Below are 72,089 nucleotides of genomic sequence, written 5' to 3' on the forward strand. Positions count from 1 at the left end.
CGAAATTTTAGGAACACTTGTTCCATGTACAATGACATAATCGTACGCTGTGTTGCCTCGCAAGACCCGTTTTGTGAACCGTAAAACCGACTGATTCTCTGGACAATAAATCGGTCGGAATTCAACAGATTGGTTGGTCATACATTCTCGTTTTCCCGTTAACCTATGCTTTTCGTCTATGTGTGTATATTCCAAAACACAGGGGGAAGGTAGATCGCCCAGGACTCGATGCACGTAGGGTCCACATTCACAGACGTGTCGTTCGGCGTCCCATCCTAGTCCGGGCACGTTCCACAAATCTCGAACGCAGTAATCGACAGAACAGACCCACGGAGATGTTTGAATCATTCGATTACCTCGTCGATCTAAAGAATGGCATTGACACTGTTATCGGAACGATCCATCTTCTAACGTTTCGTAATAATCGGCTACTTCTTGAGCGGGTTGTTGGGTTCGACGATCTATTAAAACATTGAGAGAAGGATCACGGGCTTCTGGATGTTGACAGGGATGGGTAAAAGAGGAACGAGGAGCACAGAGCCATCCCGAGGCCGAAAAAATGGGAATTTCCGAGGAAGAAAGACAAGCGGTCCGGATTCCTTGGGGAATACAATAAGTACCCGGTTCGAGATGATTCCATGTTTTATCAGAAAGAGTGAGTTTTTCGTAAAACGTGGGATTTGTTTCACAGAGCTGAGAACAATCGCAATGGCTATCGGGACACTGAAAGATTTGGAAAGGGCAATACGTCTCGGTTGAAATTTCTGGTAAGGCTAATGATGATGAGGGAGGAATAGAAGGCATCCGGAGATCGGGTTTATAAAAAAGATTCAAGAGAGTCACTAGAAATACAATGTATAGAATGATCGCGCTCGGGTGTATCATTTTTCTTTCTTTCCTCCTTTATAAATTAGAACCGGTTCCGATCCCTACGAGTTCTCATTATACTGTGATTCGACACTTTTCCAAGGACAAGTCGCTTCTGCAACTGTTTCCTCAAGACGTTTACGTGTTCGTCGATCAAGGTATTTGTTATTTGTACGAGAAAACCAACGAAGAAAAAACCTATATTTCAGCTATCCGGCTCGATACGCTGAAGCGGCACGATCTTTTACATTATAAATACATGCTAAAATGGCCTCATACGATTGAAATCGTGTCGTATCCGAATCATCTCACCCATCCGATGGATATTTTAAATTACAGAGCTTGAGGTTCGGTTTTGATGAAAGGAGCCGTATTCTTCACGGCAATATCGTTTTTATTCTCCGTAGTATACCAATGAGCATCGACCTCCCAAATATTTTGAATAGCCTTGCGTTGTGTTTCATAGACGGGATCGTCGAGCGATTTGAGAGGTAATAACGCGTTCGGTTGTAACCGTTGTTCGGCATTCAAACCTTGGTGAACGATCCGTTTCAACGTAAACGTAAGAAACAAGCGACGTGTTCCAAAGAAAACCAGCGACTCTTCTGTATGGGTATCCATAGCCGGATGAAAAAGTGTGAAATGGCGTCCTTTTTGGGGATCCATCACGTATTGGATGACGATATGATGATACCAATCGCGTTGCCGCATTTGCGAGAGGAAGTGAAGCCGTTGCAATTGACGAAAATAACGTCGGGTTAGACGATACGAATCCATTCTGACTTACTTTTTTATCGCGCCAAGATCTTTCTTTTTTGTTGACAGGATAAACATTCACGATACAGAGCCGGCATTTCATCCAACGCGCGATCTTGTTTTAAAAAATGTCGATAATTCGGTTGGGAACAACACGCTTCTGCGTCCTTTTTCGGAATTTTTTGCTCTTTCCATAATTGGCACATCTCGTTTATGAATAAAGGCTGGATGCTCGCCATACTTTTATTCGTTTTGGGTTTATACTACTGCTACTTGTATTTCTATAATTTTTCGGTCCCGTCCCCGAAAGTTCCTTCTTCTCCTCGGACGACAACGACGCGTTTCCAATATCAGATCGAGACCTCAAACGACAACGAGGTTTCGTTTCACACCTCCACGGGAAAAACATGGACGTTTCCCCTCCCACTCGAATATTATTTCGCGGAAGGACGGATTTGGGAAAAAGATGAATGTTTTGGACAGCCCGATGATACTCAGCTCCCCGCAACGGGGAAAACCTCTACCTGTTTTTATTACGATCGCAGAGTTTTGTACCCCGCGAAAAGTCCATGATGTATTATTATTATCGATGTCGGCACGGTCGTGTTCTAGACGTGCTCATGTGTCAAGAAGAACATTCTCCTTCTACCTGCATTCCCCTCAATCCCTGCATCGATCAGCATGACGGATCGGTTTTACCTGATCCAACCAATCGACGTTTTTATTACGAATGCCAGAACGAACAACCGATTCGAATCGCCTGTCCGCCCAAGACATTTTTCTACTACGACGCTTGCACTTCGCGAAAACATTTCGTATCTTACTGTGAAGACGGTCAACATTTTCCGATTGACGAGGTGACGTATATCGAGTGTCGTGGCCATCGACCGAAAATGATTCGATTTTCGCCCGGAGAAAAATATTCGACACATTATCGGCGATGCGTGTCTGATCTCTGCGACGGATTTCCGGATAATACGCAACGACCTCTCCCCATCGTCCAAAAAGGATCTTTTCTGTACTCTCCGGGTTACGCGATTTGTGAAAACGGAATGGTTCGCGACACTATATCCTGTCCTCTTTCCTGGGACACATGGATCGGCGATGCCTTATTCCATTTACCGATGGTGTACGACGAAACGTCCCAAACATGTCAACCGCTTCTTTTCTGTGAAAATGTTCAACCGAGCTCAAAAGAAATTGTCGTTCCCGCTCACGAGTATACGAAACATCTCCCGTCCTATCCATTTTCAACATCCTTGGATCGAGCTGTAGCTTACACGTGTGATCCAACCCGAAAACGTACGGTTCTAGAACCAGGCTATCGAGTGTCGGATCAATATACGGTTGAATGGGCTTGTGAGGATAAGTCGTCATCGTCAAAACTCGCGATAGGCGATACGAGCGATCGATATTTTGATTGCGTTCGGAGGGAAATTCAAACGTGTCCTCCTCAAACATTTTTTGACGGAAATGAATGTCGACCGCGCATCCCCGGCGCGTTTCAGTATCGGCATCTCGATGTGTTTAAATTCGATCATTTATCGATCGTTGCGAATTGGATTCGGCCCTGGACGACTCTTGATCATGAACCTCGTACCTCTTGTGACGAAACCAATGAAGAAGTTTATATTCCCGGCTATAATATTTGTTCTCATCCCGACTGCACGCCGTATCCATTCCTCAAATTCCTCATGTATTCCGTTTGGGAATGTGCACATGATTAAATTCGGAGATTTGCAGCAGCTCCAACCGATTCGCGACACGCCCATTTTTTATTCTGAGGGTGGTGGACGCCTCAATCCACGCTCTACTATGAACTAGTCGAATGTATGCGATTCTCTCTGGATTACGAGCAGAGACTCGATCGTTTAACGAGAAATCACTTTTTAGAACCGGACGATGTGGCATTTTTCCAGTCCCGCGTTCGCAGTTTCGACGAAATTCCTCGCGAAGCTATTATTCTCTGTTTTTCGAGCAAGGATGCAGAGAAATATAATATGAAACGTCTCCAATCCCGAGGGACGTACTGTTCGTGTCTGGCTCGAGACGTGATTTATTCCGAGAGCGAAAAATTGCGGAAGAGGATGATGAAACGGAGTCGACATTTACATCGATCTCAGATGGCGAATCTCGAATCCGTCCTCCATTTACAAAGAGGAGCGCGATATCAATTGACTAAAACGCTCGACAGATCCAAAGGATGGATGAATGGAGCGATTGGAACACTACACCAAATAGACCAGGATGAAGACGGAGTTGTGACGCGTGTCTGGCTGCAATTTTCGAATAGTCTAGCTCCTATCGATCGCGTCTCCATTCGTATTGACACCTGTTCGACGAAAAGACTTGCATTTTATCGCGAACAGTTTCCTTTGATGTTAGCCGAAGCGATCACGGCTCATAAAGCCCAAGGAGCCACCTTTCCGTCGATCGCAATTTACATGCACGGACCTTTTAATCGATTTCAGCAATATGTCGCTTTTTCTCGAGTGACCCAGGGATTGTATATTCTGGACCAGTTTCGTCCCCGCATGAAATTGGCGAGCAAGCAAAAATACGAGGAGGAACTGGAGCGATTGCAAAACATGTCCCGGATTCCGTATGATATGTCGGCTCGAAAAGAGAACCAAGATCCGTACGAGTTTCTCATGAACCTTCTTCAATGTGGGAATCGTCTTTCCTTCCATCTTTCCAATAGAAACATCTCCCAAGAAAAAGAAATCGTCAAACTAGAAGAAAAACCTTCTTTCCATGTAAAACCTGTTATAAAATGTCACTCTTAAATCTTTTTTTTTAAAATTCAATAAAAAGAAATATTCTCCATCAAAACCCCTCCATTCTTTCAAAGCTTCACAAAACGCTCAACAATGTCCACACAATGGGAAGAGAAAAATCGATCTCAACGGTCCACACAACATGTTGACTCCTCAAAATATGTCTCTCCCAAGTGACAGGATGCTTCTTCTTCAACGGCTGACACTCATCTAAAGCCAAACTGGGAATGCTTAAATAGATAAACGAGAATCCATTCTTAAAAAAAATGGCGCTGTCTTGTCAATGGAGAATCGAGTCGGCTGGGAAAAAATTTTGAGAGCCGGGAAAAAAATTTCTAACTCTAAAAAAAAAAAAAAAAAAAATTTGGTTAATTTTTATCATGTCTTCTAGACATGATAAAAATTAACTCTACCCTCCTTTTGTCTGGGAATGTTGTCTCTCCGTTTCTAAAAATAGACCAGAACCCATTCTTGGAATTTTATTCTTTTTAGAAAGGATGAGTGATGGTCTATTTTTAGAAACGGTGAGACAACATTCCCAGACAAAAGGGGAAGGTAGTTAATTTTTATCATGTCTAAAGACATGATAAAAATTAACAAAAAGTTTTTTTTTTTTTTTCAAAGTTAGAAAATTTTTTTCCTGGCTCTCAAAATATTTTCCCAGCCGACTCGATTCTCCAATTGACGACACAGCGTCATTTTTTTAAGAATAGATTCTCGTTTATCTATTTAAACATTTCGAGTGTCACTTCAGATGAATGTTAGCCGTTCAGGAAGAAAAACGCAGATTCCCATTTTCTCATTTCCTTCAGAGAGAGAGAGACCTAGATTTTCGAGACTCGATGACTTTTCAAGCATTTTTTGTTTAACCTATTCGACTTCATATTTGTCTGACGTTCAAGAGTATGATCTCTCGTGGATGGATCTCTTCCACCTCATTCTCTTTCCAGTCGATTTAGAAGGGGAAGGGGAGATTTTTTTTGCCTCATGGAGGATGTCTCCTGAATACCGTTCAAAGAGTCTATGGAGAAATTATATGGTCAGAGTCACGGATTTCCTGGGCAATCTGCTTCTCAGCTAAAAAAAAGGATCTCTCTTTCCCAGTCTGTCTTCGATTGCCTCGTTAACTGTGAAACCCATCGCTTTTCCGATTTTATGGTTCTCCCAGTATAATCAGACAGTCGGTCACAAAAGTATTCGAACACCGGTACCCTATCAGAAAATGACAAGATGGCGTTTTTTTCTCTTTCTCTCTGTGTGTCGTGTTATTCCATCCTAGGTTTTCTTCTCCCCCTATCTTGGAAAAAACTGGAAAAAATTGGTTACGATCTCTTTTTGAATGGGGAGATGCCATTTTGAGAAAAAGCTGACGACCCTATCTTGGAGAATGAACATGACCGCTCTACACACCCTTTCACTCTCTCTCTTTGAATTGGGAAGCCATTTTGGGAAAAAGCAGACGACCCTATCTTGGAGAATGGAAATGAACGCCTCTCCCTCTCTCTTTGAAATGGGAAGCCATTTTGGGACCCTCTATTCTTGGGGAGGGAGAAAACTGAAGTCTGCACTTCGCTGTCTCTGAAAAGCGGACCCTCTTCTTCTGATCTTGAAGAACTGAAAATGAACGCTCTACACGATCTCTCTTTGAATTCAGAAGGTATTTTGGGACCTTCTAATGTTGGAAAACTGAAATGAACGCTCTACGCATTTTCTCTCTCTCTCTCTCTCTCTCTTTGAGATGAGTAGCCATTTTAGGGGATTCTCCACCACCATCCTAACCTTGGAAAACTGAAATGAACGCTCTACACCTTCTCTCTCTCTCTCTCTTTCTCTGAAATGGGTAGTCATTTGAAAACTCCCTAACTTTGAAAAAAAACAGAAATGAACGCTCTACACCATCTCTCTTTGAAAATGGAGGGGTGTCATTTTGAGACCTCCCCCCCTAAACTTGGAAAAAAACTGAAATGAACGCTCTACACTTTCTCTCTTTGGACATGGGTAGCCCTTTGGGGACCCTCTCCTCTTGGTAGAAAAAAAAGAACTGAAGTGAAGGCTCTACACAATCTCTCTTGGAATGGGATCCATATTTCGGGAAACGTGGATCACCTCATGCTGGAAAACAGAAGTGAACCACCAAGATTGGACTCTATATAATATTTTTTTTAATTGACATCATGACCTTCCTCCAATTTGTTATTAAAAAAGTTTTTTTGTTTTGGTTTTTATCCCATTTCCGATGTGATTTCAGAAATGCAATTCCATAACAGTTCAATTTCATTCGAGGTTAAATGATCTAAACAGTCTTTGACCCACCCATCCGTATGATTATTTTCTTCTCCTTCCTGTTGCACCAAATTTTGTAAGTCCATATAATCATTCCATACGGGGAGGGCTGGATCCTCACAAGGCTGTCTTGAAACACTTGGAGTCTCTTTGGGATGAGTGGAGGGATCTAGGATGTCTGGACCCGGCTGCGATTCTACCTCCATGATTTCTGGACCCGTTGGAACTTGTTTACCCGGCTGAAATTCTACCTCTACGATTTCTGGACCCGTTGGAACTTGTGAACCCGGCTGTGATTCTGCCTCCATCATTTCTGGACCTGTGGGAACTTGTGGACCCGGCTGACATTCTACCTCTACGATGTCGGGACTTTTTGAAGCTTGTGGACCCGTCTGACATTCTACCTCTACGATGTCGGGACAGGTTGGAGGAGGAGAAGAAGAAGAGGATACTGGAAGAGGTTCTGTCTGTGAGGAGTCCGAAAGAGGTTGCCTGTTTGAACAAGTCGGGGAAGAAGAAGAAGAAGCTTCTGGGTTCTGAAGCGGATCTTGCACGCCAGGTAGGTTCCGGTAAGTCGACCGTTTTTTAAGAGGTAATTTTTTTTCTTCCTCCTCATCTTCAATTGTGATGACTTCAATTTCATTCCGTTGCCGGGTCGATTTTGTTTCGGGCCATGACGGTTTGGTCCAGCTCCTCTTATCATCTAAGGAAGGGATGGGTAAAGGTGGCGGAGGATTTTCTTCTTTTTCTTGAAACATCATCGGGGATTGGAAAGAAATCTCCTCTTTCAATTGTTTCCAAAGCGAGTACGAGCACCGATCGACGAGAAAGAGACTCTTCTGTGTTGTGACGATGAGATATTGCGTTTTCGGGGGAACGACATAGTTTTGAAAAGGTCTTAGAATATATTTCTTATATTTCATCCTGTCGCTGACTTTAAAACTTCTTTCCTTCAGATTGGGGGACGATGATTTGTAATAGGCGAGAGGAGCGGCTGTGGTTTGAACAATATGAACTTCGTCCTCAGCCGTCGTTCTCACTCCAAACGTAAAATATCGTTTCGTGAGAAAAATATTCTTCCACCGAAAACTCGTGCGCGGATCTGTATATCGCCGGTCTGTTTGAATAGGCCGTCTCAAAGTTCGATCCATCCGATTCCAAGAGAAGGGAGATTCCTCTTTCGTTTGTTGCGATTCGAATAAATTTCTGTATATATTCTGAACGAGCAGGTTGGAGGATTCGACATCTTGGTTGAAAGAAACGATCGCTTGATGAGGTGGTAAATGCGAAATAAATGTCGCACAATGACACGCCAAAAGAATTTTCAAGTTGGAGATTTGCTTTAGCGTCTTCAAATCCTCCCCGTTCGAAATCCGTTGAGTTGGAAAAACGTGTAACAGCGACATGGCTCCCAATGGAAAAGAAATGATCTCGCCCAGTACTCTCGCCTTTTTATATATATATAGACACACACAGACACACATAGAGGCTCTATGACGTCCGTTTTATTTGTTTTTTTTTTTGTTTCTCTCTCTCTTCTTTCCAAGAAATCTTATCTCCATGACCTCTTTTTCTTTTCTTAAAAAGATGAATGTGTGTGGGAATGAGGAAGTGAAAGTAATAATTTAATAAACAAAAAAATATCCAACCATGACCTTCTTTTTTTTTCAAAGTCACCCTTTCCAATCCAAGGACGTCCAGAGATAGAGGAAGCAGGGAGAGAGGAGGAGGAGGGAAGGGAAGGTCACACTCTCTTTCTCTCTATAAATAAAAGGGGAGAGCCCCAAAGTCGTATTTCTGTCCAAGTGGATCATGAGGAGGCATCCCCAGCTCACTACGTGTATTCCTTTCAAATATAAATATGTTGATCTTTCCTTTTATATCATCCAAGGAGTCGTTTACCTGAAAACCTCCGATTTTTCAAAATGTGCGGGTTATCATACCGTGGGGAGTTATCAAAAGATGCGGGACGAATTTTTATCCGACGAAAACGTGTTGATGGCTCGTGACATTCCACCTTTGGATGCACAAATTTTGTTAATGAAACGAGCCAAATATTTTTACACGTCCCACTTTCTAACCGTCTCGCAAATGAATAGGATTATGGATCTTCTTGAGAAGACAAAAGGGATTTTCGTTCATTTTAGTGAATGGTTGCACAAATGTTTGCACGAACCTCTCTCGATCGAGAAGACTGGGAAGAATACCTATTATATTCTTCTCGAGGACTCTCCTCCTTCGTCTCATCTTAAAGAGGCCACGACTTTTGAAAAAATCCTCGAGCAAGAAAAAATAGAATGGTGGAACAACTACCCCATCCCTCTCCCCGAGCATCAAGAAGAGCCTGTTCAGAAGAAAAAGAAAAAACCTTTCCAAAAGCCTATCCTCATCCTCCTCGATAATGATGGGGATGAGGAGAAGCCTGTTCAGATTCCTCTCAGTTTGTCAAAACCCTTCGAGGATGAAAAACCTCTCCCTTCCTCAAAACCCCTTGAGGAAGAGAGACCCCTCCAGAAGGAGAGATCTCTCCCATTGTCAAACCTCCTCGAAGATGAAAATCCTCTCCCTTTCCCAAGACCCCTCGAGAAGGAGGGACCTCTTCCTTTATCAAACCCCCTCGAAGATGAAAAACCTCTCCATTTATCAAGACCCCTCGAAAATGAGGGACCTCTCGATTTGTCAAAACCCCTCGAGGATAAGGGAACCAAAACTTCTCTCTCTTTCGAAGAGGAGGGACCTCTCAATTTGTCAAGAACCCTCAAGAATAAGGGAACCGAAAATCCTCTCCCTTTCTCAAGACTTCTCGAGGAGGAGGAGGAGGAGGAGAGACCGCTTCATGTCTCAAGACAGGACCCCCCTCTATCTCTTGAGGATCCGTGGGAAACGATTCCTATTGAAAAACCATCTATCGACGATCCCCAGAAAAGGTCTTCGGAGGAGATTAGACTTCCATGTAGAAAACGAATCCGCCACAATCATAATAATAATAATAATAATAATAATAATAATAATATACCCCCTCTCAACAACAGAATCCTACAACATTTGCAGATAAATGCATTCAAACCAATCCCTTTATAGTAACCCTTTTGATTAGAGAACCCGTGCATTAGCCTCGAAAAAAAAATGAGATTGTAGACTGTTTCTATGTCCAGAATGTTAAGCCAATAGATAGGTCTAGCTCAGAATTTTTCTTTTTAAAAGAAAATAAATAAATAATCCAAAGACTATTCGTAAATATAAATGGTAAAGTCTCGAGTCGGCTGGAAAAAAATTTTCAGAGCTGAGAAAAATTCTCCAACTCAAAAAAAAAAAAAAAAAAAAAAATTGTTAATTTTTATTATGTCTTAGACATGATAAAAATTAATGACCCCCTTCCCTTTTCGTCTGGGAATGTTGTCTCACTCTTTTGAAAAACAAATCGTGATTCATTCATGGAATGATTGCCATTAGCGAAAGGATGAGTCATGGTGTATTTTTAGAAAGGGTGAGACATCCTTCCCAGACAAAAAGGGAGGGTCATTAATTTTTATCATGTCTAAGACATGATAAAAATTAACCAAAAGTTTTTTTTTTTTTTTTTTTTTCATTAGAGAATTTTTATCTCAGCTCTGAGAAATTTTTTTTCTCCCAGCCGATTCGAGACTTTACCATTTGTTTTTAAGAATGATTTCTCCCTGATCTATTATTTCAAAATTCCAAGTTTCGCTTCAGAACCATCTGTGCTGTTGAAGAAGTAACGTGATATATGTATTTTTTTTAATGAGTTCTGTCAAGATTGAATTGTGCAGGATCGACCTTGCGAATTTCTTCTCTGTGTCTTTAAATTATAATGATACCGAACCGCTTTTTGTAGAGCGCAATGGAAAAAACCTTTTGTATGGTTAGGACAATTCATGTGTTCGATCCCATTGTATTTGAGAATCTCTTGCGTCGATCCCGAAATGCAATAAATGGATCTTTGCAACCATTTCTCTAAAAACCGCCGTTTCATTTCTCCTCGCACCCAAACCATGGAAAAGGGTTCCGTCAACATCGTTAACACCCATGGAAAATAACTGTATGGAATTTCTCCTTCGTACCACGACAAGCCGTGATAATAATCACTCGCCCACACAGCGGTTCGTTTTTCTTTCTCGGTGAGCATTTGCCATGGAAACGGTGGTTTAAAAACAAATACCCCTCGAGAAGTACCGTCCAATGTGACGTAAGCCAATTCTTTCACAATAAAGGCTCATTGAGAATCGTAGAAACCTTCAAAGTCGAGCACGAGTTCCATGTTTTTTATTTCTTTTTCTTTCCAAGATGACCTTTATTATTATTTTTATTATTATGGATGTGTATTAAGATACGCACGATATTATTCAAAAAACAAATATATATACGAATGTGACCTTTCCCAGAATTCATACGACCTGTCACGTGCAACCTTCTCTCTCTCTCTCTATAAAAGAGGAGACGGCGAGAGAACGCTATCCATTTCTTCCTTCAGGACACACAGCGAGAGAGAGAGAGAATTTTGTTTTTTTTTTTCTCAATTGAAGAAGATTTTGTTTTCTTTTTTTTCTCAATTTTTCTTTCCAAGGTGACCTTTATTATTATTATTATTATTATGGATGTGTATTAAGATACGCACGATATTATTCAAAAAACAAATATATATACGAATGTGACCTTTCCCAGAATTCATACGACCTGTCACGTGCAACCTTCTCTCTCTCTCTCTATAAAAGAGGAGACGGCGAGAGAACGCTATCCATTTTTTCCTTCAGGACACACAGCGAGAGAGAGAGAGAATTTTGTTTTCTTTTTTTTCTCAATTGAAGAAGATGGACATTTTGAGTGCCAAACCTCTCAAAGATTCCTACATTGTTCTGGACATGGAATACTTTCACTGTTATGATCCAAAGACGGGAGATATATGTTTCATCTTGAAAGAACTGGGCTACATCACTTGCGATTTAACCTTATGCGGATCCATGATTTTTCTCCCTCCTGTCCATTACGATGACTTATCGTCCCGCAATCAAGCTGTGGTCAACCAGACTACAAATAATCGACACGGCCTGCAATGGACCGAGGGTCGTCTTTCCTACGAGCATCTTCCTACGATCCTGAAAATACTGACCGAAAATGTGGAGACGATCTACGTCAATGGATACGATAAAGCCGAATTTTTCAGCAAGCTCTGCCAGCGATCCGTTTACGAGTCCCAGGGAAAACCGAGTGGCGGAACAAGTCGAAATGCACGCGACACCAATATTTCCAAAAGATGATTCATTGTGCCGAGAACAAGGTGAGAAATTTTCGATACCATTTGATGGAGGGTAGTTACGTTTTCCGGAAATTACATTGAGCAAAGCTGTCGAAGACGAAGAGGAGGCGGAAGAATCTCCCCAGGAGAACTCGTGCGACGATGAGGAGGAGGAGGATGAACTTTCTAATAATAATAATAATAATAAATGTCTAAGTTCGGATGCTTTAGAGACCCAAGAATATTGGTCTCAACCCTTATCTCACCTAGAACTGAAAGATGATCCTCAAGTGTACTCTTTGTGGTCCTCTTCTAAAATTTGGTCTTGGAGAGAACCCTTGAATGTTCATGAATGAAATGGTATGTAAATCCCTAGAGAAAAAAAATAAAAAAAAAGTTCCTTTTTTTGTAATATGTTGATTTCTTTCCAATCCCATTTCTTTTCCATAACTCCACCCCAATCCACGAGAAGAAGAAGAATCTTCCAAGTTACACAAGACGAATCTTCCAAGTTACACAAGACGTAGAAAGATTTCACAAGGATTTATAAATCACACGCTCCCACATGATATATGTATAGAGAGAAAAAGACTAGCCAATACGTCAAGACTTCCCTAAACTAAGAGAGACCATGAGTACCGAGGAAACCTTAGCAGAGCAAGTGGAAAGACTTTCAAAGAGATTAGAAGAGTTAAGACGGGATAGATTTACAGTTCCGCGGACTAAAGAGGAAATTATCATCGATTTCAACAAACCGCTGTACTTTCATCCCCTACCCCAAAGAATGAGACGAGTAGACTCGCCGTTGAGCAGTTCCAATGAGAAACAAAATGTCACTTATTTGAATAGCCAATTTCAACACATGAATATTTCATAAGTATTTTTTTATTTTTTTCCCTAAAGCGTAGGGAGATCGGATCAGTAGTTTTTCCCTTTTCATCGTCGAAAAAGATTGGGAGGAAAAATCTTTCTCAACTCTCTCAGAAAAATTTTCAGCCTTAAAAAAAAAAAAAAAAAAAAAAAAAAAAAAAAAAAAAAAAACTTTTTGTTAATTTTTATCATGTCTTAGACATAATAAAAATTAACTCTACCCCCCTTTTGTCTGGGAATGTTGTCTCACACTTTCTAAAAATAGACCATCACTCCTCCTTTCCTAAAGAATAGAATTCCAAGAATGGGATCTCGTCTATTTTTAGAAACGGTGAGACCCTATTCCCAGACAAAAGGCGGGTAGAGTTAATTTTTATCATGTCTAAAGTTCAGGGTCCATCCATGTTCTTATGTGAAACGGTGACCCTGACGAGATCGAGATAAACAAGTCCTGTGAGTTGTTTTGTAATCTTGACGCGATCCAAGAAAGACATTTTATTTTTTTTTTGAAATAGGCGGGGAGGAGAGAGAAAATGTTCTCACGACCCTCAGATATCTTTTCATAAATATATTTTTTATCAAAGTGTTTCTTTCATCCCGATCCTTTTAAGAGGTTGGAATGACCCTGACATTTAGATGGGGTCGCGATCCCGACAGATGTCGCGCGAGTATAAAAGTGTGTGTCCTCCGCGAGATTTCTTCATAGAACAGAAGAAGACGTGAACTGAGCTGGTAAGTCCCTTTGGTCCTATGAATATGTTATCTATAAAATCGATTTGATTCTTAGTTTTTTTTTAATAATCATAATAATCATAACTTCATTTAAAAAGAACTCTCTTCTTAACCCTTTGAAAAGAAAAATGTCTCTTTCAAGACGACGACTCTAAAACGTTTTATTGTTTTTTTTTCCTTTCTAGATCTTCCCTGTTATACATATATACCTTTTCGATTCTTTTTTTGCTCCTGTTTGTGGAAGACATCACCGTATTCATCGCCATGGCGTGTTCAGAAAACTTTATCGTGCTCGATCTAGAGGGTTTCCAGTCTTACAACCACAAGAAGGGTGAATTTACCTACGTTTTAAAAGAATTGGGCTATGTGACAAAAGATTTTTTGACCGTGGGATCGTTGACGTTTGCTCCTCGTCACCCCTTCCACCAACTGAGTGAAAAAAACCAAAAGACGAATGCCTGGCTGACGAGAAACCGGCACGGACTTCGTTGGAACGAGGGTCATATTCCCTACAACCATTTAGGACGCATTCTCCAATCGCTCACTCACTGCTTCTCCACGATTTATTTGGTGGGATGCCAGAAAGCTAAATTCTTTGCTAAAGCCTTGGATTATCAAAAACCCGTGACGGAAATTTATGTGCCAGATGGAATCATTTGGAAGTATCGGGAAAAATGTGCACGACATCATCAAAGGAGGAAATATTTCCATTGTGCCGAAAACAAAGTGCGCAACTATCGATGGCATATTACGGAAGGAGATTTTCATATCAATCACGTCTATCCAGACGGAACGGAGAAAGAGGAGAGGATTCAGGAGGAAGCAGACAATCCTCTGCAAGCTTTTGATAAGGCCTACGATCAGTTAGAGAAGGATCCGTCCCCAAAAGCGTACGATAACCTCATCCAAAAATGGGATAATCTGTCCTGTTTCCAAGTGATGGAACATCCGGATGAGCATACGCCTTTCCACTTGATGGGCTCTTCTACTTCATCAACTTCCTCCAATAACTCGAGGAAGACGGAGGGTTGGGGAGACATACCTGAAAATATTCCCCATTACGATCCAGCAGCCTGTTGGGACGAACCTTCCAAAGAATCTCATGAGACCCCCAAAATATCTTCAGAGGATCCAAAGACAAAATCCACTGAGTGTTGGGACGATGAACGGACGACTCATGCTCTAAAATCCACTAAGACTATGTCCACTGAGTGTTGGGACAATGAACAGACGACTCATGCTCCAAAATCTACTGAGACTATGTCCACTGAATGTTGGGACAATGAACTGACGACCCATGCTCCAAAATCTACTGAGACTATGTCCACTGAGTGTTGGGACGATGAAACCGAAAAGACGACAGAGAATTGGGATGACCTTTCTCAAAAGTATTTGAATTGATATATACATAAACTCAGGAGAAAAAATAAAGAAAAGATTTTTAGAAATAAGTAGGGAAAGGTTCTCCGCTTTCCCTATATTTATGGAAATGGACTGAGAAGAGAGAGAGAGAGAGACGAATCAGGAGACCAAAAAAAATGGGTCTTGGAAGGAATGAGTGCAAATGCATTCGATTCTTTCCGAGACCTATTTTTTTTGGGTCCCTCTCTCATCCAATCTTGGAAAAGAACTTTGTCCTATTTTTCTAGGTCCATTCAAAAAGAAATGAATCTATCCATAAATTTTCTTAAAAGAAAAAAGAACAAAAAGATCCTTTACCTCTTGACGGTCCAAAGTCGAGAATCTTGGAAAAAGTCATCCACTCTCCATCCAGTCAAGCTTCTCTGTAGAAAATCTAGTAGGTGCATCTGCATTCTTGAACACCCGGCAGTTATTATTGGACGCGAAACGTCGAATGCTGAAATAGTTAACAGTGAGCCCATTCTTAAAGAAACGGGGATGTTTTATTCATCCAGTCGAGTGCGGAAAATTTTCTGAGAGCCGGAGAAAAATTTCTCTGGCTGGAAAAAAAAAAAAAAAAATACCCCCCTTTTAGTCTGAAAATTGATGTCTTCAATTTTTCAAAAATTGAAGACATCAATTTTCAAATTTTCAGACTAAAAAGGGGGGTAATTTATTTTTCAGAAACTTTTCCCAGCCGACTCGATGTGAATAAAACTTTACTGTTTGTTAAGAATTTTATTTAATGGATCGATTTCAACCTATCGAGTTTCGCTTGAGTTCCGGCCGTGCTGTGGGCCCACCTGGATACAAGTTTTCCCCTTTTGGAATAGAATTTCCGTCAATGTAGGCTACTTTTCCTCTTTTTGCATTTTTCATGTCATTTCATTTGTATTACAATATACTGAATACGGGCGTTCGAACTGATTTCTAGGTTATTTCTATGCAAATGGAGCTCGATCCAAGAAAGAAATGATGTCTTTTTTTTATTTTGTGGACTGCCAATTTGTATGGGAATATACTGAAAACGGGTGTTTGAGTCGATTTTCAGTATATTTCAATACAAATAGAGCTCGATCCAAGAAAGAAATGATGTCTTTCTTTTATTTTGTGGACTGCCAATTTGTATTGGAATATACTGAAAACGGGTGTTTGAGTCGGTTTTCACTATATTTCAATACAAATAGAGCTCGATCCAAGAAAGAAATGATGTCTTTTTTTTATTTTGTGGACTGCCAATTTGTATTGGAATATACTGAAAACGGGCGTTTGAGTCGGTTTTCAGTATATTTCAATACAAATAGAGCTCGATCCAAGAAAGAAATGATGTCTTTTTTTTATTTTGTGGACTGCCAATTTGTATTGGAATATACTGAAAACGGGTGTTTGAGTCGGTTTTCAGTATATTCCAATACAAATAGAGCTCGATCCAAGAAAGAAATGATGTCTTTTTTTTATTTTGTGGACTGCCAATTTGTATTGGAATATACTGAAAACGGGTGTTTGAGTCGGTTTTCAGTATATTCCAATACAAGAGGAGCTCGATCCAAGAAAAAAATGATGTCTTTTTTTTATTTTGTGGATTGCCAATTTTGTATTGGAATATACTGAAAACGGGTGTTCACGTTGGTTTTCAGTATATTCCAATACAAGAGGAGCTCGATCCAAGAAAAAAATGATGTCTTTTTTTTATTTTGTGGATTGCCAATTTTGTATTGGAATATACTGAAAACGGGCGTTCACGTTGGTTTTCAGTATATTTCAGTACAAATGGAGCTCCATCCAAGAAAAAAATCATGTCTTTTTTTTATGTTGTGGACAGCCAATTTTGTATTGGAGTATAGTGAAAACGGCCGTTCGTTCGAATATACTGAAAACGGGCGTTAACGTCGGTTTTCAGTATATTTCAATACAAATGGAGCTCGATCCAAGAAAGAAATGATGTCTTTTTTTATGTTGTGGACTGCCCTATTTTGTATTGGAATATACTGAAAACGGGCGTTCGAGTCGGTTATCAGTATATTCCAATACAAATGGAGCTCTATCCAAGAAAAAAATGATGTCTTTTTTTATGTTGTGGACAATCAATTTTGTATTGGAATATACTGAAAACGGGCGTTCGAGTCCTTTTTCCGACTATTTCTACACACATTCCACTATATTAAAATGACGTTATGGTTGAGTCCAAACAGAGTCGTCCCCGGACAGAGTCGTCTCCGGACAAAGTCGTCCCCTCTTTTCTTGGAATTCTATTCTTTAAAAGGATGAGTCATGGTCTATTTTTAGAAAGTGGGAGACAACATTCCCAGACAAAAGGGGGGTGAGTTAATTTTTATCATGTCTAGAAGACATGATAAAAATTAACAAAAAGTTTTTTTTTTTTTTTTTTTTTTTTTTTACATCTCAGAATTTTTTTCTGAGCTCTGAGAAATTTTTCCTAGCCGATCCCATTTCGTTTTTCGACTTTCACTTTCAACTCTTCACTTTTCCTATCCACTGTCGTTGGAATTGTGTTCACTGGAGGCTATTTCTTTTTTTGCAATCTCGCTTTTAGTTTTCTCTGAGATTCTTTAGAAATGGCTATACAAATTTCACCATCTATATAGAAATGATGTCCAAACAAAGTCGTCCTCGGACCATCTTGATGACCGAATATGTATAGAAATAGTCTGAAAATGGGCTTGAGGGCCGGTTTCTGGACGATTCATCTACAAATTCGGCCGCATCCAGAAAAACAAAAATACATAGTTTCTTTTTGGATGGACAGGAGATGATAAATTTCTTTTCTCTCTCTCCCAATATTGGAGGAGAGAGTGGCCCAAAAAAATGGGCCTCGGAAGGAATCGAATGCATTTTGAAATGCACTCATTCCTTCCAAGACCCATTTTTTTGGTCTCCTGATTCAACTCTCCAGTCTATGGAATAGGGAAAGCGGAGAACGTTTCCCCTTCTTTAAGCGACTGGAGACCATAGCGCATCATCATCATCATCATCATCATCATCATCATCATCACCATCATCCTCTTTCTGATACTTTTCAACGAAGGCTTGATGTCTCTGGATGATTTTGTGGAGATGATGGATCCCGAATTGAGTGATGAAAAAGAGAGGACTCTTTTTCCTTTCTTGTTCGTCTTGCACAGTCTCTCAGAGGGTGATATACGTTTCCCCGTCCTCCTCAATTTTCGTCAGAGGTCTCATGAATATTTTACACATCCAAGGGAAGAGCGACTTGTTATGCAGGGATTTCGAAGCGACGAAGGCCGCTTCATTCGAAGTGAGGACAATCTGGTTCGGTTGACCCCATTCTTTGGAGTAGTTGTCCAAATCGCCTAGTCGAAGAAAATGGTGTCGATTAGGAAAAAAGACTTGGAGAACACTCGTCGTATGCGAGACTTCGTAGGCAAGAGAGTCAAGATATCTTTGGCATTCCAGTACAGGAATCCTAGATCCACATATGCGTGCACGTAATAGTCATCGTTATATTCCAGTTTGAGCAGCATGGCTTTTGTATTTTTTTTCCGTTCTCAAGGCGAAACACTCGTCTGATATGAACAAGAGCTCGCTGGCGATCCGTTTATATAGACTCCTCAGAGAGAGAGAGAGGGAGAGGGGAGGAGGAACAAGGTTGATGAATTCTAAAATAAAAAAAATGATAAAACATGAGTGTTTGTGAAGGTCATAGAGAGATGATTATAAATTTGTTTTATTTTTATTTTCTCAAAAGAAAAAACCAAAAGGGTCCCATTCCACACGACATGGCCTTTGAGAAGGTGACGGGGTCATGTGTCTACAAAGTTGATAAACTCTAGAATAAAAAAAAGCTGTCATCACGTAGCTCTCGAGAAGAAAATGACAGGGGTCTCTAGGAGAAGGTCATAGGTAGTATACAAAGGATGGTTGTTTTTTTCTTTCGTTCCTCTCAATCCCATGACTTTTGAAAAGGTGACGGGGTCTCCTTTAGGAAAAAAAATACAAGGTTATAGAGAGAGAGAGGTAGACAAAGTTGATTTTTTTTCTATAAGTCAACCGTCACGTCGCCCATCACGTGGTCTTCTCGTATATATAGAGAGGCGAGTGGAAGACAGACTCTATTTCCCAGAGAGAAAGACTGCTGTGCGTATCCATATTTCTACTCAAGATGATGATCCGCGTCTTATATAATGAGTTTGTGAGCATTCGCTGTTATGTGGATGACGGAAGATTGTTTTGGAACGCTACGGACATTTTGCCTCTGATTCATACTTCCAGTAAAAGAACCTGGGACATTCTCTCCGTGTTTTTCGACGAACACCACGTCTTCAGGAAAATAAAAGATCTCGAAAGTCTCGGGAGTTCTCAAGAGGGATATGTCCTCTCCAGCGAAGAAATGTTAGATCTGGCCGAAAAGAATCCTAAAAATAATCAGCTTCTGGCCTGGGTGTATAGCATTTTAACTCAGCCGCTGGTTCAAGTTGTACCCAATCAACCCGTTTACCGACTGCTCTATCCGGGGGAGAGATTTCCCTTCATCACCCTCTTTAATCTGGGAGTGCGCTACATACCGCCTCAGCCAGGCATGACGGACTCTTCTACTTACCCTAAACAATATGCCAGCGCTTATTGCCAGACAGACGCCCGTCAAGAAAAGGTCGTCGAGACTCAAACGGATCCTCTGGTGGTCTCTTTAAATGTCACTAAAGTTATCACCTTCTAAAAAAAACCACCACCACCACCCAAAAAAAATTTGCTCCTCCTTCAAATTTTTTTTTAATATTCTCGAAAGAAAAAAAAAGAAACTTTTCCATCTAGCCTCTTTCTTTCAATCCCTCTTAAGAGAGAGAGGGAGGAGAAAAGAAAGAGAGTTCTGAGGAGGCAAAAGAAATGGGTCTGCAAGGAAACGGGTGCATTGCGAGAAAAAGAGGGTCCTCTTTTCTTTTCTCGAAATGCACTCTTTTCCTTCCAGACCCATTTTTTTATCACTTCTTCAAGCCAATCTTGGAAAGGTGGGGATACAATAAATTGTGTGTGAAGTCCATTTCGATCAAGACTGGATTTTGTTTTTGAAAAGAAAACATAATGTTATATATAGATAGCTAAATCTTTATCATGATATTCTTTAAGAATTTATTAGCAATTTGTCAAAGAAGGGGACTATAATTGAAGAATTTATGAATTTGGGAACATGTCACCCATGGCAAATCTAAAATCTTGGAAGTGGATACTGGAAAGCCCCGCACTGATTATAATTCTGAGTTCTAGCATGGGACATTTTTTAGATCAATAAGCTAAACTATTTTTCTAGTCTCATATTCTCTCGTGACTAGGGTTTCAGATTTGGGTAGAGAGAGACACTGTTCTGAACAGAAACGTGGAATGCTTTCATAGAAAAGTGAAGAGTTGAAAGTGAAAGTCGAAAAACGAAATGAGATCGGCTGTCAAAATATTTTCAGAGCTCAGAAAAAAATTCTGAGATTAAAAAAAAAAAAAAAAAAAAAAAAAAAAAACTTTTTGTTAATTTTTATCATGTCTTCTAGACATGATAAAAATTAACTCACCCCCCTTTTTGTCTTTGAATGTGGTCTCCCACTTTCTAAAAATAGACCATGACTCATCCTTTTAAAGAATAGAATTCCAAGAAAGCCAGGGTTCTGGTCTATTTGTAGAAACGGTGAGACAACATACCCAGACAAAAGGGGGATGAGTTAATTTTTATCATGTCTAGAAGACATAATAAAAATTAACAAAAAGTTTGTTTTTTTTTTTTTTTACATCTCAGAATTTTTCTGAGCTCTGAAAATATTTTGCCAGCCGATCTCATTTCGTTTTTCGACTTTCACTTTCAACTCTTCTCTTTTCTATAAAAGGCAACACGCCTCCCTCTCTACCCTAATCGGGAATCCTGATCCAGGTGTCCCCCGCTTCACGCTACCCATCTTCACCCATTTCGACCCCGTCACCTTCTCAAAGGCCATGTCGTATGGAATGGGACCCTTTTGGTTTTTTCTTTTGAGAAAATAAAAAATAAAACAACTTTATAATCATCTCTCTATGACCTTCACAAACACTCATGTTTTATCATTTTTTTTTATTTTAGAATTCATCAACCTTGTTCCTCCTCCCCTCTCCCTCTCTCTCTCTCTGAGGAGTCTATATAAACGGATCGCCAGCGAGCTCTTGTTCATATCAGACGAGTGTTTCGCCTTGAGAACGAAAAAAAAATTACAAAAGCCATGCTGCTCAAACTGGAATATAACGATGACTATTACGTGCACGCATATGTGGATCTAGGATTCCTGTACTGGAATGCCAAAGATATCTTGACTCTCTTGCCTACGAACGTCTCGCATACGACGAGTGTTCTCCAAGTCTTTTTTCCTAATTGACACCATTTTCTTCGACTAGGCGATTTGGACAACTACTCCAAAGAATGGGGTCAACCGAACCAGATTGTCCTCACTTCGAATGAAGCGGCCTTCGTCGCTTCGAAATCCCTGCATAACAAGTCGCTCTTCCCTTGGATGTGTAAAATATTCATGAGACCTCTGACGAAAATTGAGGAGGACGGGGAAACGTATATCACCCTCCGAGAGACTGTGCAAGACGAACAAGAAAGGAAAAAGAGTCCTCTCTTTTTCATCACTCAATTCGGGATCCATCATCTCCCCAAAATCATCCAGAGACATCAAGCCTTCGTTGAAAAGTATCAGAAAGAGGATGATGGTGATGATGATGATGATGATGATGATGCGCTATGGTCTCCAGTCGCTTAAAGAAGGGGAAACGTTCTCCGCTTTCCCTATTCCATAGACTGGAGAGTTGAATCAGGAGACCAAAAAAATGGGTCTTGGAAGGAATGAGTGCATTTCAAAATGCATTCGATTCCTTCCGAGGCCCATTTTTTTGGGCCACTCTCTCCTCCAATATTGGGAGAGAGAGAAAAGAAATTTATCATCTCCTGTCCATCCAAAAAGAAACTATGTATTTTTGTTTTTCTGGATGCGGCCGAATTTGTAGATGAATCGTCCAGAAACCGGCCCTCAAGCCCATTTTCAGACTATTTCTATACATATTCGGTCATCAAGATGGTCCGGGGACGACTTTGTTTGGACATCATTTCTATATAGATGGTGAAATTTGTATAGCCATTTCAAAAGAATCTCAGAGAAAACTAAAAGCGAGATTGCAAAAAAAGAAATAGCCTCCAGTGAACACAATTCCAACGACAGTGGATAGGAAAAGTGAAGAGTTGAAAGTGAAAGTCGAAAAACGAAATGGGATCGGCTAGGAAAAATTTCTCAGAGCTCAAAAAAAAAATTCTGAGATGTAAAAAAAAAAAAAAAAAACTTTTTGTTAATTTTTATCATGTCTTCTAGACATGATAAAAATTAACTCACCCCCCTTTTGTCTGGGAATGTTGTCTCCCACTTTCTAAAAATAGACCATGACTCATCCTTTTAAAGAATAGAATTTCAAGAAAAGAGGGGACGACTTTGTCCGGAGACGACTCTGTCCGGGGACGACTCTGTTTGGACTCAACCATAACGTCATTTTAATATAGTGGAATGTGTGTAGAAATAGTCGGAAAAAGGACTCGAACGCCCGTTTTCAGTATATTCCAATACAAAATTGATTGTCCACAACATAAAAAAAGACATCATTTTTTTCTTGGATAGAGCTCCATTTGTATTGGAATATACTGAAAACCGACTCGAACGCCCGTTTTCAGTATACTCCAATACAAAATTGGCTGTCCACAACATAAAAAAAGACATCATTTTTTTCTTGGATGGAGCTCCATTTGTATTGAAATATACTGAAAACCAACGTGAACGCCCGTTTTCAGTATATTCCAATACAAAATAGGGCAGTCCACAACATAAAAAAAGACATCATTTCTTTCTTGGATCGAGCTCCATTTGTATTGAAATATACTGAAAACCGACGTTAACGCCCGTTTTCAGTATATTCGAACGAACGGCCGTTTTCACTATACTCCAATACAAAATTGGCTGTCCACAACATAAAAAGAAGACATGATTTTTTTCTTGGATGGAGCTCCATTTGTACTGAAATATACTGAAAACCAACGTGAACGCCCGTTTTCAGTATATTCCAATACAAAATTGGCAATCCACAAAATAAAAAAAAGACATCATTTTTTTCTTGGATCGAGCTCCTCTTGTATTGGAATATACTGAAAACCAACGTGAACACCCGTTTTCAGTATATTCCAATACAAAATTGGCAATCCACAAAATAAAAAAAAGACATCATTTTTTTCTTGGATCGAGCTCCTCTTGTATTGGAATATACTGAAAACCGACTCAAACACCCGTTTTCAGTATATTCCAATACAAATTGGCAGTCCACAAAATAAAAAAAAGACATCATTTTTTTCTTGGATCGAGCTCCTCTTGTATTGGAATATACTGAAAACCGACTCAAACACCCGTTTTCAGTATATTCCAATACAAATTGGCAGTCCACAAAATAAAAAAAAGACATCATTTCTTTCTTGGATCGAGCTCTATTTGTATTGAAATACACTGAAAACCGACTCAAACGCCCGTTTTCAGTATATTCCAATACAAATTGGCAGTCCACAAAATAAAAAAAAGACATCATTTCTTTCTTGGATCGAGCTCTATTTGTATTGAAATATAGTGAAAACCGACTCAAACACCCGTTTTCAGTATATTCCCATACAAATTGGCAGTCCACAAAATAAAAAAAAGACATCATTTCTTTCTTGGATCGAGCTCCATTTGCATAGAAATAACCTAGAAATCAGTTCGAACGCCCGTATTCAGTATATTGTAATACAAATGAAATGACATGAAAAATGCAAAAAGAGGAAAAGTAGCCTACATTGACGGAAATTCTATTCCAAAAGGGGAAAACTTGTATCCAGGTGGGCCCACAGCACGGCCGGAACTCAAGCGAAACTCGATAGGTTGAAATCGATCCATTAAATAAAATTCTTAACAAACAGTAAAGTTTTATTCACATCGAGTCGGCTGGGAAAAGTTTCTGAAAAATAAATTACCCCCCTTTTTAGTCTGAAAATTTGAAAATTGATGTCTTCAATTTTTGAAAAATTGAAGACATCAATTTTCAGACTAAAAGGGGGGTATTTTTTTTTTTTCCCGCCAGAGAAATTTTTCTCCGGCTCTCAGAAAATTTTCCGCACTCGACTGGATGAATAAAACATCCCCGTTTCTTTAAGAATGGGCTCACTGTTAACTATTTCAGCATTCGACGTTTCGCGTCCAATAATAACTGCCGGGTGTTCAAGAATGCAGATGCACCTACTAGATTTTCTACAGAGAAGCTTGACTGGATGGAGAGTGGATGACTTTTTCCAAGATTCTCGACTTTGGACCGTCAAGAGGTAAAGGATCTTTTTGTTCTTTTTTCTTTTAAGAAAATTTATGGATAGATTCATTTCTTTTTGAATGGACCTAGAAAAATAGGACAAAGTTCTTTTCCAAGATTGGATGAGAGAGGGACCCAAAAAAAATAGGTCTCGGAAAGAATCGAATGCATTTGCACTCATTCCTTCCAAGACCCATTTTTTTTGGTCTCCTGATTCGTCTCTCTCTCTCTCTCTTCTCAGTCCATTTCCATAAATATAGGGAAAGCGGAGAACCTTTCCCTACTTATTTCTAAAAATCTTTTCTTTATTTTTTCTCCTGAGTTTATGTATATATCAATTCAAATACTTTTGAGAAAGGTCATCCCAATTCTCTGTCGTCTTTTCGGTTTCATCGTCCCAACACTCAGTGGACATAGTCTCAGTAGATTTTGGAGCATGGGTCGTCAGTTCATTGTCCCAACATTCAGTGGACATAGTCTCAGTAGATTTTGGAGCATGAGTCGTCTGTTCATTGTCCCAACACTCAGTGGACATAGTCTTAGTGGATTTTAGAGCATGAGTCGTCCGTTCATCGTCCCAACACTCAGTGGATTTTGTCTTTGGATCCTCTGAAGATATTTTGGGGGTCTCATGAGATTCTTTGGAAGGTTCGTCCCAACAGGCTGCTGGATCGTAATGGGGAATATTTTCAGGTATGTCTCCCCAACCTCCGTCTTCCTCGAGTTATTGGAGGAAGTTGACGAAGTAGAAGAGCCCATCAAGTGGAAAGGCGTATGCTCATCCGGATGTTCCATCACTTGGAAACAGGACAGATTATCCCATTTCTGGATGAGGTTATCGTACGCTTTTGGGGACGGATCCTTCTCTAACTGATCGTAGGCCTTATCAAAAGCTTGCAGAGGATTGTCTGCTTCCTCCTGAATCCTCTCCTCTTTCTCCGTTCCGTCTGGATAGACGTGATTGATATGAAAATCTCCTTCCGTAATATGCCATCGATAGTTGCGCACTTTGTTTTCGGCACAATGGAAATATTTCCTCCTTTGATGATGTCGTGCACATTTTTCCCGATACTTCCAAATGATTCCATCTGGCACATAAATTTCCGTCACGGGTTTTTGATAATCCAAGGCTTTAGCAAAGAATTTAGCTTTCTGGCATCCCACCAAATAAATCGTGGAGAAGCAGTGAGTGAGCGATTGGAGAATGCGTCCTAAATGGTTGTAGGGAATATGACCCTCGTTCCAACGAAGTCCGTGCCGGTTTCTCGTCAGCCAGGCATTCGTCTTTTGGTTTTTTTCACTCAGTTGGTGGAAGGGGTGACGAGGAGCAAACGTCAACGATCCCACGGTCAAAAAATCTTTTGTCACATAGCCCAATTCTTTTAAAACGTAGGTAAATTCACCCTTCTTGTGGTTGTAAGACTGGAAACCCTCTAGATCGAGCACGATAAAGTTTTCTGAACACGCCATGGCGATGAATACGGTGATGTCTTCCACAAACAGGAGCAAAAAAAGAATCGAAAAGGTATATATGTATAACAGGGAAGATCTAGAAAGGAAAAAAAAACAATAAAACGTTTTAGAGTCGTCGTCTTGAAAGAGACATTTTTCTTTTCAAAGGGTTAAGAAGAGAGTTCTTTTTAAATGAAGTTATGATTATTATGATTATTAAAAAAAAACTAAGAATCAAATCGATTTTATAGATAACCATATTCATAGGACCAAAGGGACTTACCAGCTCAGTTCACGTCTTCTTCTGTTCTATGAAGAAATCTCGCGGAGGACACACACTTTTATACTCGCGCGACATCTGTCAGGATCGCGACCCCATCTGAATGTCAGGGTCATTCCAACCTCTTAAAAGGATCGGGATGAAAGAAATAAAAGATATCTGAGGGTCGTGATAACATTTTCTCTCTCCTCCCCGCCTATTTCAAAAAAAAATAAAAAGTCTTTCTTGGATCGCGTCAAGATTACAAAACAACTCACAGGACTTGTTTATCTCGATCTCGTCAGGGTCACCGTTTCACATAAGAAGATGGATGGACCCTGAACTTTAGACATGATAAAAATTAACTCTACCCGCCTTTTGTCTGGGAATAGGGTCTCACCGTTTCTAAAAATAGACCAGATCCCATTCTTGGAATTCTATTCTTTAGGAAAGGAGGTGTGATGGTCTATTTTTAGAAAGTGTGAGACAACATTCCCAGACAAAAGGGGGGTAGAGTTAATTTTTATCATGTCTGAGACATGATAAAAATTAACAAAAAGTTTTTTTTTTTTTTTTTTTTTTCTAAGGCTGCAAATTTTTCTGAGAGAGTTGAGAAAGATTTTTCCTCCCAATCTTTTTCGACGATGAAAAGGGAAAAACTACTGATCCGATCTCCCTACGCTTTAGGGAAAAAAATAAAAAAATACTTATGAAATATTCATGTGTTGAAATTGGCTATTCAAATAAGTGACATTTTGTTTCTCATTGGAACTGCTCAACGGCGAGTCTACTCGTCTCATTCTTTGGGGTAGGGGATGAAAGTACAGCGGTTTGTTGAAATCGATGATAATTTCCTCTTTAGTCCGCGGAACTGTAAATCTATCCCGTCTTAACTCTTCTAATCTCTTTGAAAGTCTTTCCACTTGCTCTGCTAAGGTTTCCTCGGTACTCATGGTCTCTCTTAGTTTAGGGAAGTCTTGACGTATTGGCTAGTCTTTTTCTCTCTATACATATATCATGTGGGAGCATGTGATTTATAAATCCTTGTGAAATCTTTCTACGTCTTGTGTAACTTGGAAGATTCGTCTTGTGTAACTTGGAAGATTCTTCTTCTTCTCGTCGATTGGGGTGGAGTTATGGAAAAGAAATGGGATTGGAAAGAAATCAACATATTACAAAAAAAAGGAACTTTTTTATTTTTTTTCTCTAGGGATTTACATACCATTTCATTCATGAACATTCAAGGGTTCTCTCCAAGACCAAATTTTAGAAGAGGACCACAAAGAGTACACTTGAGGATCCTCTTTCAGGTCTAGTTGAGATAAGGGTTGAGACCAATATTCTTGGGGCTCTAAAGCATCCCAACTTAGACATTTATTATTATTATTATTATTAGAAAGTTCATCCTCCTCCTCCTCCTCCTCCTCATCGTCGCACGAGTTCTCCTGGGGAGATTCTTCCGCCTCCTCTTCGTCTTCGACAGCTTTGCTCTCGGAGGGGTAACAAGGGAATTTCCGGAAAACGTGACTACCCTCCATCAAATGGTATCGAAAATTTCTCACCTTCTTCTCGGCACAATGAATCTTCTTTTGGAAATATTGGTGTCGCGTGCATTTCGACTTGTTCCGCCACTCGGTTTTCCCTGGGATGTAAAACTCGTAAACGGATCGCTGGCAGAGCTTGCTGAAAAATTCGGCTTTATCGTATCCATTGACGTAGATCGTCTCCACATTTTCGGTCAGTATTTTCAGGATCGTAGGAAGATGCTCGTAGGAAAGACGACCCTCGGTCCATTGCAGGCCGTGTCGATTATTTGTAGTCTGGTTGACCACAGCTTGATTGCGGGACGATAAGTCATCGTAATGGACAGGAGGGAGAAAAATCATGGATCCGCATAAGGTTAAATCGCAAGTGATGTAGCCCAGTTCTTTCAAGATGAAACATATATCTCCCGTCTTTGGATCATAACAGTGAGAGTATTCCATGTCCAGAACAATGTAGGAATCTTTGAGAGGTTTGGCACACAAAATGTCCCTCTTCTTCAATTGAGAAAAAAAAGAAAACAAAATTCTCTCTCTCTCTCTCGCTGTGTGTCCTGAAGGAAAAAATGGATAGCGTTCTCTCGCCGTCTCCTCTTTTATAGAGAGAGAGAGAGAAGGTTTCACGTGACAGGTCGTATGAATTCTGGGAAGGTCACATTCGTATATATATTTGTTTTTTGAATAATATCGTGCGTATCTCAATACACATCCATCATAATAATAATAATAATAAAGGTCACCTTGGAAAGAAAAAGAAATAAAAAACATGGAACTCGTGCTCGACTTTGAAGGTTTCTACGATTCTCAAGGAGCCTTTATTGTGAAAGAATTGGCTTACGTCACATTGGACGGTACTTCTCGAGGGGTATTTGTTTTTAAACCCCCGTTTCCATGGCAAATGCTCACCGAGAAAGAAAAACGAACCGCTGTGTGGGCGAGTGATTATTATCACGGCTTGTCGTGGTACGAAGGAGAAATTCCATACAGTTATTTTCCATGGGTGTTAACGATGTTGACGGAACACTTTTCCATGATTTGGGTGCGAGGAGAAATGAAACGGCGGTTTTTAGAGAAATGGTTGCAAAGATCCATTTATTGCATTTCGGGATCGACGCAAGAGATTCTCAAATACAATGGGATCGAACACATGAATTGTCCTAACCATACAAAAGGTTTTTTTCATTGCGCTCTACAAAAAGCGGTTCGGTATCATTATTATTTAAAGACACAGAGAAGAAATTCGCAAGGTCGATCCTGCACAATTCAATCTTGACAGAACTCATTAAAAAAATACATATATCACGTTACTTCTTCAACAGCACAGATGGTTCTGAAGCGAAACTTGGAATTTTGAAATAATAGATCAGGGAGAAATCATTCTTAAAAACAAATGGTAAAGTCTCGAATCGGCTGGGAGAAAAAAAATTTCTCAGAGCTGAGATAAAAATTCTCTAATGAAAAAAAAAAAAAAAACTTTTGGTTAATTTTTATCATGTCTTAGACATGATAAAAATTAATGACCCTCCCTTTTTGTCTGGGAAGGATGTCTCACCCTTTCTAAAAATACACCATGACTCATCCTTTCGCTAATGGCAATCATTCCATGAATGAATCACGATTTGTTTTTCAAAAGAGTGAGACAACATTCCCAGACGAAAACGGAAGGGGGTCATTAATTTTTATCATGTCTAAGACATGATAAAATTTAACAAAAATTTTTTTTTTTTTTTTTTTTTTTTTTTTTTTTTTTTTTTGAGTTGGAGAATTTTTTTCAGCTCTGAAAATTTTTTCCAGCCGACTCGAGACTTTACCATTTATATTTACGAATAGTCTTTGGATTATTTATTTATTTTCTTTTAAAAAGAAAAATTCTGAGCTAGACCTATCTATTGGCTTAACATTCTGGTCATAGAAACAGTCTACAATCTCATTTTTTTTCGAGGCTAATGCACGGGTTCTCCAATCAAAAGGGTTACTATAAAGGGATTGGTTTGAATGCATTTATCTGCAAATGTTGTAGGATTCTGTTGTTGAGAGGGGGGTATATTATTATTATTATTATTATTATTATTATTATTATTATTATGATTGTGGCAGATTCGTTTTCTACACGGAAGTCTAATCTCCTCCGAAGACCTTTTCTGGGGATCGTCGATAGATGGTTTTTCAATAGGAATCGTTTCCCTCGGATCCTCAAGAGATAGAGGGGGGTCCTGTCTTGAGACATGAAGCGGTCTCTCCTCCTCGAGAAGTCTTGAGAAAGGGAGAGAATTTTCGGTTCCCTTATTCTTGAGGGGTCTTGACAAATTGAGAGGTCCCTCCTCTTCGAAAGAGAGAGAAGTTTTGGTTCCCTTATCCTCGAGGGGTTTTGACAAATCGAGAGGTCCTTCATTTTCGAGGGGTCTTGATAAATGGAGAGGTTTTTCATCTTCGAGGGGGTTTGATAAAGGAAGAGGTCCCTCCTTCTCGAGGGGTCTTGGGAAAGGGAGAGGTTTTTCATCTTCGAGGAGGTTTGACAATGGGAGAGATCTCTCCTTCTCGACGGGTCTCTCTTCCTCAAGGGGTTTTGAGGAAGGGAGAGGTTTTTCATCCTCGACGGGTTTTGACAAACTGAGAGGAATCTGAACAGGCTTCTCCTCATCCCCATCATTATCGAGGAGGATGAGGATAGGCTTTTGGAAAGGTTTTTTCTTTTTCTTCTGAACAGGCTCCTCTTGATGCTCGGGGAGAGGGATGGGGTAGTTGTTCCACCATTCTATTTTTTCTTGCTCGAGGATTTTTTCAAAAGTCGTGGCCTCTTTAAGATGAGACGAAGGAGGAGAGTCCTCGAGAAGAATATAATAGGTATTCTTCCCAGTCTTCTCGATCGAGAGAGGTTCGTGCAAACATTTGTGCAACCATTCACTAAAATGAACGAAAATCCCTTTTGTCTTCTCAAGAAGATCCATAATCCTATTCATTTGCGAGACGGTTAGAAAGTGGGACGTGTAAAAATATTTGGCTCGTTTCATTAACAAAATTTGTGCATCCAAAGGTGGAATGTCACGAACCATCAACACGTTTTCGTCGGATAAAAATTCGTCCCGCATCTTTTGATAACTCCCCACGGTATGATAACCCGCACATTTTGAAAAATCGGAGGTTTTCAGGTAAACGACTCCTTGGATGATATAAAAGGAAAGATCAACATATTTATATTTGAAAGGAATACACGTAGTGAGCTGGGGATGCCTCCTCATGATCCACTTGGACAAAAATACGACTTTGGGGCTCTCCCCTTTTATTTATAGAGAGAAAGAGAGTGTGACCTTCCCATCCCTCCTCCTCCTCTCTCCCTGCTTCCTCTATCTCTGGACGTCCTTGGATTGGAAAGGGTGACTTTGAAAAAAAAAGAAGGTCATGGTTGGATATTTTTTTGTTTATTAAATTATTACTTTCACTTCCTCATTCCCACACACATTCATCTTTTTAAGAAAAGAAAAACAGGTCATGGAGATAAGATTTCTTGGAAAGAAGAGAGAGAGAAACAAAAAAAAATAAAACGGACGTCATAGAGCCTCTATGTTCCGCATTTACCACCTCATCAAGCGATCGTTTCTTTCAACCAAGATGTCGAATCCTCCAACCTGCTCGTTCAGAATATATACAGAAATTTATTCGAATCGCAACAAACGAAAGAGGAATCTCCCTTCTCTTGGAATCGGATGGATCGAGCTTTGAGACGGCCCATTCAAACAGACCGGCGATATACGAATCCGCGCACGAGTTTTCGGTGGAAGAATATTTTTCTCACGAAACGATATTTTACGTTTGGAGTGAGAACGACGGCTGAGGACGAAGTTCATATTGTGCAAACCACAGCCGCTCCTCTCGCCTATTACGAATCATCGTCCCCCAATCTGAAGGAAAGAAGTTTTAAAGTCAGCGACAGGATGAAATATAAGAAATATATTCTAAGACCTTTTCAAAACTATGTCGTTCCCCCGAAAACGCAATATCTCATCGTCACAACCCAGAAGAGTCTCTTTCTCGTCGATCGGTGCTCGTACTCGCTTTGGAAACAATTGAAAGAGGAGATTTCTTTCCAATCGCCGATGATGTTTCAAGAAAAAGAAGAAAACCCTCCGCCACCTTTACCCATCCCTTCCTTAGATGATAAGAGGAGCTGGACCAAACCGTCATGGCCCGAAACAAAATCGACCCGGCAATGGAATGAAATTGAAGTCATCACAATTGAAGATGAGGAGGAAGAAAAAAAATTACCTCTTAAAAAACGGTCGACTTACCGGAACCTACCTGGCGTGCAAGATCCGCTTCAGAACCCAGAAGCTTCTTCTTCTTCTTCCCCGACTTGTTCAAACAGGCAACCTCTTTCGGACTCCTCACAGACAGAACCTCTTCCAGTATCCTCTTCTTCTTCTCCTCCTCCAACCTGTCCCGACATCGTAGAGGTAGAATGTCAGCCGGGTCCACAAGTTCCAACAGGTCCAGAAATCATGGAGGCAGAATCACAGCCGGGTTCACAAGTTCCAACGGGTCCAGAAATCGTAGAGGTAGAATTTCAGCCGGGTAAACAAGTTCCAACGGGTCCAGAAATCATGGAGGTAGAATCGCAGCCGGGTCCAGACATCCTAGATCCCTCCACTCATCCCAAAGAGACTCCAAGTGTTTCAATACAGCCTTGTGAGTATCCAGCCCTTCCCGTATGGAATGATTATATGGACTTACAAAATTTGGTGCAACAGGAAGGAGAAGAAAATAATCATACGGATGGGTGGGTCAAAGACTGTTTAGATCATTTAACCTCGAATGAAATTGAACTGTTATGGAATTGCATTTCTGAAATCACATCGGAAATGGGATAAAAACCAAAACAAAAAAACTTTTTTAATAACAAATTGGAGGAGGGTCATGATGTCAATTAAAAAAAAATATTATATAGAGTCCAATCTTGGTGGTTCACTTCAGTTTTCCAGCATGAGGTGATCCACGTTTCCCGAAATATGGATCCCATTCCAAGAGAGATTGTGTAGAGCCTTCACTTCAGTTCTTTTTTTTCTACCAAGAGGAGAGGGTCCCCAAAGGGCTACCCATGTCCAAAGAGAGAAAGTGTAGAGCGTTCATTTCAGTTTTTTTTTCCAAGTTTAGGGGAGGGAGGACTCAAAATGACACCCCCCCCCATTTTCAAAGAGAGATGGTGTAGAGCGTTCATTTCTGTTTTTTTCAAAGTTAGGGAGTTTTCAAATGACTACCCATTTCAGAGAAAGAGAGAGAGAGAGAAGGTGTAGAGCGTTCATTTCAGTTTTCCAAGGTTAGGATGGTGGTGGAGAATCCTCCAAAATGGCTACTCATCTCAAAGAGAGAGAGAGAGAGAGAAAATACGTAGAGCTTTCATTTCAGTTTTCCAACATTAGAAGGTCCCAAAATACCTTCTGAATTCAAAGAGAGATCGTGTAGAGCGTTCATTTTCAGTTCTTCAAGATCAGAAGAAGAGGGTCCGCTTTTCAGAGACAGCGAAGTGCAAACTTCAGTTTTCTCCCTCCCCAAGAATAGAGGGTCCCAAAATGGCTTCCCATTTCAAAGAGAGAGGGAGAGGCGTTCATTTTCATTCTCCAAGATAGGGTCGTCTGCTTTTTCCCAAAATGGCTTCCCAATTCAAAGAGAGAGAGTGAAAGGGTGTGTAGAGCGGTCATGTTCATTCTCCAAGATAGGGTCGTCAGCTTTTTCTCAAAATGGCATCTCCCCATTCAAAAAGAGATCGTAACCAATTTTTTCCAGTTTTTTCCAAGATAGGGGGAGAAGAAAACCTAGGATGGAATAACACGACACACAGAGAGAAAGAGAAAAAAACGCCATCTTGTCATTTTCTGATAGGGTACCGGTGTTCGAATACTTTTGTGACCGACTGTACGTACAGAGGCAATTGCAGATGGCTCTGAATAAGATCCAAGAATGGTCAAACAAACAGGGATTTACTTTTTCCAAACAGAAAACTGTGTGTCTTCACTTTTGTAGGAAGCGAGGTCTCCATCCTGAGCCTGAGTTATATCTGAATGGTACAATTATTCCAGTTACGCCCAAAGTAAAATTTTTAGGAGTGACGTTCGACCGAAAATTGACTTTCCTTTCTCATGTTTTAAACCTGAGAAAGAAGTGTCTAAGAACACTAAATATTTTAAAAGTGTTGGCGAACACCTCCTGGGGTGCAGAGCGTTGCTCCATGCTTCGCATTTACAGAGCGCTCGTCCGCTCTAAACTGGACTATGGCTCAGTTGTTTATGGATCCGCTCGGTTATCAGTATTGCTAAAACTGGATCCTGTTCACCATCAAGCTCTGCGCATTTGTTCAGGAGCTTTCAGCACCTCTCCCGTCGAGAGCCTATACGTTGAGTGTAACGAACCGTCACTTTATCTGAGGCGTGAGCAAATGTCCCTCTTGCAATATTTTAATATTCTATCCCAACCTGAACATCCAATAAGCTGTGCTTACTCGATGATTCGTGTAACGTTTTATTTGAAACGCGTCCATTCTGCGTTCCTACCTTTCCTTTAAGAGTTCGCCCTGTCATTGAGAAACATTCCCTCTCTGATATGCGCCCCCAAGCAGTACAGAATTTCGAAATTCCACCTTGGGAAAATTCACGGATTCAGCTTCTTGATGTTTTCAAACATCACGTGAAGGCGAGCACTAACGAGATCGTTTACAGACAACTCTTTGCTGAGCACAGGCAGAAATATAGCAGTTATTATCCGATATACACAGATGGATCAAAGTCAAATGATCATGTCGGGATGGCTTTTGTATTTGAAGATTACATTGAGGGCAGATGCCTGCACCATGCTTGCTCAGTCATAACATCTGAATTAACTGCAATATATTATGGTCTTTTGTACATCTCGAAGCTCTGCCACAAAAAGTTCATAGTTTATACAGACTCGTATAGTGCTCTGAAATCTTTGGAAGCTTTTCCCAACACTCAGAATCCTGTGGTAGTGGATGTTCTCAAAATTCATATAAACTTAACGATACGAGGATATGAAATTCTGTACTGCTGGGTTCCCGGGCATACGGGAATAAAGGGAAACGAGCTTGCAGACACCGCGTCAAAATCTGCTGTTGAACTGTCCAGTCGCCTTATCCCTTTTAGAGACATCTGCTGTGTCATCAAGGGGAAGATACGGAAAAAATGGCAGCAAATTTGGGATATTCAGCATCACAACAAGTTGAGAAACGTCAAGCGTAGAATTGAGCATTGGGATTTTGCTGGAAATCGTAAAGAGGACGTTCTTTTGACTCGCCTCAGAATTGGTCACACTAGAGTCACTCATAACTATCTTCTTAATGCTGAAAATGAGCCTGTTTGTTTTAATTGTAATGTTTGTTTATCTGTTCGTCATATTTTAATTGAGTGTCAATGTTTTAATAGTCTTCGCCAGAAATATTTTAATAGCTGTGACTTACCTCTCGACCGTTTAATCGGAAGAGAGGTCAATTCTAATTTATTTTATTATTTAAAAGAGATTGGCTTTTATTACCAAATGTAATTTGTTTTGAAGACTGTGTCTTGAATTTTAATATGTGCTTTTAACTTGTGTTTATATGACTTCATCCTTTGGATTTGGTACATTTATCTACTTGTTTTTATTTATTGAATTTTAATGTCATCAATTGTAATCATCTCATCTTTTGTTTGGCGCGTCATAATCATCTCTGGTTTTTGCGCCATAATCACACACTCACTCACTCACTCACTCCTTTATGCATGCGCATACTACGTTTACGTGTACGCGTTTAATTTATAATGGACGGTATAAGCTAACCTAAAATTATCTATTTCAGTTAATGTTGCAGATTGCGTTGTTCCTTAATCTTCTTATTGGCTTATTATTTTTTGCAGACTGTTAAAGCAATTTTATAAAAATTAAGCTTAAACTTTCGATTATGTCAAAAAGAATTTCCGATTCTGGAGCTTCCAAAGGATCTAAAAAGCGAAAGCATGTTTCGATGTCCATCTAACAAAAAGTGGAATTCTTGCAAAAACAGGATAAACACATATCATTCGTTTGTCTAACCATTCCGAAATCTGTTTATCAGTTTCACGCTTCTCTGCGGGGGGGACGTCGCGGCGCGCAATGAATTGGATGTTGATTTGTCAGCACTTACCAAATAAAATAAAAGTATCTTCGGGGCAGATACTTTTATTTTATTCGGCTTATAATTCCTTAAAAGTAGTATTTCATCTCGATGTACTCCGTCTTTGATATAATTTAAATCAAATTCCTCGACATTATAAATATCAGGAATACACATCAAATAGTTTTCTGGTTGCAATTTTCTAATTGCGACTATGCGTAATGTATGCTTTACGCATGCCCGCGTTGAAAGAAATGTTTAATAAAGTAAACAAATAAATAGTAAGCATTCTTTTTGTAAATTTTGATACCCTTTTGATCATAATTGCTCTTTATTTCATAAATTACTGTTTCATATTTTTAATTTTATAATTTCTGCATGCCATCTTACCATATTTAAACTGATGATCTACAATCCGGAAAAACCGATAGTCCGGAATCGATAATCCGGAAATTCCTTTCCTTTATATAGGCCCTTTCTCTCTCTCTCTCTCTTTTTCTTTCCGGCTATTATTTTTTAGCCACTTATTTAAAATTTTATTTTATTTCATCTTTTCTTCCAGACCTTTTGAACTTGTACTATAATGTACGAAGTTCCTTTTTACTCTCATCTGAATATAAAACATCTCTATCCACATTACTCTTTCTCCTCCTCCCTGATTCTTATCAGAAGTCGAGTAAAACGTTGTTTCTACATCTTGACACTCGATTTGTGTCTGTGTGAATCAAGGAGGTTGGTGCAAAGAATGTCCTGTACCAACAATACATATTCTTTGGTTGGTGTGAATATAAAATTGCCCCTTTTCTTCGCAGCTAAGCTTCATTTTTCGCCCATATCTGCGGAAAGACTTAGAAGGTGCAAAACAAGACATCTGTCTACTTTGTTTCAACGATTAAGGAATCGTTTTGCTACAATTGCGAAAAGCACCTGCTGCTTGCAATGCTGATGAAGCCGAAAGTTCATGTTAAATAACTTTGCGCAGAAATAAGTGGTGGATTTTTATACAACGGTACGGCACATATTTCTTCTTAGGCCATCAATATTTCTTGGCACTTTGTTGTAGTTTTAAAATTGTTTCATCTCTTATATGTAATTAGGAGCAATGAATGAACAAACTAACCTTTATGAGAGCTAAGGTGACAGAAATCATGTTAGTCCAAAATAAACAAACTTGTTTTTCCTGACAATCATGCCCTTTATCTATCGCCCCAGATGTGTCTTCTATTCAAAATGTGTGGTTTATATCATATGTGCCTGCAGTAACTACTTTGCTTAATCTAAACATTCTAGCAGGTTCAGCCCTGAAAGTGTAGCATCTCCCAGAATGCCGTGAATGTCAGTTTTTGGAATATATTTGAGTCCAACTTGTATTGGGAATTTTGATGTGGAAAATGAAATTTCTTAAATGAGCTCATGCCTACTCACCCAACAGAAAAACCTCATGTATGTGAGGTAGGTAAAAGTCATTTGCACAAAAGCCCAATAAAACTTGCATTTCCTTCTTAATGCAGGATAAGATGTAATTAAAATGTGACACATGTAACTGTATCTGTATCAATCTTGCTTTTTAAGCAAGAAGAAAGGAGATGAGGCCTTTGGTGAATGCCGTTTCCTCCAGTCCGTGATTTTTAATTATTGAAACATTTAACAACAAACGTTTTTATAACTTTTTATTAAACATTTATAAACATCCATGCCATTGTCGGGATTCGAACCCGGTATTTCGGCACGGCAGTCAGCAACACTAGCCACTATACCGGTTGGGCGAGAGACATGAAACTAATCATTTGCAAATAACTCTACTTTCAAAGGGCATATGCTTATTCACACAAAAGACAAATTTTGTGTATGCAGTGTGTACCAAATCATTTAGACTATAACGTTCTTTAAACAATCATATCGTATTGACACAGGAAAGAAACCTCGTGTATGATGTATACAGCAAGTCATTATGACAAGCATCTGCATGTACATACAGGGAAAAAAATGTGTGTATATGGTATGTAAATATTCATTTGGAAAAAAGAGTGCCTTAAACATGAATATGTGTATACACGCAGGAAAGAAATCTTATGTGTGTATGATATGTAATAAGTCATTTGCTCAGAAAGGTAATTTAATCAACTGTATGCCTCTTCACACAGGAGCAAAACCTCATGTGTGTGAGGTATGTAACAAGTCGTTTGCTCAAAAACGTGATTTAAACAAGCATATGCTTCTTCACACAGGAGAGAAACCTCATGTGTGTGAGGTATGTAACAAATCATTTACTCAAAAACGTACTTTAAAAAACCATATCATTCTTCACACAGGAGCGAAACCTCATATGTGTGAGGTATGTAACAACACATTTACTCAAAAAATTCATTTAAACAAGCATATGCTCCGTCACACAGGAGAGACACCTCATGTGTGCGAGGTATGTAACAAGTCATTTGCTCAAAAATATGATTTAAAGAGACATATACTTATTCACACAGGAAAGAAACCTCATGTGTGTGATGTATGCAATAAATCATTTACTCAAAAAATTCATTTGAACAAGCATCTGTTTCTTCACACAGGAGAGAGACCTCATGTGTGTGAGGTATGTAACAAGTCATTTATTCAAAAAAGTGATTTAAACCAACATATACTTTTTCACACAGGCAAGAGACCTCATGTGTGTGAGGTATGTAACAAGGCATTTGCTCAAAAATCTGATTTAAAGAGACATATACTTATTCACACAGGAAAGAAAGCTCATGTGTGTGATGTATGCAATAAATCATTTACTCAAAAATTTCATTTAAACAAGCATCTGCTTCTTCACACAGGAGAGAGACCTCATGTGTGTGAGGTATGTAACAAGTCATTTCTTCAAAAAAGTGATTTAAACAAGCATATGTTTCTTCACACAGGAGAAAAACCTCATGTGTGTGAGGTATGTAACAAGTCATTTGCTTATAAAGGTGATTTAAACAGACATATACTTATTCACGCAGAAAAGAAACCTCATGTGTGTGATGTATGCAATAAATCATTTACTCAAAAAATTCATTTAAACAAGCATCTGCTTCTTCACACAGGAGAGCGACCTCATGTATATATGTAACAAGTCATTTGTTCAAAAAAGTGATTTAAACGAACATAAGTTTCTTCACACAGGAGAAAATCCTCATGTATGTGAGTTATGTAACAAGTCATTTGCTAAAAAAGGTTATTTAAGCAAGCATATGCTCCTTCACACAGGAGAGAGACCTTATGTGTGTGAGGTATGTAACAAATCATTTACTCAACAACGTACTTTAAACAACCATATCTTTAACACAGGAGAAAAGCTTTTTGTGTGTGAGGTATGTAACAAGTCATTTGCTCAAAAATGTGCATTAAAACAACATTTGCTTCTTCACACTGAAAAGAAACCTCATGTGTGTGAGGTATGTAGAAGTCATTTGTCTTCTACATTTATGTCTTAATGCAGCCTCCTTTTCAAATGAAGGATTCTATCTGAATGTTAAAATTAAGGGCTCAGCATCAGTAAAAAGAATTGCGTTTCCTTATAAAAATACTTAGGTACTTACGTATTATCGCAACCAGGTTGGCGCTATTTGTAACTTTGAGTAAAAAAGTATGAATAGAAAGAAAATGTACATTTATTAATTACAGATAATTTTTAATACAGTTTTTTATATTATTTTGTTTTAAAATATAAAATAGCAATTAAACCCTTACGGTTTCGAATTTGAATAAGTTGAACCCTACTTACAACAACCCTACGTGTTATACGTAGTTTTGTAAAAAGAGCATGTAAAGATTTACGAAATTTTCGTGCAAATTTTCGTAATTTATGAGAAAATAGCAGTGTACATGGATAAAGTCAAGAGTGTATTCAAATTCGAAACGGGAAGGGAAACCGGAATAATCTGCAGAATTATTTTTTCGGCGGAAATCTTTTGGCTATTGCTTTTAGCACTGATTGAAAACTGTATTCGCCATAACCATGTACACATCGACTTATTTTTACTTAAAATAACATCCCAGAATTGCAAAAAAATGGCATTGCGCATACTCTTGACTTTATCCATGTACACTGCTATTTTCTCATAAATTACAAAAATTTGCACAAAAATGGAGGAAAATTTTGTGAATCTCCACATGCTCTTTTTACAAAACTACATATAACACGTAGGGTTGTCGTAAGTAGGGTCACCAAATTTGGAAATTTATGTGAATTTTGGCCTGGTTGCGTTAATACGTAAGTACCAATACTTATTTGTATGTTCTTGATATTTTTATATTAAATCAGTTACATTGCATTGCTAATTTGAAGGATACTTGGTACTTTTCCGTTTCACCTGCGCAAATCTCGCCAAGCAGACTTTATTGGCGAAAACACACAGTATGCACATAAAAAGATGTTAGCAAATGTTAATTCTAAGAAATTTTTATTTTGAAGGCATAAACATTCTAATATCATTTAAAATTTTGTAAAAAGACGTTAATTTAAGAACTTACTATGCTTTCATGGTACAACATTCTGATTCGTCGTTTCATATCACGTGACCCCAAGTGATCTCATTTCACGTAAACTATGCTACAAAAATCTAATTGTCTCAGTAATTATCTACAATAATTTGAAGTTAAATCTTAATTTGAAATACAAGAATTATTAATTAAGAAGAATTATTTGAATTTGTACGAATAGCTTACTCAGAAATTATGTAAAACCGCAGTGATTTACTTCGCTAGTGCATTCTCATTAGAATGGATGAATTTAACCCTTGACTTTGCCTTTCCTATATTTTAGCCTTCAGGTGAACGGTGTGATTGCATCCTAATTGACTTAATTACCACGAATGGCCTTAGGGCATAAAACTCAAATATATGGTAAAACTTCTATGTAATTGTATGCCAGTATTGAGAGAAACAACATGATAAGAAATGACTCTGACTTGTTTTGAAAATGAGGCGTAAAAGGTTACCAGAGAGGATATTCCGTTTGGCATCAGTTGTATCATTTTTTGGCGACTTTATTGCTTGCGCAGGCAAAATGGAAAAGTACCGGATATTTTTTTCATTGTTTAATATTATCATTCGGTTAATGTTATTAAAATAGATTGTGGACAAACGTATGGTATACGTAAGGACCTATTGTATTTTGATGTCATTTACATAGTTATATCATTCTTTAAGAAATATTTATATCTTGTTTACATATCTTTTAATCATATATTCCTTCAAAGACGAAAATTTCGGATCAGCATCTTGCATAGTTAAACAATCAACATTAATTTTGCAGTTGTATTCAGGAGGAGAAATTAGCTGAATAACGTTATTGTGATCATAGACTTTGTGGCATCAAATATAATAGCAAGCAAAATGCTGTTAACTAAGCAATCTTATAAAATGGAACAATAGTATCTATTATTTTTATCTTATTGTAATAAACCGTGAGGCTCAAACAATTTGATACTGATAGTATATGTGCAGTGTATGAATAGTATCTTAAATTGGTTAACTAGACAAACAGTGAAATTGGAAAATACAATGGAACTCATGAAGTTCAGTACGAGTTTATAGAATTCAAACAAATTATTTTATTTTATATTATGATTTTGGTAGCTGAGTCTTCCATATTGCTTTTTGCGACTATTTTCAGTGAATGCCAGATGAATTTTATAGTCCTAATTCACTTACGTAATGTGAATGTTTTAGCCATGCATATTACTTATTACTATAATTTTGTGTCAATGCAAGATAAATTTATTGTCATACTCCTGTCACGTTCCATGGATGTTTTGTAAATATGAAAGTCTCTTTTTATATGTCTAAAAATCATGCATGGTTCCCTTGTAGGGTGTTCTTAATATTCTAATGCCATGTGGAGATATGAAGATGATTGCAGGAAGAATCATAAAGATATGATCTGTACATTATTCACGTATTATAAGTCAATCAGATATTCCTCTTTTTCGTAATTCTTTATCAAGTATTAATAGATACTCGTAAAATCATGTAGCTGATGAGCAAAAAGATCTTATATTTAACATCACCATAAGATCTTGCTGTCTATTGTCCCCCATTGAGGACCATTGGTGATAAAATTCATTAGTGCTGTTGCAGTTTTTACACACGAGTTGTAACTGTATGAACAAGCAGGAATTCCAGCTATGGATGTTTCTCTACTTGCTAAGTGGTAAAATAAAGCAATTAGTCTGAAGCAGTTTTGATTAATGATGCAATTTTGAAATCAGTCTTACGAAACTCTCTGATGTGCATTAACCACTAATTTAGAAATAACAGAGACCATAATAAAATCACTGAAGTACCTCTGATATGATGGCACAATGGCTACTTACCTGGGCAAATGATCTATGTTATCTCTAAATGTAAAAATCCTTAAATGCAGTAGTGAAGTCACTGAACACCAGTAATTTGACCTGAGTTTAATTCCAGGTGAACGGGATGGCTGCATGGGTGTTTCCATAGTTTTTCCCACGTGTAACATGGATGTGAGTGAGTATCTTTTCTATAGCCCTCCACAAATGCATCCCTCAAGTAAATAACCCTCGTGTGCTTTGCCATAGTCAAATAAACCAAACGAAACTCAATGAAGTTCAGTATATGGCTAATTTACCTGTATATTATCACTATATTTTTTCCATTTTGCTTGCCTTTTTATATTGTGTCGGTGAATTTACGCAGTGGCTCACATTTGTTACAAAGCTTATATGTTGGATAATTAGTAATTTTTGGTTCCAAATTTGAATCTTTCAGTATTGTGCATGCAGTTTTCATGTGTCCAAAATTAATATGAAATTTATATACAAAATATTTGCTTTAGAGTATTTCAGATTTAAATTATGCTGGCTTGTTAGCGAATGAAAAGAATTACTTAGTTAAATATGGACTAATAATATTCTGAAGTTTTTTATTTGTTACAATAAAAATTGTCATATACGTACAACAACATGAAAATGCGTTATATACATGTTTGGATCTTTTTAAAGTTCTTGGTTGAAACCTGCATGCTTAAAATCACATTTCCAGTCTCAAGAAGGATTGCAATATATTGGGCAATCCTTGATTTCCAATACCATCAGGCATTTTCGAATTGTTAATCAAAGTATTTCTTATAACACAACGACAATAATGACCGAGGCTTCTAGGTTGAGGGATGGTTTCAAATCCATCGAATCCACAATTTTGGAAATCATTGCAAATGTATTCTACAGCTCTGGCATCAAGGTACTTTAACAGTACATTTCTGGCTTCCTCATATGAAATGCAGTTATCAGAAATTGACCTCCAGTATATGCGCAGACATTGCAAGTATTTCTCTAATTTTGACTGACTTGTGAAGAGACAAAACGTCTCATGAATTATAGACTCTCTTAATGTTTCTTCTTGCTGCTCTTCTTTGGACAACGTTCGCCTGAAATGAAGAATTTTATTATGAAATAATAGTTCATAATTTTTTAATAAATAGCACTAATATGAATTTTATTTAAACAAAGTCATTTGCTGAGTTTGTTAAGTATTAGCAATAAGTATTTGCAGATTACATATTTGGCATGAAATAATTCATTCTAATCACATTAGTAAAACGGACGTTCTCATGGCCACCATCTCCCGAAGAAGACCACTCCTAGAAGTAACAAATATTAAGAACATAAATAAGCAAGTATATTTATAGCATACTTGTGTAAGATGCCCATTTGGAAACCAATTAAGATCATAGAAACCGTCCAAAATTTCTAGTTTCACTATCCATATGAAATGTTACAAATACTAAAAAAAGATCGAGAAATTTGCACCCTGTTGAAAAATATGCTTTGCAACAAATAGTACTTAATATGATTTTGAAACATAAATGTTAGCCTTGCCTCAGTATATTTAATTCATCTTATTGCCCAGATTGAAGCATAGTGTTCTTTAACTATTTATTTACTTTGATTAATTATATATTCTAATTAATCATTTGCAGTTAGTAAAGCATAAAATCTCTATGTTCAAGTAGTAACAAATTAGTTTATTTCAAATTACTGAAATAGGTAACATTTATTTTTGACGTTTGCAACCCCAGATAGGAATGCAAATAATAAGTTTCAAATTATTAACCTTTTTCTATGAGTTTTGAAAAAAATGTTGAATTTAGAAACATAATTAAAAGTTAGTAAAAATAATCTACTTTAATTATGTTTAATTTTTTACTACGTCACAAAGGTAGCATAAAATGGGCTATAGGTGATCAATAAGAATAAGTGGTTTGATTAAACTATTTTATGGAATATTTAGAAACAAAGGAGATGATCAAAAGAAAAAAAATATTAGTAGGCAGGTCTTCTTGCATGCTTAATCAGTACTTTTGAAACCGCTAAACAGAATTAAAAAAGAAAAGAAAAAAAAAAAAAACCCTCTTCATTTGTTCCTCTTTGTTAAAACATAGTATATCAGAAAATGATCTATATCATAAACTGTTTTTTAAAGTTTTTCTTAAGTATGTTATTTATAACTTATCTTTGTGATTCATGTCATAATTTTATTATATGATGTTATTAATCATATGAATTGTCGCACTTTAGAATTTCTCTTTAATTGTCTTTGAAAGCCTTGAATAGGATAAAACCAGTGTATCTATCAGTAATCACCATCACTGACAGCCATCTTCCCCTTCGCAGATGATAAAAGACATTTGTGACCATCTGTGGTCATTTTAGAGAAGATCCATATATTCAGTGTAAGGATTTCACTAATTTCACCAGCAAACGTAGAGATTTTTTAAATTATTAAATCCTAATGAACATTTTTCGAATTAAATATTTTGTTGATTGAGAAGTGTTTAAAAATTAAGTTTTTCAATTTCAAAAATCTAAAAATATACATAACAAAAACCACCAAATATTAGAGCCCTGCATTATATTTTAAGAAATAAAATAATGAAGAATCTGCATAAATATATGTATGTTTCTGGCATTGTGACAAAACAACAATACTCAGAGCCCTGAAAATTTGAATAACCTAATCCTCCACCCGAATATGGGCATCTGAAAGCCCTAATTTGGAATTTGTTTTATTATAGAGTTCTTGTTTTCTAAACTGTTAAGGAATTTTTTATTAGAGGACTCGACGCTTTCAAGCGAACAAGGCGGAAAAAAAAATTATCTGCATCGCGCGAGTCTGTGTGTCGGAAATTCGAAAGATATGCTCTATTTAAATTATATTGTGATATTGCTGATTTTTGAATTTTATAATTTAGGTGCGAAGAACATGATATTTAATACAAAAAATGTATCGCACAAGACATAAAAAAGCCATTTTGGGTGTAGTGTGCGAAGAACATGATATTTAATACAAAAAATGTATCACACAAGACATAAAAAAGCCATTTTGGGCGTAGTACTCGTACAATTTGAAATGTTTCAGATCTTTTAAAAAAATTTTCTTAATTTTTATTTATTTATTTTTTGGGCCACCAGTTCACACGGGTTAAAAGCAAAAGCAGTTTGTTCTGTTTTCAATTTAGTGCATTTGAATAAAAGCTTTTCACATTATCATAAAAAGCACTGCCTCTTCATTCATTTTAAATTTATTCTATCGAAATTTACCAAAACTTATACTTGGGAAAAGTACCTGGAAACTATACGAAAATGCCTACTTTTCTAATCATTAAAACACAGTTCGCATGTGGTATTACTACAGCTTGTAATCTGTGCCTAATAGGAGTATAAGCAATGCGCAGCAAGAATTAATTATTTATGTGAAGAAATAGCAACATTAAGTTTTTTTTTAATGAAAAAGGAAATGTTTATGGATTTGAAAAATTTATTTGTATTCAAAGCTTTTTTGCTAAATGTTGTTTTGAAAATAATGTAAATATTAATTGTTAGTCTTGTTAAATAAAAGTTCATCTCTCCAAAATCCTTTTACATGTTTCTGCATTTTATCCTGCAGATCCGACAGATATAAAAATTAGCCTGTCCTGATGTATAATCTAAACTTATGTGACACGCAGAAAATAGAGCTAATTGTAATTAGTTTTTCTGTTGACAGATATAAAGAATAGCCCGTCCTGATCTATAATCTAAACTCATGTGACAGTTCACGCATAGTTTAATTAGTTTCTCTGTTATTAGTTCAAAACGCTTAGGCACAATTTTGAAATACCCTGTACTGAAGACGCCACATCGTCTAAATCGATAAGAACTTCATTTTTTGTTCCAAAAATTTTCTATTGACTGAAACAATCGTTAAGGAATTCAGTACATAGCAATATGTCTAATAGTTAAAAGTAGAAGAAAAGAAAATAAAAAAAAAAAAAAAAAAAAAAAAAATACTGAATTTATCATATTTAATGAAAGGTGATTACTTAATTTGGAAAACGTAACAATTTCTGAACATGAACAGTGAAAGTAACAACCAGTAATGTTACTACCATGCGAATTCTCTCAGAAGTGATAGATATGAATTTTAATTACAGTAAAGAATCATAATAAAAAAATGTAAGAAAAGTAAACAATTTAATATAATTGAAAATCTCTGCCACACTTTTAAAATTGTACTATTGTTTAATGAACAGTGTGCTTTCCCTTTTATACTACTTTCACATTCGTCTGGTTGTGTTAAATTTGTTTTCAGCAATCTTAAATGTTGTAAGAATAATTTTTTGCAGTGTTTTATAATAAACTTGTACTTCAAATGAACTTTTCTGTAAATAAAATGTAATCCTATGAGAGTTGAACGTGAATTTTACGCCCCATTTCTATACAACACTTTTGCAAGGTATCAAAATTGAAAAGAAGAATTTTTCCAAATGAGTTGGAAAGGACGCTCTTTCAATTAAAACAAAAGTTAAGGAAATGAAGATGTTAAGATTAAAAATTAAAATTAATGTTAATATAATTGCAATTTTTTATTGTATATCATAAATGAACAGTAAAATAATTATGGCCATAATTTTTAGTAGGCTAATAAATGCAAATATCGTAATCAATCTGAAAATATTTATAAATAATATATAAAATAAATATAAATATTTATAAACTACAAATGATAAAGAAACTAATATATTTTAGAATAAGGAAGTGGGATTAAAATAACTTTATAAAAACCCATATCAGATATTTAACCTCATGTTCAATTCAGAACTTCCTGCTCTTATGGAGGTAATCTTTGCTTTTTTCAGAAACAGTTATGAAAAACCGTGATATCTAAAAGTGTAATGTGTGGGTAACCAGATTCTTCACTGTGTCCACGCTAAATCTGGCTTACTTTTTAGCCATTAAATGTAAAATTTTCTTTCGCTGATGACTTTATCTGGAGATAATTCACGTATCCTAAGTAACTGCAAGATAAATTGCATGTGAAAGAGAGAGATCTTTTTAAAATGGAAGGACTATACTTCAGCCGAAAGGGAAATTTATTCTACTTTTTGATTTAAATAGGGTAACACTTTTGGTAAATGGTCATAAAAAAAAAATTTCTCTACTGTTGCTCAGAGCTCTTCTTCTCCATAAAACCAAGGAGGCTCCTTGCATAAAACAAGTTTTCAAAACGTGAGGCAGGAAAATACAGTTTATGTCAAAACCTGCGAAATCTCTTGCCATCTGTTCCCTTATTATTTTCATGAACACATAAAGCTACATAATTTCATTTTTATTTATATTTAGTTCATTTTCCAATTTTATATAATGTGCAGAATTTTTTTAACTTAATAATAGTAGAATTTTCCACAGACGATTGAGTATTTCTCATTCAATTAATTCAGTTTTCACTTCGCGATAAGACAAAAATACATGAAAGCTTAAAATATCTGTATTAAAAATTCCTAATTATTGAAAATTAAGTAAATCTTAAACACTTATTTCCTCAAAAAAATTCCAGAAAGGATTAAGCATGATTTAATTCGCAATAATAAATGAAGGCGTTATTTTTGTTCTTGCGAAGCTTAGTCTCTCTAAATTGGCAACAAATCTACAATTCTGCTGTTTCAAACGTAAACAAATATGTCCGCCATGTTATTTAAAACTTAACCGCACTTAAACAGCTTTTAAATTGTTCATAATTGTAGAAATATTGCTTCCAGAATTACGAAAGGCATAAAACCCTTAACTGTAAGATAAGACCAACATAATTCAATCATTTTTAAAGCAAAAAATGTACAATTTACAAATATATAAGAGTAAAGAAACTGAAGTAGTTTTATCATTTTTTTGTACGAAGCGAGTCTTTTATTCTGTCCTTACGTACAGATATCAGGCAAAAACATCGTTAAATTGCATTCGATAGCGGTCAAAGTGGATATTTTCATTGAAATATGCTGCCTGAAACTTTTCGCGATTACAATACTTCCTTTTTACTTCGTACAAGGAAGTAAACAAAACAATGTATATCTTACTATCATATTGTTTTGCTGTTTTCTCTCAAATTTAAGATATAGCATTGATCGTGAATGAGAAGTTTCAGATGGTAACCCTCTTGCTTATAGAGAGACTGACATAGCACAAGAGGCAAGAAAATCTTATCTGAGAAAATGTAAAAGTAGGACAAAAACCACTGCTATTAATACACATGATCACAGAAATTTGTACAAAATCTCCTACTCCATGGAAAAATTATGTCACTAGATATTTAGATATTATTCTTAAAAATTGTAAAAGAAAGCATAAAATATTATTAATAAATGATTACATACATGTTATCATTTGTTTTTGATTTTATGTTACTTAAACGGAATACTATTTCATTAGTATCTCTTTAGTGAAGTCAGATTGCCCTGCTTCGATCGAGATGTCCCCATGCCCCAAATCAAAATAACAATAAAAAAATTGAAACATGTTTATCCTAAATATTTTGTTAAAGACATAAAGTTTATAGTGCTCAGCTACAGAAATTGGGTAATATATAATCCATGCTATTATAGTTTGAAATTGCGAAGTTAGCGAGTGTAATTAAAAGATTACTCGTTTATTTCTTTCCTGCCATTTATATGTATTAAAAATATTGTCATTAATTGCTTTACTTATTTTTATGTTTTTACAATGCTACGAAATCCTCATAGACATTTTTAGTAATTTTATTATGATAATTGACTGTGTTGCTAATATTAAACTGCAAATGTAAGGAATTATATCATGAAATAGTAAATACTTGTTTAGTGATTTTTTTTTTTCCCCTGAGCATAGAAGCCAGCCTCGGACATAAAATACTGCAGAAAATCAGATTCCCTATCCATGTGCTTTGTTATCATCGTCTAGGATGCAAACATGGAACAAAACATTTTCCTTTTTTTTAAGAATAAGCTAATAAATTATTTTCAAAAAATTAGGTTGTAGTATTAGATTCTCATTGGTTTGTTTCTTTGTTAAGATTTTGCTCCTTCGAGATATTGCTTAGAAACACTTGTTTCATTCATGTAGTCCCTCTCAAAAATGTGCATCGTTTCCACTAACATAAAAAAATTATTCTGAAAAAATTGGGGGAAAAGGTTAAGAAATCAACCTCATATGATCATTAATCATTCAATGAATCTTTCATTTATCTTCATATAGCCTCACTACATCACATTCTCAGAACACTACACTTTGTTAAACATAGGATCTTTAATTTCATTTTCAAACAGAATCAGTCTGTAATATAGGTGTTTCTGAGTGTTTTGGCATTCGCGAAGTGTAATCTCTTTAATTACATTTCAATTTTAATTAGTCTGTTGTTTAATAATTTGAGTGTTCCTATACAAAAATTACTTTAGATAATTATATTTATTTAAAATTTTAAATAATGTTTTTAAAAAGTAAAATAGATTTAATAGATATAAATTTAAGTAGATTTAATTTATAAACTTTAAGGAATTTCTAATGAGCATATAGAACTTTATTTTAATTAACAAAGATGAGTGTGATATTATTATATTACATAGGCGAATAGTGCATTTTTAAGTTTTTTTTTCAATTATTTTTTTCATAAATGTAGAAGCTCCCTGCTTGTATGAAATGTTCTGCATTCACAAAAAATATGGTCAGTTTTTTTGCATTTGCGCAGTTACCAAGTATTAGACACATTTCATGCACATAATATAAAATAACACTTGCATCGAAATATTTCAGAAGCGCTCCTAGCAAATGATTTTTGACTCATCAAATTAAGCTGCGTTAAGCAATGCAAGATTTTAATGTTAATGATTTTGTGGATCATTGATTGGCAATGAAGTGTGTTTAGCATGGATTTAAATTTATCGTGAATAGAAAGGTCGCCGCTTTTTCGGATGGCCAAGAGTCACAAGCGCGAGTCTCCTTTCCCCATCGATGACGACTAGCTGATAGCTTTGCACTTTGTAATCGATTACGAAGTCTCGATACTTTGTTTACGTTTTAGGCGGAATTGTGGAAAATTTTGCGGAACGGAAAAGGGCCTTCACCTTCATATTTTATTTTATTTATTTTTTTTTTTTTTGCGGTATACGAGACTGGGCGCAATGCGAATAAATCTGTATGATACACAGAAACTTGCTCATATTGCTGATACAATGATCAAGAGTATTGATATGTTTAGTTCATTTCTGTTGTTAAAATAAAAAACCGCAATTGTGCATGTAATGAGTGTCAACAATAATGAAAATTTAGATATGTCTGTATTGTTGACTAAGTAGTAATAATGCCTGATTGTAAAATATATATTAGACTACTGATTGTATATGTACGATTTAAAGTAATAATTACGTAGGGTAGAACACAGCAAAAGAATCACTGAATATTTATTTATTTGAATGAACCGTAATTTTTGTTTTGTTCATAGGGATATATCTTTTTTAGGTGATATATCTATTTTAATATATTGTGTACTTAATTGTGTGTGCATATATATACGAATAAACGGGCCTTAAAACTTGGGTTGATTTAGTAAAAAATTAAATATAGTATAATGTGTTATTATAAACATTATAATACTATACCACACAAGCACTTTCTTATATATGTAATATAATCTTAGAGAAATACCAATTGAATCCTTCTTTGAATATCTATAATATTCTCTGACTGTGTTGTTTCATATACAATGATTAAGCAAAGACAGCGTTAAAATTTTGCTCCGAACAGCTGAGATGCGTGTCTTAAATTTTGTACTAAACAGCACAAACTTATGTCTGGAGGAAAGAAATTTATAAATTTTGTTTTGTCTACGATTTTCATTTCTCTACATCGAAAAATTATACTGGGGTGGGGGCACCACTTCACTTGACATTTGATTTCAAGTGGCATCTGATGTTTTATGTCAATAAAAATATGACAGTTCATCCTAATTTTAATCTCTTCTTTATTGTTAGCTTTTAAGAAATTTGCTTCTTATTTGCATTTTGTTCTCTTTCTGTCAGTAGATGATATTAAGGATTTGGTTTTTATTATTTAACCATACTCTCCAATTTCTTTCTGTTGCTTCTCATGTAGGCACGTTTCTTTTTCATTCTTGCAGCAGATATTAAGATGTGTAGTGCTTCAAGTGAACTAATATTTTGTGGATTTTTGTTTGCTATTGATTTCTTTTTAAATTATAATCCTGCTTAGTGTTAAGATTTATGCGCTGTTTATATCTGGTAATTAATAATAAAAAAACTATGTATTTTCATCATTTTGTGTACATTTTAACCATACAATTATTTTTGTATGCGAATAAATTTGTATTTATTGACTTTTCTTTACACCCAATTATCCCTAAAGTATATATGCTATGCTCAATGCATTATTTCAGATTCAAAATGTATACACAGAGAGATGCATATCACACTATGATGATAACAAAAGTGGTAATTTAATAACATTGACATCAAATATCACCTAAGACAACCACTTCCATAGAAAAGTTTTTGTAGCAGCTGTGTCTGACTGTCTTACAGAAGTGTTTTGTGATTTAGAATTAACTCGCTGTAATACTGATGCAATTTAAGGTTACTAATATGTGCATTCAGCTGTTTTTCTTTATTAGTTCAAACAACCCATGTTATTGATCAAAAAGCAATACCTTATTGTTAGTCATATTATAAAAATTAAAAAATGGCTTTTGGAAATTTTCCTCCTTATGCAATGATTTCCAGTTTGGTAAAAAAGCTTTCATAAGTTGATCTTACTATGGGCACATATTGAATTTTATTTAGTGTTAAAAATCATTTCTATGGTATATGTACATATTTTTACACTTTTTAAAATACTTCAGAAATTCATTATCTCATGCCACAAGGCATGCATAAAATAAGCTTATTTCCTTGTACTATTATTAAGCTGTCCAGAAGAAGCCTTTTTTTGACAATGGATCACTGAAAGTTATGCTGTATCTTTATGTTAATTAGAAAATAATTTTGGATAATAAAATAAATGTATTAGAAAAATATTATATTAAAATGATATTTTTAAAACACATAATTAAATTAATGTATTCTAATACATTAATTTAATTATGTGTAATTAATCTGTAATTTAAAGCAAACCTTCGTTCTTCAACTACATATTCATTTCCGATACCCAAAGGCTAATTCCATCATAATAACTTGTATTTTAACTCGTCATTATTCAGCAAAACTTTTTGATTAAAAAATTCTGTATTCGTCCTTTGTGATAAAAGCCCAAGATACGAACCTCCACCATCTGCAAAATGCATGGCTCTCTTTGTACAGGATCTCTGTGGCTGTTACTGGAAGCCTAGAGTACGTTCAAGCAGTAGTAAATAGGCTTCCTTATTCTCCGTTTATTTAGTGTGTGATATATTTGTTTGTGTGTGTTTATTTGATAGTGTGTCTGTATAAATACTTTTGTCTGCCATTGGAAATAAAAATATATGCATTACAAATCCGAGTTATTAAGTATATTAAGGCTGTTTACATTTTTCATTCCAAAACATATATTCAATTAAAATACATTATGCAATTTGTGTTCATCTACATTTGTTAATGTTTAATTAATGCCAACAGAAACATGTTCGCATAAATTCCTCTAAGTAATTTAAACATGAGGTTGTTTAAGAAGGCCATTTTTATCCATTCATTTACTGAAATATTTGCATTACTTCTTATATATTAAAATTTACATATATTATGTACTTTTTTCAGTAGACAATCCAAGAATATTCTATATGTTAAAATGTATGGTATATGCAATAATTCCCCCCCAAAAAAAGAAAAAAAAAAAAAACTTATCCTCTATTTGTGATCTTATTATCTGATTGTGTCTTCTTCAAAATACACAAATAATCTGATGGAATGAAAATATTTTGGTCATTAAAACTTTTTAATCACTGCTCTTTACATCTACATTTCTTTTTTCACATAATCTGAAGTTTTCGAGTAGTCTGAAGGTTTTCAAACTGTGTTTCACAGAAATTTTAGATACCATGCAACTCCTCTAGGGCATCTGTAAGTCAAAATTTAAAACAATTTTTAATATCACTGGACATCAAAATGAAATACTTGAAATAATCTTTGAAATTCTCTTATTATTATTAAAAAATATTAAGCAGATTTTTGTTTATGATTAAATTTATAATGAAATAATGAATTTCTTTTTACTTTCTGCATAAAATGCACAAATTTTATATTTCAATTCTTTAACATTTATTTTTCTGAGGATAGAAATTCTTCTATAGAAAAAATTACGATTTTAGAAGTTTTTCTGAATTTAAAGATTTGAAGACAACCCTGTTATAAGGGTTTACGATTATAATGTGAATGACCCAAATAATTGTAAATGGCCTATGGCCATACTTAATACACATATTATTTAAATTGACATGCTTTACCTGTAATGTACATTTGTGACTTATGTTATAATTTAAGTGCACCAGTTTACTCACACTTATCTGTATTGTATGTATGTAGTATTATATGCATCTCTAGACTCAGGTTAAAGCTAGCTCGTTTTCCCTTTCTCAGCTTTCCCAGATGACATTTTTGGGTCTTTACTGGAACTCGACGCACACTTTATTTCGGCTAGAATAACCACTTATCTCACTCTTCTTTTATTCAAAAATTATAACATACTAATTTGGGGAAAAAATTATATTTTATGTTAGTTACTCATGACAACATTCGAAACAACCTACATGTTCGACAAGGGGTAGGGGTCTAGGAAAGCCACAACTTTTTCAATGAACTGGATGAATAAATGCAGCCCTGCCTTTTGTTGTGTTTTATGCATTTATAAATTTCTACCTGACTGTTTATTCTTTAATTCTATATAACACAATTAATCGATGCTTGTTTCTTGTATGGAATTTTAACATTAATTCTACATAATAACATGAGTAATCTTTTTTTTTTTTAAATTGTATTTTAGCATTATTAAAAAACACTTTGGCACTATGAACTGAGAATATCTGTCAATCTGTCTTCTACGTTAATTTACAATAATATAAATGTGAATATCTGAATGGAGTTATATTGAAAGATCTACTGGATGCTATGATTCCATGATGGTCAATCCACCACATTGGAAATATTAAATCAAACAATAAGTACAGGAAAAGATTCAGCAAGACAAATATATCCTCTTTTGAATGAATACATTTAACTGTAGTTATTCCATATGATGTATTATACAACACCCCAAAATCATGGAAAATAACTTTCTAAACCAAGTTTACAGTGTAAAAAAAGTAGTGGAAAAATGTTGTAGTCATGTAACTGGGCTATCTAACATAAAAATTACAGCATATTACACCAGTGTTCTTACCTTTACTGCATATTACAACCAAATAACTACAATTAGATATGAGAAAGAACAGGCAGTGTCAGTACAACCAAGAGTAAAACTTTTACAGAGTTGCTAATTTGAAAACAAGTGAACCTGTAAAACTAACCCTGCATACTGGTTTGCTTTAGATGCATTTGGTAACCAATATGCCGTAAGTCTTTACCAGATTCAGTTTTGAGTGCATTAAATACTATATTGCTCATATGTCTTGATCGTGACAATCAATGCAGCTGCAGCATTATTGAATAGAAATAAGTTATATGACTCTCAAATAAGTGTTTGTAAAGTTGTTCAGGAAATAAATATTACTAAATAATAACATGTATTATGTTTATTGAATTGTACAAAACTTATATGTTATACTTTGAATTATCGTCAATTTTAATTGTCTGAAATCTGGTATTTGATAGTATATAGTTGTAGCAGTTTTTTCACTATAAATTCTGAAGAATCCGAAAATAAATGCACATACTAAAGTATTTCAAGTATGATAATATTCAGTATTTAAGATTATCCTAAAAGTATGAAATTTATTATTTTATTTGAAAATAAGTATTAGTGTATCCATGGCATGCAGGTCCCCGAGATTACTCTATTATCCACTCATAGGTGGGGGTGTCACCTTTGCCAAAGGCTCTTTGTAGCCTGCTTTAGGTTTTATACTAATTTTAATTACTGGCCATCTACTGAAATGGTTTCTTTATGTATATCCACCTTTATTCCAACTCTGGTATTTCTACGGCGATGGAGGTTTAGTTGACCATACTTCTTGACAATTCTTTTACTTTTTTTAGTTTAATTTTTTTTTCAATTTGAAGCGGTAGACCAGTATATTCATCTCGCATAACTGTTTTTGAAGCAGACTCGAAAATCTCCTTCAAAGAGTTGGCTACATTGTGTAAATTTTCGCTATCTAAATTCCAAAGGAGTGACCGAATTGATCTGTAATTTGCATCACACTCATTGATCAAATTTCTTTTTTTACTCAACGTTGCTTCTTCAGATATGGTGGGTAAATTATCTGATGTTCCACCTGAAGGAGTTTCAGTTGATGAATATTTTCGTTTTCTGGTGCCTGAAATACTTCTTGAGACTAAATCTTCATCAACTTTGAAAATAGGTGTTGAAAATAGCCATTCTGTAGTACATTCCAAACTCCAGGCTGGAAACTTCATGCCAGCAAACACAATATGCTTGCACAGCAGTCGGTTTCTTCTGAAATCTAAGCACGTGCATTGACACAGTTGTTTCTGTTCATCAAACGTGACAGAATAAACTGCATCATGCTTAGTTTCAGAAGAAACTTTAAAGAAGCCATGTGAAATTTTTTTTATACTACCCACATAAACTTCAGCAGCTCTTAATTTTGTTTTTATGTGATCAATTAACCATTTTGGCTTATTGATTAAATAATTTGGTACATGTTCATTGTATAACCTGGCCTGCGAAAGCATACTCAGATTTTTTCTGACGTAAATTCTATATCTTTCTGGCAGAAATTTCTCAACCAAGATCTTAATTATTTCAGACAGCATACAGTTTTTATATCCCTGAAGATATCTATATTTTAGTTCCTCATTTAAGCGTTCAACACCATTGTTCGAGTTTATAAATAAGTCATTTGGTTTGTAAGCCAAAGCCCATCTCTCAATTTCCTTGAACCATGTTAATTCAAAATAATCTTTCACAGCTTCATATTGGTTCCATGATTTTAATACCTCTATTGCTGCAACCATTTCATCTTGAGTTGGAGCATTTGCTATGGCACGTAATTTACACAAAAGCTCTTCTTTGGGAACCACTGCATTCTTTTTCTTAGAAGCCCATCTTGACCATGCCTGCTCTCGATGGAAACTACATATAAAAACCTTAATTCCTCTAAAGACATTTTCCAAACTTGTAATTTCTTCCATTGCAAAATCAACCATCCCATATTTTGGTCTAACGAGAGGCGACCAATTTTTAATAATTATAAGAGCTTCTTCTAATGCTTTGGCTGTTTCATTTTGTGTAATTATTATGCTCACTATTTGATAGTTCACATTTGTTTTGACAACTAAAAAATAAAGTGGGAGAGCATACTTACAGGTTCGATAGGTCGCGTCGAGAAGAACAAGATTAGAACCATATAAGACATATAAATTTTTCATTTCTTCACTTTGATATACAAATAGCAGATTTAGTTTTGAATCTGTAAAGTCATTTGGATCAGTACCATCATATGTATTTTCAGTACATGGTCTAAAAAAAACAGAACACTTGGAAGTATCCCAGCTATTTATTAACATTTCTGTATTTTCCTGGTCAATTTTACTAGTTCTAATATTGGATTTTGCTTGGCTTATTATTTTCCTTATTGCCTCCATTTCTGGATAAAATCGTCTGCGCGTTTTATCAGTTTCTCCCAATTCAGTTGAAACGTATACTTCTAATAGCTCTGCAATTACAGTGGCATTGCATTTTCCATTCTTAACTTTAGAAGCTATGAAATGCCGCACTCTAGCATCTATAGGTTCTATTACTGCAGCCATGTTACCCATTAGATGATTTTGATGATCTTGGCTATTAGGTAAATTAAACATGAAAACTTCTTCACCAGCAATACTATCTTTATTGGCTAGTTTTTCCTTAATTTTCCGAGATATCATAATCTTTCTTTTTCGGGTTGGCACTACCTGTAATTTAAACATATTTATCACAGTAAAATTTAGAAATTCCAGCACAGTCATCTAAAACTAATTATTGATAAAGGTTCAATTTTAAAAACTTTCTGTTCATAGCAAATTATTCAAAAAAAAAAAAAAAAAAAGAGAGGAGTCATTTCTTTCCTTTAAAAAAAGCTGTAAAAAGGATCTTCCATTTTTATAACAATAGATCAAATTACTTCTTCAAAGAAACATAACCAATAAAACTTCACTTTGAACAACTTATTTCTATTTGTAGCAAATTGGTTAGAATATAATTAGCATAAAAAGCCTTTATTTCTGGCCTGAAAACATCATTTTATTTGCATGTCAATTACTGAATTATTTATTTAGGAAAATATTACTGTTAAAAACCCTCTTTTGGCCAGAAAAAAAAAAAAAAAAAACTATTTAGAAAAATATGTTGAATAAAGAGACACAAAAAATCATTTCTCTTTTATACATTGTGACTCTAAAAATACCTTTTGTTTTTATGTCAAAAAGTATGTATACTTTATCATAGAATACCTTCAATACATCTTGCTCATACGTGACAGAATTATATTTTTTCCTTCAAAAAAAATTCTCTAACATTACTAAGACCATCTTAGAACAAAAAGTTAAATAAACTTCTACCTTGAACTGAGGCATCCTGTACATTCGGGTAACATTAATTACAGCTGGACAATTAACTTTTTTAGTTGTCTGGTTCTTGGAATATGCTTTACCAAAAGCATGATCAGTTTGACACTAAAAGAAAAAAAAAAAAAAACACACACACACATATATATATATATATAATCCAAGAGGTGATATTTTTGTATAAATTTTTAAATATAACAATGTTATTTTACCTTTTCATTTTTTTCTTTAGCATAATTTTCCTTTTGACGTTTATTCAGATCTTTTCCTTGATGGCAAACATAGGTTTTTCGCCCAAAGTGGAAATAGGGAATATCATCTAACCAGTTTAATCGTAAATCTGGAGTTAGTTCAACTGGAAAGAAAATTTTGATTTAGATCACAATCTGATAAGCTTTGATTTTTAAAAGAAAGAAATTACAGATCTCTATAAACATATTATACATTTAACATTATACTTTGATTTTTAAAAGAAAGAAATTACAGATCTCTATAAACATATTATACATTTAACTGTCTCTATATATACTACATACTGTAGACACTGCTTAATGTATTGCAGCTGATGTCGTGTATATTGGCTATTGAATTTCTAAGTTCTGCTCTTTCATATATGGAAACATAAAAAATGCATCATTTGCTGTAATTTTATTTGCTCAATTTGGTTAATATAATCAAAATATTATACAATAAATTTCTTAAACTGAAGAACGAAAATGATTTTAATCAAGCATTTAGAAAAAAGCGCAAAACAATAAAATTAAAAAAAAAAACTTAATTTCATACGAATTTTCAATAGCTATTGATTTGGAAGGGCTTCAGCACAGTTCCCTCTTCTTCAAAAGGGAGGTAAAAATTCCTGAAAACATCTTTGCCAAAATACACTTGCGTTTTTGCGCAATTTCAGATTTTACATTGGCAAAATCTCTTTAAACAAGGATGCCCTCCAAGTATTAAGATTATAGGTATAGAATTGGTCCAATAAATTTCAGAAACATTATGCACTACTCAAATGAACTTTTGCAATGAAGACTGTAAACAATTGATAAACAAACTTTTATTTTTCCTAATTAAAATGTTAAGAAAGTGGCTAGTTATATTTATAGTTAATTCAATTCCTATTTTAAAAGATACTTTTCTCATCATCTTATATTATCAAAAATGGGCAAATGTAATCACATTAAGCAGCACCTACTGCAAACATAGAGAGATATTAAAAGCATTAAACTATTATGTAAAAAAATTATGTCATTTTGTCTCATATTAAAATTATATATGCTAGGTAAAGTATAGAATGAGCTAGCTGCCTTATGCAAAAGGGATGCCTTTGAGAAGGTCTAATGGGAAACTGTCTTGTATTCACTTATATATATAAGGAGAACAGGAAAATTCCCATGCAGCTAATCCATTCAACAGTATTTGTACCTTGATCAAACATCCAGTATTCAGCTATCTTATCTGCTAGTCCATTGGTGCTAAGAGTCAAAATAGACAACTTTTTTTTTACACACAAGATAAGTGATTTTACACACAAGATAAGTAGCATTCATTGACTAAAGAAATATATATATCACATCACTAAAGAAATATATATACATTTCAGAAAACTTTCCTGTTTTCTAAAATTCAATATCTTTATTATTATAACTTCCTGATATTTCAATACATTATAATTTTATGGTGAACTATTACCTGAAAATAAAACAATATTTTTTGAATTGGTAGTGTTTATTATAAGGTTATTTTGAAACATGTTGTTAATGATAAAACTAAAGAATGGATTTTCTTTATAGACTATTAAATGATTATATTTCAAATCAACAGACTGCATTCATACACTAAAATAGGATGAAAAATATAGTAGTCATCGAGACAAATGTCGAGTTTCTCAAGAAACAACAATAAAAATTTTCAAATCTAACACGGTATATCTTGTTTAATGTTTAATATAGTACGGAATGTTTCGTGAAGCATCAGCTATTAAAAAAAAAAAAACATGCAATACCTGACAATGAAACCAAATAAAAATCAAATATAACGCTATTACACGTTATGCAACAAAATTAATGAATATGAACGTCTATAAACCCTTTTTTCAACTTGGACCGAATCTCGCAACATCAACTAGATCGTACGCAATAAAATTAATACAAATTAGTGCTGATAAGTTCTTTGGAACAAAATGGCCAAATATCAACTAAACAACCAAAGAAAGCATTTACATTCTAGAGGATTTTTATTTACTCATTACATCTTCAAAAATTACTTACTCTCTTTATCGAATGACTTTCCATAGTAGTAAACATATTTTGTTACAGTTTCTACTTCGTGTCTGCGAAGTATTTCTTTAAATTCGCTCCAAGATTTCGCAAAATTCATTTTGCCTCTAAACACAAAGGTTCATACACGAGACGGACTTTGAAACTCGTAATCGATAAACCGGCCATTCCCCTATCGTTGACACAAGTCTTTCTATCGATGGGGAAAGGAGACTCGCGCTTGTGACTCTTGGCCATCCGAAAAAGCGGCGACCGAATAGAAAAGCGTAAATATCTGATAGAAGGTTTTCTTCTGAGAATGTGATAAATACTAACAAATAATGATATTCGTTGCTCCCTTAAATTTTGGTTTTATCAATTTCTTGTTATGTCATTGCTCGCTTATTTCGCATAAATTAGTATCAAAGAGCTTACTATAAGAATATCACAGTAACCTGATAACTTGTTTACAACATTACATGAGATAAGGAGTACATCCAAGATATTGTACAGCAACTGATTCTTCGCAGCTACCTTTGTTAACCACGTGGGATTTCCGTTACAACCAGGCGAGAATTAAGTGGGAAAAATTGTCTTGGAAATGTCTCAACAAATCCATACTTTTAAATGAAATAATTTGCCTGAGCTTTAAGTAATCAAAATAAAGTTCTTACTTAAACGCTAAAATAGTTTTTAATCATTAGAAAAGAAAAATGATTTTTAAGTCATGTTTTGTCAAGTTCATTTTCTTTACGTTCATTGTTAAGCTTCTCATTTTTAATTGCTAATAATTGTTTCTTGGTTATTAACATTTATGAACTGAAGCAAATTAGGTTTAGAAGATTTCATTTGCAGTTTAAAACATAAAATAATTCACTGCATGGTAATATACATGACACATAGGCTATTAAAAGAATGTCTCTAACATTAATGAAAATAAAATGAGAAACCTTATAGTCTTAATATACTAATTATAAATTACGAAAACTCGAAAAAATATTAATTCATTAAAATATGAAAATTAAAGGAGACTTACCAGTAAAACTCCTCTTCATTAATCCACACAGAGCTTGGATGGGAAGAGAGGATGTGCTTCGAAATGATATCCTTGAATCCGCTATTGAGTAATATCAGCAATTTCTCTGGCTTAAACCGTAACAGGAGCTGCATTTGCAAAGTAGTAATTACATCCTTGTTCCAGGTATCCATAAAATTACAGTCTTGTTTCTTCAGATAACTTAAAAGTACTCTCGATGTATCCGGCAAAGTATGAAAGAAAATGCGGGCTTGAGCGTGGCTAGATGTACACACCGTTTCGAAATAATCCGAGATTATTTCAGAATTTAATGTGACATTGTCCCTAATAATCTTCATAAATTTATCAACTAACAGCATCAATAGATCTTGTAGCATAGTTCGTTGTCCTTTTTCATGAACAAGATCCTTATATTCAGAATCATTTTCAGAAGCGACACGGCATATAAAGATTGCTCTATGTATTTGCGATATGTCCTCGCCTGTTTTAAATATAGACGCATGATTTCCATGTCCCACCTTATTGTTAATTTTTCAAAAACAGTCCTGTCGTAATGGCTAAAGATATTTGCTAAGACAAGACTTGTTCTAAATGCTGACCTAAATCGTGGTCCGCTGTCACTTTCTCCGAAAATTTGTACCAGCTTTACATTAGGCAGTATCATATCCAATAGAATGCGAGGAGCTGGGCACAGATCCAGAGCAGAAACCAATGTTACTTCGAATTTGCGATGGAATTCAGGGGCACTCAAATCCAAATACGCGACAGAGCTGGCGTCTGCAATCCACAGATACATTTCAATAATAAATCGTTTCGTGCTGTATCAACAAATGAAAAACGCTGATCCGTTAAATCACACTTGGATTTCACTCACGATACTTCAAATATCTCCGGATGATAAGCGGAACTCGAACGTAATGCAAACACCACATTCCACGGACAACACCGAAATGAAAGCAGGAGAATATAAAATTCAGATCTGATACTACGTTGCAGCAAATGACAATCCAAGACCCATTCACAACAGAACAAAAGGGGGCATTGTAGGAACAGATGGTCACCAAAATATGCTACAGCCAATCCCCCATAAAATTCTCTTATCTTACAGGAAGTTAGAGTCAAATTCCAGAGGTCCCTGAATGAATCTTTACTGCATTCTTTCACACGAATGGCGGGGAAGGAAGGAGTGGAGTTTCTATTGAGATATGAAAGGGGACATTTCCCATCTCTTGCAATAAGCGAGTTATCCCCCTGCAGGTTCCTGCCTGTAGAAGACACGTGATTCAGGTACCACGTGCTGGAGTTGCGAATTCGGAATATGTAAACGAAATTTTGAACGTGTTAAACAGGATTCAAACAATGTTACTGTTTAATTTAAAGAATACATAAAACAAACTTGCAGAATGTGCATAAAGTAAGTGCTCTTAACGTTGAGAAAAAGCCGATTAATGATATATGCTGTGGCAGTAACCCGTGCTTGTTTATTCAGGTAAATTACCATAAATCCTCTTTAGAATTCTTCTCATCATGTATAATATACTATAATTAGTAATTTATTGCAGTGCAAATGCAATGAATAAATATCCAAACATTTTTATGCATTATCAATCAGTGCATAGTAGTTTCTTTTCAAAGGACATGTGATATATCGCTGTCCCAAGAGTAAAGAGCTTTAAACGTATGAAAAACGAACACTGAGCGAAAAAATTCATGAAAAGGCAGTAGCAAGCTGAAAAAGGTTTTGCAACTATTCTGTATTTTCATACCCGTAGACAAACACGGATTCCCTAAACTTTCTCCAGCCTCAACGAAGTAATTCAAAATGAATAGGACAAACAAATCGTCACAGCTGTGAAATGAAACACAAAAACAATGGACACTTTCTAGAATAAGGACACTTGTACTCAGGTGGGTCTACAGCACGGACTCAACGGAAACGAAACCGATTTTGCAACTATTCTGTATTTGCAACCCGTAGACAAACACGGATGCCCTAAACTTTCTCCAGCCTCAACGAAGTAATTCAAAATGAATAGGACAAACAAATCGTCACAGCTGTGAAATGAAATACAAAAACAATGGACACTTTCTAGAATAAGGACACTTGTACTCAGGTGGGTCTACAGCACGGACTCAACGGAAACGAAACGGGTTTTGCAACTATTCTGTATTTGCAACCCGTAGACAAACACGGATGCCCTAAACTTTCTCCAGCCTCAACGAAGTAATTCAAAATGAATAGGACAAACAAATCGTCACAGCTGTGAAATGAAACACAAAAACAATGGACACTTTCTAGAATAAGGACACTTGTACTCAGGTGGGTCTACAGCAGGGACTCAACGGAAACGAAACCGATTTTGCAACTATTCTGTATTTGCAACCCGTAGACAAACACGGATGCCCTAAACTTTCTCCAGCCTCAACGAAGTAATTCAAAATGAATAGGACAAACAAATCGTCACAGCTGTGAAATGAAACACAAAAACAATGGACACTTTCTAGAATAAGGACACTTGTACTCAGGTGGGTCTACAGCACGGACTCAACGGAAACGAAACGGGTTTTGCAACTATTCTGTATTTGCAACCCGTAGAGAAACACGGATGCCCTAAACTTTCTCCAGCCTCAACGAAGTAATTCAAAATGAATAGGACAAAGAAATCGTCACAGCTGTGAAATGAAACACAAAAACAATGGACACTTTCTAGAATAAGGACACTTGTACTCAGGTGGGTCTACAGCACGGACTCAACGGAAACGAAACGGGTTTTGCAACTATTCTGTATTTGCAACCCGTAGACAAACACGGATGCCCTAAACTTTCTCCAGCCTCAACGAAGTAATTCAAAATGAATAGGACAAACAAATCGTCACAGCTGTGAAATGAAACACAAAAACAATGGACACTTTCTAGAATAAGGACACTTGTACTCAGGTGGGTCTACAGCACGGACTCAACGGAAACGAAACCGATTTTGCAACTATTCTGTATTTGCAACCGGTAGACAAACACGGATGCCCTAAACTTTCTCCAGCCTCAACGAAGTAATTCAAAATGAATAGGACAAACAAATCGTCACAGCTGTGAAATGAAACACAAAAACAATGGACACTTTCTAGAATAAGGACACTTGTACTCAGGTGGGTCTACGGACTCAACGGAAACGAAACGGGAATGTTTCCATAGATAACAGAGAGTCAATTCTTAAAAGTAGGGTGATGTCTCGTCGATCGATTTGGCTGGAAAAATTTTCTAAGAGCTGAGAAAAATGTTCACATTCCTTCACAGAAGCTCTTTCTAGGAGGCAGAAGAGTGTATCCAGGTGGAATACACAGCACAGAGTAATTTGAACCCGAAACTCGAGTGGTTTAAATGGATAAGTGTGAATTCCTTCTAGCAACAGTTTGGATTTGTGTTGTTTTGCTCATCGAGTGATTGGGGAAAAATTCTCAGAGCTCAGAAATAAATTCTGCGTTACTGAAAAAAAAAAAAAAACTTTTTGTTAATTTTTAATAATGCCTTTAGACATTATAAAAATTAACTTCCTACTCTTTTTCTCTGGGAATGATGTCTCACCTTTTCATAAAATAGACCATGACTCATTTTTTTCTTGGAATTCTATTTTTTAGAAATGGATATGCATCATTCAGGAAACAAATGGCATAGTCATGTTTACTTCTATTAAGACGAAATAAATTCTATTGATGAAACTTGAGATATACTGAAAATTTTGGTTTTTTTCTACATCTGCTATCAGGAGGAATATATTCGATATCCTAGGGTGTAAAGGTTTTAGTTGCAATGTTACATATGAATTTTACCACAGCATTCATTCATGAAAATGAATTGCTGTCCAAAATCACACTTTGGATATCCTAAACTGCACCGATGTAAGCAGTATGTCAATATGTCCTCCTTAAAATAGATTTATAGGGAATTTATCACTTCATTATATAAGTTTCAAAATATCTTTTCGCAGATGGAATTTTAACTTTCCAAAATGCCATTCAGTTCAAATCATTCATGAACTTATGACATGACATGCAGCTGTAAACACTAGTAAATGTTTTGTTGTTTCATTGGCATTACACTTCCTGTTAATTGTATGTTTGTGCTACGTTACAAAATAAGATTTTTGAGCACTAAGGGTTTTTTCTGGTGCTTATGTATCATTTGTAAAAGTGTCCATTCCAAATTCTTTTGCAAAACTGTTCATTTTCCCTATCATTGAAAGCTCTTTCTCAAGCATCGCAGTATAGCACATAAGGCAAAGCAAAGAAACAAATGAAAGTGAGAAAAGAAATTTTGACAGAACTTAGTCATCATTCTGGCATTCGTGCTACTAAGTTGGTCAACAATAACCTTCCTGAAAAGGAACATTTCATCCATTTAACTTTTTAGGTAATTTCTAATTATCACACCCCACCACCACCAAAAATTATAAATTTGTTGCCAACTTTGGAGAGAGATGTTTGTTTGAGTACTTTTGTGTCTATTTTAATGATGCATCCAGCACCACCTATTTCTTTTTGTAATTTTCTACAATACACACATAGTCCTTGTTTTTTTTTTTTTTTTTTTTTTTTTCTACTGTTTAATTTCTTGGACACAGCATTGGAATCAAAATTTTAAAATAAGAAGATAAGAAAAAGAGGTCCATAAAGCCTTTAGCCTTTTAATGGGCGGCGGCACGCCTTTTTTTTATCAGTTTTTATCTGCAAGATGACAGCTGCAAAATTCTGTTTAAAATACATACAATAATACCTTTCAAGTTCCTAAATATATAACAGATGGTGGCACTAGTAATTCATAGAAATCATGTAGGAAAAAATTCTTTGCAGGTCTAATTTTGAAGCATTTTTTTGTTTTGATTTCTTATGCAATTTAAAACATTTGGACAACTTTTGGTATTAGAATGAATATTTTTTATCTTGCAGATAAAAAGTATTATTTGAATTCATATATATATTAATTAAAAATGGTTGAAATGAAAAGGTGGGTCAAATTTGTCCCACCACGCATGTAGGAAATACTGCTACTAGGGGACAGGACTATTGAAAATGTTTTCCGAACATTTGTTCCATTGTGATTTTAGTACTTTTAGTTTAATTTTTTGAAATTCTTTTTGTAGGTTTACTTTATGGTTATTTCTAAGGTATCACAAACTATAATAATCATATGAGATATGTTGATTAATTTGACCACTTAAAAAAGTCTATATCAGACTAAGAGAAAAAGTGTCAAATGGTAGAACAGAATTTTTTTCATTTCCTTGATGCTTGTCTAGTTAATTCATTCATATCATGTAAACAGTTACCCGCAGATTGAGAACATTTAAAATCTCTAAAATTGTTTAAAATGTATATAGCTGGAAATTTACTGAATATGAGTTCTACAAAGAGAAAAAAATACCAGAGTCCTGTACATGTAAAGTAATACTAAAATTAATATAAGTTAATTTTACTAAGACTTAGGTCATCAAATGAATTTTCAATATAATGTAATTTTTAAACAATTAAAAACTGAAGAATTGTTATATGCACATACACATGGTTGACACAGTTTGGTGCATCCTGTGAAATTTGTTATGGTAATATGGTAGCAAAAAAAATTTTTTGTTATTTTGTATTAAAATTATTAAGGTTTTGACGGCTATGCTAAGTTACACAAAACAAGGTAACTACAGTAAGAGCTATGTACCTTAGGTAAAAGGATGCCTTTGAGAAGGTATTTCTATTCTATGAGAAATTGACTTGTATTCACATAATACATAAGGAAAAACAGGAAAATCAGCTATCCCATTCACCAGCATTTGTACCTGGATCAAACATCCAGTGTTCAGCTATCTTATCTGCTAGCCTACTGGTACCAGTCAAAATAGACAGTAATGTAATATTATACAAGCTAAGTAGCATTGACTTATACATAACTAAAGAAATAAATACACTTCAGAAAACCTGTTTTAATTATAAGATTATATTGAAAAACGTTGCTCGTTATAAAACTAAAGAATGAATTTTCTTTACACACTGACTGTTAAATTATTCTATTTGAAATCAACAGACTGCATATATACAATAAGACAAGATGAAAAATACAGTAGTCATTGAGGCAATTGTTGAGTTTCTGAAGAAACAATAAAAATTTTCAAATCTATCATAGTATACCCTGTTTAATGTTTAATATAGTATGGAAGGTTTTGTAAAGCATCAGCTATTTAAAAAAAAAAAAAAAAAAGCATGCAATAGGGATCAATGAAACCAAATAAAAATCAAACAGAACTCTATTACACGTTATGCAACAAAATTAATGAATATTAACGTCTATAAACATATTTTTTTTTAACCAGATCTGGAAACATCAACTAGATCTTAGGCAATAAAATTAATAAAAATTTATGTTCATAAATACTTAAGAACAAAATGGCCAAACTTTCAACTAGATAACCAAATAAAGTGTTTGTGTTCTAGAGGATTTTATTTACTTCACATACATACATACCAAGGTTCTTTAATATACTAAGGTTAGGCCAGGAACGGAAAAAGCGTGCCATTGGTTGCTGGTAGTGACGTCACCCGGGAGACAAGACGCATCGGCCGACGCGTCTGCTACATGATTTTGGTAATGGAAAAAATGTAAACTAACGCAAAATGATCATTTTATATGTGGTAGATACACCAGAAATACTGGGTATATACTTTCCGATTAAGTATTTTGTTAAAGAAAATGTTTATTTTATGCACAGAATTCGTACGAATGCTGAAAATAATTGTAAACATTAAATTCTTTTCGTAAAGGAAAGCATTAGAAAATGAAAAACGATATTTAAGTTAATTAAGGGAAATAAATATTGTAAAACAAGGTATTTTTGAATATTTTTTCGTAGTATTGTTTGCACTAAATAAATCTTGTTGAACAGAACACATGATGGCATAACTGCTAAGACCATGGTAAAAACATAATCAAAAAGTATTATTCTATTTATTTTCATTGCTCATGCACTTTTTTTAACACAAATGAACTTTGACATTCCATGAGAAATATATGATCGTGATTTTAAGTTTACATATCTAAAGCAAAAATATATATAAAAAGATTTGACTTAACAAATTCATATTTAAATACCATAAAATTCTACAAATTTCTTAATATCCGTCATTATACTTTTAAATAGTATACTTATCACATTCTTTTTAAAGCGAAAAGTCACTTCATACTGATTCACTTCAGATTTTAGCAGAAGTGCATATATTTTCAGTATAATCTAAAAGTACTCTTATAATCCCTTACACTCCCAAGATTTCTATATAACATTTATCCTGACGTGATTATTTGCTATAGTAAATAATCTTCGATATTGGCATCCTATTCTTCCTTCCATACATTAAAAATGGAACAATTAAAATACATTTTCTTACACATATACGCACAATAATAATAATAATAAACTTGCCCTACATCTTAGTTTCGGCCCACCAGCGGCTGAGCGGTAAAGTCGCTGAACACTGGTAGTTCGGTTCGAATCCCGCGAACGGACTGGCTGCATGGGCGTTTTCGTGGTTTTCCTCATGTGTATCGTGTATACGAGCCAGTTTCTCTGAGAAAGTCCTCCACGAAGGCATCACACCTATTGCGCAGATAGCCCTAGTGTGCTTTGCCATAATTAAATACACCACCACATCTTAATTTCAATTCAGCCTGTACACAAATTAAATATTTTTAATTACTAATGTATTTTTATCAGGTTGTTTCTTAAAATACTTTTGTTATACTCGAAGTATGTGTTCAATATTGAATTATTTTTCTTTCTCTTATAATTAAAAACAAGTTATATGAAATCAAAATTAAAACATATGCAGCAGTTAAATAACACTGAACAGAATATCTTACTTACACTTTCGCTATTTTTTCGCTAGCATTATACACAGATTTGTTTTCCTTCAGATTCAAGCATGTGTAAGTTATATCAATTAAATTACATCACACATACCTGTATGCATCAGTTAAATAACACTGAAGGAAATATGTCACTCACTCATTCGATGTTTGCATCATAGTGTGGTCGAGAAATTGTTCTTTCCTCACGGTGAGGCATGTATCAGTTTACTTAGTTCGCAAAGCTTAACCCAGACGCTGCTTCAATACATAGAATTACGTTTGGGATGTAAAGAAAGTAACCAAAACATGTGAATGAAGTTGGATACTCGAATTTATTAACTAATCATTCAGGTACTCAGTATTGGTAAACATGACACTGAGTTTAAATATCTCACTACGATGTCTCATACACAAAATGAAGATTCTGATAAAAAATTATTTAAAATGAGAAATTTTTCAATTTAAAGGTAAAATAGCAGTAAAATGAAAAATAAATGTAAAATTACATCACAGTTATGCATGAAAACTACATAAATTCATTAAAAAAATAGTTATTTTATCTGGTTGTAAAGAGTGTTTTCCGCCAAGAAACGTATTAACGTGTATAATTCTGACACAACGCTATAGCACAATTTGACACTTCCGCCTAGGTATAATAGCAAATTAACAACACAAATCAAATCAAACTGTTGATGCAACGAAAGTAAACAAACGCCAAGAACTAACGCTGTCACCCACATGACGTCATGCGTATGTGGCATAACTTTCTCCCTGCACTGCGCATCGCTCTTGGGCCCCCCCCCTGCATACATACATTATCTTTACATTTACTTTCATAACTCGTGTGATATATAACATACTTCATAACCTACTTTTATCATCGAATGGTTATGATTTTCTATAGTAATAAGCAAATTTTTTTAACAGTCTCTACTTCGTGTCTGCAAGGTATTCCTTTAAATTGCAAGGTTTCGCGATATTAATTTTCCTCCTGACAAAGTTTATACACGAATCCAAACATTAAAACCTTCGTAATCGATAAACAACGGCCATTTCATTATCGGTGGCAAAAGTCTGTCTGTCGATAGTAAAAGGAAAGTTTGGGCCATCCGAAAAAGGGGCGACCTTGTGTCTGTCTCTACAATCAAAGCTGTGTGTACAATTGCGTGAAGAATCTGCCGCCTGAAATGCTCGTCAAACCGAAAGTTGATGGCAAATAATCATTCTACCATCTTGATTCTTCATATTTTCCTTTTGTTGTTCCAGACATTCATTTATCTGATACAGAGTAAAAGCGCGCTATCACTCTCTTTGCATTCGACACAAGCAAGCTTTACGAACGCAGCGGTCGCTTCGAAGCGCAAGTGCTCCCATTGAAATGTCGACGAGGGCTTTACTTACAGTTTTGGTAGACACTAGTGTTATTTGCCTGCCGCTTCAAAAGCTCGTGAAGCCGGAAGTTGATGGCAAGTAACTTTTGCGTAGAAATAAGTGGTGGATTTTTATACAACGCAGAAAATATCGTACGTCACATATTCCTTCTTCTTATGCATGTTCTGTGCATGCACTAACTACTTTCATTAGTCTAAACATTCCAGCTGGTTCAGTCCTGAACCTATAGCATCTCCCAGAATGCCGTGAATGTCAGATTTTGGAATATATTTGAGTCCAACTTGTATTGGGAATTTTCATGTGAAAAATGAAATTTCTTAAATGAGCTCATTCCTACTCACCCAACAGAAAAAAAACCTCACCTATGTGAGGTAGCTAAAAGTCATTTACATAGAAGCTTCAATAAAACCTACATTTCCTTCTTAATGCAGGATAACAAGTAATTATAATGTGAGGTATGGAACTAATCATTTGCAGATAACTCTTCTTTTGAAGTCCATATGCTTATTCACACAAAAATGTATGCAGTGTGTAACAAGTCATTTAGACTAAAGCATTATTTAAACAATCATACATGTATTGACACAGGAAAGAAACTTTGTGCATGATGTATACAGCAAGTCAATTAGACTGTATGGTTCTTTAAAGAAGTATTTGCCTGTACATACAGGAGAAAAAATGTGTGTATATAGTATGTAAGTATTCATTTGGACGAAAGAGCACCTTAAACATGAAGATGTGTATACATGCAGCAAAGAAACCTTATGTGTGTGTGATATGTAATATGTCATTTACTCTAAAAGGTAATTAAAACAACCATATGCATCTTCACACATTAGCGAAACCTCATGTTTGTGAGGTATGTAATAAGTCATGTGCTCAAAAACGTACTTTAAACAACCATATGTTTCTTCACACAGGAGAAAAACCTCATGTGTGTGAGGTATGTAACAAGTCATTTGCTGAAAAAGGTGGTTTAAATAGGCATATACTTATTCACACAGGAAAGAAACCTCATTTTTGTGATGTATGCAATAAATCATTTACTCAAAAAGGTAATTTAAACGAGCATATGCTTCTTCACACAGGAAAGAAACCTCATTTGTGTGATGTATGCAATAAATCATTTACTCAAAGAGGTAATTTAAAGGAGCATATGCTTCTTCACACAGGAGAGAGACCTCATGTGTGTGAGGTATGTAACAAGTCATTTCCTCAAAAACGTACTTTAAACAACCATATGTTTCTTCACACAGGAGAAAAACCTCATGTGTGTGAGGTATGTAACAAGTCATTTGCTGAAAAAGGTGGTTTAAATAGGCATATACTTATTCACACAGGAAAGAAACCTCATTTGTGTGATGTATGCAATAAATCATTTACTCAAAAACATACTTTAAACAACCATATGTTTCTTCACACAGGAGAAAAACCTCATGTGTGTGAGGTATGTAACAAGTCATTTGCTCAAAAAGATGATTTAAACAAGCATATGCTCCTTCAAACAGGAGAGAAACTTCATGTGTGTGAGGTATGTAACAAATCATTTACTCAAAAACGTACTTTAAAAAACCATATCATTCTTCACACAGGAGCGAAACCTCATGTGTGTGAGGTATGTAACAAATCATTTGCTCAAAAATATACTTTAAACAAACATATGTTTCTTCATACAGGAGAAAAACCTCATATGTGTGAGGTATGTATCAAGTCATTTGCTCAAAAAGGTGATTTAAACAAGCATATGCTCCTTCACACAGGAGAGAAACCTCATCTGTGTAAGGTATGTAACAAGT

General features: G+C 35.7%; 3 protein-coding genes across 4 annotated transcripts; 1 reads left to right on the forward strand and 2 right to left on the reverse strand.

The window, feature by feature from the left end:
* Nucleotides 1–36,522: 36,522 nt before the first annotated feature.
* Nucleotides 36,523–53,020, forward strand: LOC146993830 (uncharacterized). The gene has a single exon (XM_085826564.1). The coding sequence runs from the start codon at nt 37,635–37,637 to the stop codon at nt 38,775–38,777; it is 1,143 nt and encodes a 380-aa protein (XP_085682690.1). The 5' UTR covers nt 36,523–37,634; the 3' UTR covers nt 38,778–53,020.
* On the reverse strand, nt 42,591–46,930 carry LOC146993831 (uncharacterized). The gene is made up of 2 exons (XM_085826565.1): nt 46,795–46,930; nt 42,591–43,100 (listed from the first exon to the last, which is right to left on the reverse strand). The coding sequence occupies exons 1-2, from the start codon at nt 46,797–46,799 to the stop codon at nt 42,704–42,706; spliced, it is 402 nt and encodes a 133-aa protein (XP_085682691.1). The 5' UTR covers nt 46,800–46,930; the 3' UTR covers nt 42,591–42,703.
* A 1,692-nt stretch (nt 53,021–54,712) lies between the features above and the next one.
* Nucleotides 54,713–60,234, reverse strand: LOC118201255 (uncharacterized). 2 transcript variants are annotated; one of them, XM_085826562.1, is made up of 4 exons: nt 59,996–60,234; nt 57,938–58,080; nt 57,720–57,833; nt 54,713–57,074 (listed from the first exon to the last, which is right to left on the reverse strand). In XM_085826562.1, the coding sequence occupies exons 1-4, from the start codon at nt 60,102–60,104 to the stop codon at nt 55,152–55,154; spliced, it is 2,289 nt and encodes a 762-aa protein (XP_085682688.1). In that variant the 5' UTR covers nt 60,105–60,234; the 3' UTR covers nt 54,713–55,151. The 2 variants fall into 2 exon arrangements, with proteins under 2 accessions (XP_085682688.1, XP_085682689.1); XM_085826563.1 differs by lacking the exon at nt 57,720–57,833.
* Between the last annotated feature and the right edge of the window lie 11,855 nt (nt 60,235–72,089).

This window comes from Stegodyphus dumicola, chromosome 11, assembly GCF_044657685.1.
Source record: "Stegodyphus dumicola isolate Sdum_Otavi_A_Nest chromosome 11, ASM4465768v1".
In the NCBI taxonomy this organism is placed as follows: Eukaryota; Metazoa; Arthropoda; class Arachnida; order Araneae; family Eresidae; genus Stegodyphus; species Stegodyphus dumicola.

Excerpts from the sequence above, each read along its gene's own strand:
- LOC146993830 (XM_085826564.1), top strand. The coding sequence starts at position 37,635 with ATGACAAGCATCTGCATGTACATACAGGGAAAAAAATGTGTGTATATG.
- LOC118201255 (XM_085826562.1), bottom strand. The coding sequence starts at position 60,104 with ATGAATTTTGCGAAATCTTGGAGCGAATTTAAAGAAATACTTCGCAGA. Across the intron at positions 57,834-57,937 it reads CTAAAGAAAAAAATGAAAAG|TGTCAAACTGATCATGCTTT; the intron begins GTAAAATAACAT and ends TTTTTCTTTTAG. Across the intron at positions 57,075-57,719 it reads ACAGGATGCCTCAGTTCAAG|GTAGTGCCAACCCGAAAAAG; the intron begins GTAGAAGTTTAT and ends TTTAAATTACAG.